Source organism: Arachis ipaensis, chromosome B1 (genome assembly GCF_059453495.1).
Source record: "Arachis ipaensis isolate K30076 ecotype BB chromosome B1, ASM5945349v1, whole genome shotgun sequence".
Classification (NCBI taxonomy): domain Eukaryota; kingdom Viridiplantae; phylum Streptophyta; class Magnoliopsida; order Fabales; family Fabaceae; genus Arachis; species Arachis ipaensis.
The window spans coordinates 146,758,282-146,830,370 of record NC_142436.1 but is presented as its reverse complement, the minus strand read 5'-3'; the positions used below and the strand labels follow the sequence as shown (position 1 = coordinate 146,830,370).

The window sequence follows — 72,089 nt, the reverse complement described above, 5'->3', positions numbered from 1 at the left end:
TTTCGGATTTTGAATATTAAATATTTGGTTTTGAAAAGATACATAAAGCGGCTATTAATCACGGTACTTTAGAAACAACTTTATTTTCACGTATCCTGTTATAATATTTTCCTAACCCCATAGTGAGAACCAGCGAGGACGATGTTCTCACTCCCCTACAGGTCTTTCCTTTTTCAGGTCATGGATAACGAAGTTTGGAAGAGCTTATTACTTTTCTGTTTATCCTATATTTTGTATTATTTTAGTATTTATGTTTTCCTTGCTTTTAATTTTACAAGTTTTTATAAGAAGGATAGGATTTTGATTATGTAATGCTTGTAAAATTAATAATATATATATGTGTATATATATATATATATATATATATATATATATATATATATATATATATATATATATATGTATGTATGTATGTATGTATTCTTTGTAAGTATCGTAAGTTATATTGTATGTATGGATGTATGTTATTTATCTAAAAGTATTTTGGGCCGGTAATACGGTTTAAAGTTTTAACAAGCTTATATTTTAGTATTAAATATATTAAGGGTCGTTGTAATACCCGAGCTATCAGAGCGGTGCAGCCGGAAGCGTGACACTTTGATAGTTAAGGTGTTACAGGCAGCATCAATGAAGAAGTAAGTTTCTTTCTTTTCTTTCGTTTGGATATTTACGTATATTTATGTAGTATTCAGGATATATTAATTAGAAGAATAAATTACCATTTGTATCCATAAAATATACAAACGATGACAAATGTATCCATATAAGAATAAAACGACAATTGTACTCACGGAAGATAGCTTCCGTATGCCAAGAATACCCTAATGGACCAATTGTGTAACCAACGTCTGGGTACTCTTGGCATACAGAAGCCATCTTCCGTGGTTATAATTGTCGTTTTATTCTTATATGGGTACATTTGTCAGCATATGTATCTTTTATGAGTACAAATGGTAATTTATTCTAATTAGAAAATAAAACCTTAGTTTAGTTTAGAGTTTGAAAATTAAAATTTAAAACTTAAAAATAAATGTAGAGAATTTGAAGTTAGGTATTTAAAAATCAAGATCTAGAAATTGAAATGTAGGATTTATGGCTTGTTGTTAGATTTTGAAATTAATATTTAAAATTTGAAATTTTAAACTTAAATTTTTGAAGGTTTAGGTCTTAATATTTGAAATTTAAGATTTAAATTTTAAGTAAATAATGTAAGGTTTGTTGACCCGGTGTTGAAATTTAAGTTATAGATGTGAAACTGTAAATTTTAGAACCTAGGACTTATGGATGCCAAAGTTGGACAATCGTTATTTGTTGTAATGTTCATATGTTTGTTGTGCCGTTTCATATAAATGATGATACCTGTCTCTCTTTTTGAACAAAATTTATAGTAATAGTGATTATTGGAGAACTATATTTAACATTTTAGTTAACTGATTTGATACATTAGGCAACCGTAGTTTTTGTTTTGAAATATAAATTATGGTATAGATCTGTAAGTGTTAGAAATCAACCAAATTTTTGTTATTTTTCTCATAATATGCAGCCAAGTTGGTGTGTTTATAGCGTTTGGTGGCAATAAAATATGCCGTTGCATGATAGAATTATACCTTATTTAGAGAGGGCTGATTTGTACCAAATAATATGCAATTTATTTATTTTATGTTGTATGTAGTTTGACTAATTTTTTTTTAAAGTTGGATTTATTTGTTTAATTTTAATTTAAAATTAATTTAATTATTAATTACTTCCATCGGTATGCTGTGAAATTAATTTTTTGAAAATAAAATAAACGTTGTGACTTACCGACGGTTTAGCGGTTGGAAACATGGATTAAATTATTTAAATTAATTTTTTTATTTATCAACAGCAAAGTCGTGGGTAAATTCACGGGGTGAAATTTTCAATTTTTGTGCGTCCTTTATATTTATCCACAACTAAGCCATTGGCAAAATTGAATAAATGAAAGGATATGTTTCATTGCCGTCGATAACAACTTTTAACGACGGCTTGTCCATTGATAAGTGGTGCGTCCGAATTTAATAACGAAGAAGAGGGAAAAAAGAAAGAAGAGAAGAAATCAAATGAGAAAAAAGGAGCACGAGGAGGAGGAGAAAAAAGAAAAAAAGCAGGAATGCATATAAAAAGAAAAAGAAGTGAGTACGAAGAAGAAAAAGCACGCGCACAATGACTTGGTTGGATTTGACTATGCCTAGCTTTTGTGTAAAATGATTTATAAAAAAAATACTATTTATATATACCATAATCAGCCACTAAAATCAGTCACCAGTGTATTTATATATAAATATATGTGTTGTTTAATTTATTTTCAATGTGTATTTATATTTCAACATGTATTTTATACTGTGGCTAATTTTAGTGGCTAAATTTAGTATATACCTAACGGTTTTTTTATTTTAATAAATAAAGTAAATGTAATATTTACCAAAATAAATTATTTTAAAAGTATTTACCGTTTTAAATTCCCTTGCCATATCTCGTTTACAGTGTAAACGAGATACACATATGCTTATCTCGTTTACACTGTAAACGAGATAAGGCCTGTCCGCGGCTATATATACAAGTCGTTTACATCTTAGTTCTGGGCCCCAGTTGGACTTTGTCAACCTCTTTCTCCCCTCTTTTAACCCTTTCTGACCATAGCTTTGATTGAATCAGTGATGGCGCGCAAGGCGGGGAATGACGGAGACATCAACAGGCCGGACTCGACGATGGCAAAAGCAATTGGCAGTATGTTACTATTCCCGTCTTGCGCCACCGTAATAAGCAACACTCCATCGTACTTGCCATACAGATGCGTGCCGTCTACCGATACAAACGGCTTGTAATGCTTGAAGGCCTCAACACATGATGGGAAAGTCCAAAATACTTTGTCGGACATGCTGTAGTCGCGTACCATAAGGTGTCCATTGTAGTATGGTTTGACGCGTAGGTCACAAATGGTCCCAGGAAAACAGCTCTGTAGTGCCTGAAGCAGTTTCGGCACCTTGTTGTACGACTCTTCCCAATCCCCATAAATCCATGTAATCGCCTTCTGCTTTGCCATCCACACTTTTCTGTATGAGGGTTTGAAGTGGTAGCTTGCCTGGACGGCACCTTGCAAGACTGAGATACACATAGAGAGGTTGGACTGTATCAAGGGCAATATAACCCTGCAGATGAGACTGCTATCTAACTAACGATGGTCTTGAGACATGGTGGGTGCTAGACAACTGTGGAGTCTACCAAACCTCCGAACCTCCTTAATCACAACAAAACATTTATGCTTTAACTATATCTCTAACCTACATAACATATCATACAAAAGTACTTAAAATCACAAATAAATTTGAACTTACCAATATCCGAGATTCTGGCGAAGGGCCACACGGAAGCTCCATTGACACCCATTGTCGGCTTGACGGCACTGCACATGGTACTTTAACCGGTCGGACTCGATCACCCGGTACTCAGCACTCCTGCGAATACTGTAGTTCTTCACACCCTAAAGCACCGCCTCTCGGCTTCTGAACCTGTGGCTGACCCAAACTCTACCCCGCTATCTAGGTTGTAATCCTCTTCACATATGTCGAAAACCGGGGTCCTTTCTTGCATCGCGTCCAGATCCATACTATGATAGGGGACTTGGCACTACCGATAGTGCTGGAATTGGGTGAGGTGGCGGCAGCACATGGCACGCCACAGCCCCGACAGGTGTCCCTGGCACAAACTCATCCTCATCTCCACCATCGGATGACTCACTATCCGCACTATCCGCCACGTAATCTTCGTCCAACTCCTCCTCACCCTCCTCTGCCTCATGCTCTGGAATGGTGACATGAATGGGCAGTGGTGTGAGAGGTCAGTCGTCCTGCACATAGGTCTCGTGTACAGAACCACCACTTCCACCATGACCCACCTCGGCAGACAGCTCCATTACCTGTTCTACCATGATCATCCCATAGATGTCGAATATTAATTGCACATGCTCGTCCCCTTGAATTCGGAATAGTCGAAACTGGAAGACTCTGTTTTCCATGGGTTTCAGCAACCTATACCCTACCCTTCCTATCTCCCTCGCTTCTGTACCACCGAGTTTGCTCAATATCAAACTCTTCAAATCTGACAATGTCTCCACACCCTGAGTGCGAAACAATATCGGATCCTCACACTCAAATGTCACCCCATTGTCACCATTTCTCATACGACAATTGGGATAAACAAGCACAACTATGAATGGACTGTTACTGGCCATTGACCTTTATTTTTGTGAGAAAAATGAGACAGAGAAAGGATATGAAATGTGTGTAGAGAATACCAAGGGTTACACATCCTTTTATAGCAGCTGAATATTTGTCTTTTTATATCTCGTTTACAGTATAAATAAGATATATACATGTCACGCTAAGGTGCCTTAGCTCATTTACAGTGTAAACGAGATACATGTAATGTCATCTCGTTTACACTGTAAACGAGATATGACAAGAGAATTTAAAACCGTAAATACTTTTGAAATTATTTATTTCGGTAAATATTACATTTATTTTATTTATTAAAATAAAAAATCCTATACCTAACATGGTTGAATTATTTATATATGTGAAAGAATAAAATTAAGAGAAACTCTTGGGGCCGTCAATTTTTTGGGTAAAACACATAAACAAATGAAATGACATTCAAATTTACATGATTTTTCTAAAAGAAGAAACGTTACATGCATGTCTTGATTGATATTTATATATAAATCGAATTTATTATATTCGATTTAGTCATGCTAGTGGCAAATCGAATCAATAAGATTCGAATTATTAGTATGTGTATATGTAAATCGAAATAGCAAGCTTCAATTTAGTATGGTTTGAAATTTGGAATGAGTTACCCATAGTGAATCGAAACAAGGAGCTTCAATGTAGGCCCATAATAAATCAAATTGATTGAATTTGATTTATAAGAAACATGCACCATTGGTAAATTGAATGCATTATGTTCGATTTAGTATATATATATATATATATATAAAATTCGAATTCACTTGTTTCGAATTACATTTTACTTTCTCCCCACCCCCAAAACGCACCATCCAGAGAAAAGTTAGGCAACAAAACCACAAGATTCAAAATGCAAAAATGGAAGACGGCTCGGATTGTATCTATCAGTATTGCCCATATTGCTGGTAGCATCTATGAAAAAGTTAGTGAATGAAATTTATTTTCTTTAAGATAGACCATAATTGTTAGTGATATTAAGTCGCTTAAAATTTAATTATAAGTATTATTAGAATTTTTAAACTACAAATGGTAGTTAGAGTAGTGATTTAGTAGTCTGTTAGAATTTTGAAACTACAAATACAAGTTAGAGAAGTGATAAATAACTGTTAGTTAGAGTAGTGATTTGAGGTTCCGTTAGAATTTGTAACTTTTAAATGTTAGAAGTTTAACTAGGTTAAAAGTTTTGTTAGAGCTTAATTTAATTTAATTTAAGTTTTAAATGTTAGATTAACTAGATACTAGAAGTTTAGTAAGAATTTAATTTAATTTAATTTAATTCTTAAATATTAGATTAATTAGGCACTAGAAGTTTAGTCAAAATTTAATTTAATTAAATTTAGTTTAGTCTAATTTAATTTAAGTCTTAAATGTTAGATTAACTATGTTCTATTAGAATTTAATTGTATGTTTGTAATATCTTTTATATTAAAGTTTATTTTTATTAGGATTCTCCATTTTAGGCAATTTTAGATTTAGCTTGCATATGATTTTTTTTTTTGAATTTGTTGGAGATATGGGTATTGTAAAATTATTTGCTTGGGTTTAGCGTATTTTGTCCAAAAGGCATGCATTAATCAAGGGTCATTTGATGAATTATGTTTATTAATTGTTATAATTTTTAGAGATTTTTTTATCGTTATGCAATCCCACAGATGTATCACCAGCATGAGGAGGTAGCACGGTAAAGCCCTAGCAATAGGATCGTACCGTACTTGTAAATGACCGACTTAGCCTATCTTGTAAGGCTCAACGACCACTGATTTAGGTTGGATGAGCCACTAGTCAGTGCATTTGTCGAGCGATGGCGTTCGGAGATGCATACCTTCCATATGGCTAGTCTATTGCAGCTCCTTCAGTCATGGATATATCTTCAAGCGGTTCTTGGGTTTCAAGCTCGATGGGTTTGATGCCTTTCATTGGCCATTGGCGATGAGGTACTTGATATTTATGGTTGTTATGTTTGTTAATATTTTTTCGGTTAATTGCCATTGTTGATAAAATATTTTGGGTTTCAGGTGGTTAGGTTATCAGCCAACATTGAGCGAAAAGGGGCATAAGGTCGCGTAGTGGAGACTCGTGATAGATTTACTCTAGGTGGATATGTGAGTGTTTTAGCTTTGAAGTTTTTATTATTTTTTTTTATCTTTTTTACTAGTTATTATTGACCTACTCCAACCATTTCTCTTTAACAGTTCACGTGGATGCCGTATAGCGCACCGAAGGTCGTTCAGGTGGTTCATCCCGAGATACTTGAGACCCGGCATATGGCACTATGGAGGGCTGTGACAGCATTGATCGACTTTGCTGTGATAGAGTGGCATCGGGTGGATAGGGTGCTGCCACAGTTTGGTGGAGTATAGCATCGACCACAACCTGCACTCGACATCAATTTTCTAATGTCGAAGGATGACAGAGGCAGAGACCGGTGGTTTCTGAACACATTACAGAGTTGGCATATCCATTGGGCCAACCGGGCTGACCATGTGTTACGATTTGATGTCATATCAAACCCAGGACCGTTACAAGCGTACTTGGAGTGGTGGCATGACCATGGGAGGAGATTCTTATTGCCTAAACTCTTCCTCAATGATTCGAGAGCAGTTGCTATCCCGGCCGAGGCGATGTAGAGAGGTTTAAGACAGGTTTCTGAGAGGGACCAGGTGCCAGATGTTCCAGATAGGCGTCGTGTGGAGCGGAGATGTCGTGTTTGGACCTGAGCGAGTGAGTATGAGTTGAAGTGGCTCAAGGATGCGATTGATGGCATGGAGGGGAGGGGTCGAGGCCGTAGGTGAGCTAACGCTCGCGGCCGACAAGGAGGGATGGGTGGTCGTCGAGGTAGAGCTAGACATGGAGGGAGAGGCAGAGATGAGGTTGGCGACAGTGGAGATGATAGTGGAGGTGATAGTTGTGTTGATGATGACGGAGGTGGAGGTGGTGGAGTTGGTGGTAGTGGAGTTGACGGTGGAGATGGAGGGAGAGGTGGAGTTTGACAGTCAGGGTAGTGGTGACGGTGCTTGTTTAGTTGAGGGGGTTATTAGTGATTATTTTGTTGGGATTCCTAGCAGTAACATGGCGGTGCATGAGAGGCAAACATACATTAGCCCAGGTGAGCTATTTTTAGACTTGATTGGCAATAAAAGCCTCGATGCGGAGTTCGAAGGGTCACGCTTCTTGGACGAGATTAGCGTGGTTATACAAGAGGATAATGTAGAGCGTCGTAGATCTCAGCTTGTCGGATCCCAGGGACACCTTGATGTGGACCTGAATGAGTCAGGACCTTTGGATGAACATTTGCACTAGGTGGGATTCCCCCCTCTGCAGTTGCAGCAGCTTCCCCTACATGCTGGTCCATTTAAGTCACTCGGATGTGCTTTAGACGAAATGGAGGTAAATGGTGACAGCGACGGCACGAGAAGCTACTGTTGCTGGCGATGTCGTAGCTGTGGCTAAGGATAGGAATAGATCGAGAGAGGGGGAAGAGCAACTTCCGTCACCACCAGAAGCTCAACGACAGAGATGGAGTTCGACGCCGACAGAGCAGCTCCCACCTCAGTCACGACATGATGGCGTTAGCCGCACTCTTTCCTGCTGTCATCTCTCTTTCACGACGCGACTGGGCGACCACACTCTTCCCCGCCATCACCTCCCCCCTCTTCTTCCTTTCCTTTCCTTTCTTTTCCCTCCTTGTTTCTCTCTTCTCTTGTTATCTCTCTCCTATCCTCGTTTTGTCTCTCTATATTCATAATGCGATAATAGAAAAATAGTATTTGTGTCATTTAAAAAATTATTATGTTCAAAAGGATGATTTTAAAACGTTCAGTAATTTTGATGATAATATTAATAAGAAAAAAAGGTTGGAGACAATTTTGATTTTGACCCAAAAAATTAAAGATGGGAAAAAGTACTTAACCTTGATTCGAATTAACGAGACTCGATTTACTTTGGTTATTTCAAAGAGTAAATCGAATCAATTTGTATCGTTTTATGTATCAATCCCTCTCCTTATAAATCGACTCTAGTAAGTTTGATTTAGTGATGGTCTTGGTATATCGAATCTATATCATTTGATTTACCTGCTTTTGTGCTAAATCAAACTTGTTTAATTCAATTTATATTGTATATGGCTAAATCGAGTTTAGTAGCTTCAATTTATATAGTTTTGAAAATGGGACATGCATATAATGTTTTGGGTTTTAGTATTTTTGTGTAATATTGAGTGGTATTTGTATTGTTTATGTGATTTACCCTCAATTTTTAGTGTTTTTGACCATTATTTGACAAACAAAAATATTAAATTGTCTTTAACAAATAAATTTTACTAATTCATGTGTGCAAACTCTGAAAAATGTAGATACAAACTATATTGATTCATGTGTACAAAATTCTAATAAATATAAATGCAAATTATATGCTTCTTGTGTATAAAATATCTATAAATATGAGTATAAATTATTATTGACAAAAAATAATAATATTTATTGACCATGTACCGTTGCTCTAAAATTAATTATGTTTCCATGACCAATAGTTTCCATTTGTGATTAAAATTAAATTTCAAAACATAATTATCCAAACGTGCATGGTAAAATATCTTCCCCGATTCACTATTGACTAAAATGAAATGTACAAAATTGAATCAATCCAAAAGAATAATCAAATTTCCAAAGACAAACAAAATGCTCTCTCTCATAATTAAATTGCCTGACATATAAAATATCACCCCTTTCATCTTGGTGGCTTATAATAAATTATTATTCTGTGTAATGAAACATGAAGCATTTTTCTCTAAATACATTATTGTGCACAATTGTTGTGGCTTCAATTTCAATAGCACCATGTGAATGCGATGACAAACTCATAACAGATACGTGCAGCAAGACACCAAACCCTCCCCTATGTGTTAGTTACATAAAAACTGATTATAAAAGCAAGGATGTTAAGGATGTTCCAGGCCTTGGAATAATCGTGGCACAAATTTTTGAACTCAAAGCAAAAGTTCCCAAAGACATTCTCTTCTTAATGCTTTCGGTGGGAAAGAATCCAGACATTCAGGTTCAGATGAAAGCTTGTTTTGGAAGTTACAGTTTTCTTATCTACACTGCTATGCCTGCAACCATTAATGCATTCCAAGTTGGAAAACCCCGTTTGGCTGAAGGTTATGCTAACACTGCTGCAATTGGGGTTAGTGATTGTGAGAAAAGCTTCAATGGCAAATCGCCAATCCACGCTGATAACATTATTACTCATGATATTGCTCTCATCCTACTAGGTATCGCTAAACAATTATAGAATATATGGTTCAATTATTAAATAATGAATTCAATATTTATGTACTATCATTATATCAATAAAAATTGTTATTTTCTAGATTTATCATTTTAAAATTATTTAAATATATAAATCTGATTAAATCTTCCTATAAAACTCTTAAATAATATGCAATTTATTTATTTAATGTTGCGTGTAATTTGTCCAATTTTTTTTTTTTAAAGTCGGATTGGCTTATAAATTAAAATAAAATACAAAGGCATATCGGCATGGAATTGGTAAAAAATCAAAAGTGATCGAGGTGAATTAGTAGTTATTTTTTATTTAATTATTAGCTAAAGAATCTCTTGGTTCCAAACACTACTATACACAGGGGGAGCCTACCGACGGAAGTTCCAAAGCCATTTTAGAGGAGGAGGTTACCGACGTCCATGCCGTCCATTTTATTAATCATTGACGGAAATTTTTTTTTTTTTGTGGATTTAAATTACCTATAATTTAGCTGTTAGTAAGTTTTGGCACTATATAGACGTTATTAGATGCACACAAATAATATTGACAATGCTGCTAACCAACGACTTAGTTGTTGGTAAATTTTTTTTAGTAAAAATTTTGGTAGTTTACCAACGACTTAACTGTAACGTTAATAAATTAATTTTTATTTAAAAATAATTTAATTATTAATTATTTCCGATGTTATGAAAATAATTTTTCGAAAATAAAATGAACATTGTGACTTGTCGACAATTTAGCCGTCAGTAACATAAATTAAATTATTTAAATTAATTTTTTATTTATCGACGGCAAAACTATGGAAAATTTCACGGGTTAAAAATTTAGATTTTCGTGCATTCTTTATATTTATCTACGACTAAGCTGTCAATAAAAATCAAATAAATGAAACGGCTTGTTTTATTGCAGTCGGTATAATTAATTTTGACGACAGTTTGGCCATCGGTAAAGGATGCATCCGAATTTAAAATGGCGCAACCTCCCCTCTTAATTCCTCTCTATTCTAGCAAACACTGTCTCTCTCTTGTTCTACATTCTCACTCTCTCTCAAGTGCACATTCTCTCTAGTTACTCTCTCTACTCGGAGCTCCGATCAACATTTTGTCATCGATATTGTGTTCATGATAAATTTCTCTTTAATTTAATCAATTTAATTTTTACCGTTAGTTAATTTTTTTCTGATCAATTTAATTTTCATATTTTTTATGCCTTTGGGATGTTGTTGTTATTGTTGCTGTGGGGATGCTTTGTAATATTTTTTTTTTTAAAAGAGAAAGTTTAACATCGAAATAGAGCAAACAAGCAGGAAAAAACAAAGAAATAACTTCTATGTCATTTCTGGCATAACCATCAACAACTTGAGTTACTGATCATACCATTTTCTAGTACATAAAAATGTTTGAGCCACACAATCTCTAACTCCTATTGTCTTACTCTGAAAAATACCATCATTCTTTCGTAGCTAGGGGTGGCAATGGATAGGTAGGGTAGGGTTTGGATCCAACCCTAACCCTACCCGCGGGTTGAGATTTTTATATAAACTCAACTCTACTCTACCTGTGGGTTGAGAATATCCCAACCCTAACCCTATCCGCTCTTAACTCGCGGGCACCCGACCCTACCCGCGGGTTACAAAAAATATACAACATTATTATATAACTTGATGATAATTTAAAATAGAATTGATTTTTATGTAAAAAAAAAATTATTAAATTATCAATTAATGATTTTCTTTTAGTGACTAAGGATCTTTTGCATTTAGTAAGAGGTCTTTGATTCAACATCCACTTAAAACATATTTTTATATAAGTATATAATGTAAACATATATAGAGTGCGGGTTGGTCGGGTAGGGTTGAAACTCAACCCGCACCCTACCCGACCCGCACCCTACCTTCCCCGCTGCGGATCGGGTTGACAAACCTACCCGAGCGGGTGGGATTGGGTTGGGTACCCTCGGGTAGGGTACATATTACCACCCCTATTCATAGCCAAATGTTCCACAGAATTGAGAAAAACCCGACCATCCAATTCCTGCGCAAATCTTTTCTCAACGGTATCAATCTCCAACTCTCAAAGTAATCTTTCAAAGTACCAGATGCAGTCCACTTCTGTCCAAACTCTGAGATCCATGCACACCATACCTGCCAAGAGAATTCGCAAGTAACAAATAAGTGTTATAAATTTTTTACTTCTTTGTTACATAAGACGCACAGATTATCATTCAGTTGTAGAATTCTCAGTCTACATAGTCGATCTTTTGTATTGATCTGGCCTACCAAAACAAACCAAATAATATTTTTGCTGATTGACAGATCTAATAATTTAATTTGTCCAATTAAATTGATATTTATTTATCTAATTGTGTTTTTATTGTTATTTTTATTGAATCAAACAATTACAAATTAATATAAGTAGCCATAATTTCTAAATGTGAAAAAATATTAATTTTATCAATTATTACATGTTTAGGATAGAGATTTGAACTCCTAAAATAAAGTTGTAGAATGAGAGAGACGAAATAATACTGTGCGAGAGCATGGAGATTTTTTCGGTTTGTTTGATGTAGAATTTATTAGTGTTTGCTTTGTACTCATTTGTGAGAATCAAAGTGATTAAAACAATTAGAATCAAGAGTTGACTCAGCAAATGAAGCAGCACTGAGAGCCACAAATCTGCTACTAGTCAGAGCGGCAGGAATGGAATTTCAATGTCTCGTAGTGATGATGACAAAGACAAAGTTATAGTGCAAGCATCTAGAAAACACCAAACCCTAACCTATGCTTTCAAGATGTTGGAATACTCATGGCAAGAATTTTACAACTCAAAAGCGAAAATTGCCATGGACAAATTCTACCGAATATTTTCGGCCGGAGATAGACTGAATTTGAAGGCTCAATTGAAAGCATGTCTTGTATGTTACCCACGCATGGCTGAAGTTGGTGTTGATTCTATCTGCTTTCCATGGAATCAGTGATTGTGAGGAAAGCTTCAATGGACAATCTCCAATTACCAGTTATAATACTCTTGTTTATGATATTGTTTTCTTTTACAGCAAATTTAATGCCAATGTATTTATCATGATCTGTAGAATAATATAATTTTACAATTATTTAAACTTAAAATTTTGTTTTTAAGAAAAAAAATTGCATTATTTATTTAAAAAAAATAAAAAAATATTTATTCATTATTATAATTTAAATAAAAAAATAGAATATAAAATAAATATTAAATTAATTTTTTTAATAATTACTCAGCCAGAAATACTCATAAAGACATGAGATTTAAGAGCATACAAAATAAATATAACACACATACTTCTTACAGTAACATGATAAAATCATCATCATAAACGTAAACTCCGAGTAATTAGTAAATAATTAGTTAATAAATTAATTATTAATCAAGAAAATTAAAAAATAAAATTTTATAATTTAGTGAGGTAGAACTAATTAAAATAAGAATTTTGACAATAATTTTAAAAGATTTGGTCTAAAATTAAACCAAACATATCAAACCAAGCGAACCGAATCCAAAATAGGCCCAAAGTCCAATCCACTTATATATAAATGAAGGGCATCAGCCATTGTTTCCTCAATTGAGGATGGAAGCACGTTGCAGGTCGAAGGAGAAGAGAAGCATATATGATGGAGACCCCTAAACCCCTTTTTCCTTCAATCTTCAAATTCTTCTAATTTTTAATCCGGAGTTCTGATTGACGAGCCGTCAATGGCCATGTGTTCGTCTCGGAGTCCTCTTCAATTCTAATCCAACAAAGTGATAAGAGTCTTCCATTTTTGTGCCCAGTTCTTTGCCTCCATCTTTTCCACGTTTTTAGTTTGAGAATCGAGTGATTTTGATGATTTTGATGGTTTAGGGTTAAATTAGCATCGAGTAATTGTGGGTTCCATCAATTGCTCGTGGGTAAAAGTATGGAATCGTTATTTCTTCATGACTAAAGATGGATGGGGTCTTATTGAGAAAAGAGACTCTCTGTGGGTCAGAAGAATCCTTCGCTTTAAATATGGTTGTGGTACCGATATTATTCCTAAGGTAGTAAGGTGGAAAGGAGGAGGAATGAATCAAATCTTTGAAAGGGCATACGCAAGTCTTGGGATAATTTCCAACAAAACTACATTTGGCGTATTGGGGATGGTTCCAAAATTAATTTTTGGAATGATAATTGGGTGCCAAATATTGGTTCTCTTGCGCCATATGCTAATCAGGTTTGTATGCCTATTAATTTGGAAGACAAACTTATGGATCTTTTAACTATTTCAGGTAGCTGGGATTATGATAGGCTCGCTACTTGGCTGCCTGATGAGATTATTCAGAAGATTGTACCTATGTTCCTGCCCTCCCCTTGGAAGCAAGAAGACCAAATTGCCTGGAACCCTTCGTCTAACAGCTATTTCGATCTCAAATTTACATACCAAAAGTTGAATGGAGAAGAAGGCATAGCTAGCAAATTACACAGCGTGATTTGGCATTGGAAAGGACCAGAATGCATTCGGATCTTTCTCTGGATAATGTCTACTCACAATGCTATCCTCACCAACATGGAAAGAAGGAAAAAGACATCTCACCCTTCAGACAACCTGTCCAAGATGCTCATGTACCGATGAGACTACTCTACATGTCCTCCGAGACTGCCCCTTCGCTGCGGGCATCTGCTCCCGTTCATCCATGCAGCCGGCATAAACAATTTATTTCTTCTTGATTTGCATGATTGGCTTCTTATAATTTGGGAAGCTGTTCAATTATGCACGTTGAGCTTTGGGGTATTGTTCGCAGTCTACAAATTGCTGTGGTCAACAATATCACTTCCCTAGTTGTTGAGTCTGATTCTATTCCTACTCTTCACTAAGAAAGGACATCATTCATCCCACCCGTGTGCCCCCTTCTTGAAGACATTGTTGTCCTTGCCAGCTGTGTGCCATATATCTCTTGGTCCCACTATCTCCGAGAAACAAACTTTGTTGTCGACAACCTTGCCAAGAAGGGCCATGATATTCCCTTTGGCCTTCATCTCTTTGAAGCTGCTCCCCTAGATACAGCTATGATGATTATGCGTGATTTGTCTGGTTCTCCCATTTTAAGGGATTCTAGTTAGTTTTCTTTTTAGGGTCTTCGACCCCCTTGTCATAAAAAAAATTTTCATCTCAAATTATATACTTGATATAATAGTAATTAATTATAATTAATTATAGTCAGGGACGGACATAAGGGGGACGAGTGGAGGCCTCCCCCAACTTTTTAAAAAAAAGATTAATAGTAATAAGTTATTAAATATGATTTTTTAATTTATTTAATATTTAGTCTAATATAAATAAAAATTCAGTCTAACCTAAATATTAATAATTTTCAATATCCAAAAAATAAGTGACAATATTAAAAAAATCTGAAAATATATTATTACTAATATTTTTTAATTAAATAAAAATTTTCAAATCCTATAAAGTGAATTTTTTTTCTTCTTGTGACTGTCATTCTTGATTCATTTGGTATTAATTCTCTCTGTGTCAACTGCTACAATTGAGAGATCTTTTTTAGCTACGAATATTGTGAAGAATAACTTAGAAACAAAATAAAAGATGAATTTCTTGCTAATTCTCTTTTAATTATATTGAAAAGAAAAATGCTGAAAAATTTGATACAGATTCTATTATCGATGAATTTTATGATATAAAGAATCGACCACTTTGTTAGTAAAAAATACATATATATTTTTTGTACTTTAAAATATATTCTCTATCGGTATATTTTTGTAATATATTTTACATTATATAATTTTTTGCATAATTTTTTAATATTATATATATTATTGATCCCATAGTAATATTTCTGAATCCGTCTATAATTATAGTTGATTTGGTTTAACCAATTAAATAAAATAAAAATATATATCCTGAAGACAAAACTACATCATATCAGTTTTCTCATTAGTTATAGTTGATTATAATTGGTTCCTTATTTGTTATAATTGATTTATGATTTAGTGTGATATGTACATTAATTAAATCAATTAGTTGTGTAATTTAGGGATAAGTATTGTTTTGATCCTTAACGTTTAGGGTCAGAATCAAATTTGTCTCCAACGTTATTTTTTATTTGAAATCGTCCCTAACATTCTAAAACGATATTAAAATCGTCTTTTTTAATAAAAAATTTTTCTAAATGACAATAATGCCCCCTTTTCACCAGTTCACTCTTCTTCTTCTTCTTCCATCATTAACAAAATTCAAAACTACAAATCCTTCTTCTTCCTTCTTCTTCCATTAACAAAATTTAAAATTACAAATCCTTAAATACACTTAACAACAACAACAACAATTACAAATCTTTAGAAAATTAGGGGTTGTGATAAACATCAAATTCTTCAAATCCAACAACAACAACCACAGATTCAGAATTAAAAAAAAAAACAAAAAGAATGAAAAAAGTAGCCGCATCAAGTTGTCTTCTTTTTCTTCTTCTTCTTCTTCTTTAAAATTTAAAATTACAAATCCTTAAATACAATTAACAACAACAACAATAATAATTACAAATCCTTAGGAAATTAGATTCAGAATCCAACAACAACAACCACAGATTCAGAATTAAAAAAAAAAACAAAAAGAATGAAAGAAGCAACAGCATCAAGCAATTCAGAAACAACATTAGAACAAAACAAAAGCAAAAATTATCCTTCAAATCCAACAAGAACAACAACAACAGATTCAGATTAAAAAAAAGAAAATTAAAAAGGTAACATCAATCCAGAAACAAGAACATAACAAAAACAAGAACAAAGATTAGAGAAGGTGGTTGCAGTAGCAGCAACGATGAAGGGAGAGGAGCAGCTTAGCGTCAACCTCCTTCAGCCTCGACGGAAACAACTATAGGGTTTGTGATGAATTTGAAAATTAGGTTTTGAGATGAATTTGAAAATTAAGAATTCTGATAAATAAGAACAGGAATTAGGAACTTGAATCTTAACTTACTTATGATGGTAGTGACGGTGGAGCTGCGTGGTGGTGGTGGTAGTAAATATGGATAGCGGAGATTAAGGAGGGAAGAGAAAGGGAGGCGTGGCGGTGATGCTGGAAACGCGAGCAACACGACCACGATCACAACCACCACCTCCCCAACGACAACGAAAAACAAGAGGAGAGGGCGAGGTCCAGGTGCGGCGAGGCAACGCAAGGCGAGGCGAGGGCAAGGCACGGTGAAGCAAGGGCGAGGGGGAAGCCAAGGCGCGGCGAGGCGAGGTCGAGGGGGAGAACGTCGGCGATGGCGACAGAAAGACTTTTTTTTCTCTCTTCTCTCTCTGAGTCTCTGCTCGCTTCTCTCTCTCTTCTCTGAATGAGACTGAGAAGAAGTGAAGAACGAAGAAGCAAGGTTGCTTCTCTCTCTGTCTTGTGATATAAGGGACGATTTTAAACCCCAAATAAAACGTTGGGGTCGATTTTAAATCCAAAATAACGTTGGGGACGGATTTGATTTCGACCCTAAACGTTAGGGACCAAAACAGTACTAATCCCTATAATTTATTTGTTATAATTGATTTAATTTATTTATTTATTTGTTACAAATAATTGATTGATATAAATTATAATAAATTATGTAATATTTAAATATCTAATCAAATAAATTAGTTTATATAATTAATTCATTCTAAAAAATTATATTTAATGAGTTAAAAAAATAAATCAGTAAATACTCTCAGAAATATGCCACGTGAGGTATCATTAAGTGGAGAAATCTAATTTTTATATAATATAATAGATATAATAGATAACAAATAGAATAGATGATTTACAAAAATACTATTTGTATATTAAAATTAGTCAGTCACTAATATATTTATGTATAAATATATGTGTTGTTTAATTTATTTTTAATATATATTTATATTTTAATATATATTTTATACTAGTAAATAATTTTGGTGACTGATTTCAGTATATTTTTAACATAGTTGAAATATTTATATATGTGAAAGAATAAAATTAATTATGTTTCCAAGACCGTTAGTTTTCATTTGTGATTAAAATTAAATTTCAGAACATAAATATCCAATGACTAAAATTAAATGTATAAAATTAAATCAATCCAAAAGAATAATCAAGTTTCCAAAGACCAACGAAATGATCTCTCTCACCATTAAATTTCCTCACTTATAAATATCACCCCTTTCATCATGGTGGCTTATACTAAATTATTATTCTGTGTAATTAAACATGAAGCATTTTTCTCTAAATACATTATTGTGCACAATTGTTGTGGCTTCAATTGCAATAGCACCATGTAAAAGCGATGACAAACTCATAACAGAAACATGCAGCAAGACACCATACCCTGCTCAATGTGTTAGTTACATAAAAGCTAATTATAAAAGCAATGATGTTAAGGGTATTGCAGGTCTTGGAATAATCATGGCACAAGATTTCCAACTCAAAGCAGAAGCTCCCAAAGACATTCTCTTCAAAATGATTTCGGCGGGAAAGAGACCAGACATTCGATTTGAGATGATAGCTTGTCTTGGAAATTACAATTATCTTATCGATACTACTATGCCTGAAGCCATTGATGCTTTCAAACTTGGGAAACCCCGTTTAGCTGAAGCTTATGCTAACACTGCTGCAATTGGGGTTAGTAATTGTGAGAAAAGATTCAATGGCAAATCGCCAATCACCAATGAGAACAATATTACTCATGAAATTGCTCTCATCCTAATAGCTATTGCTAAACAATTATAGAATATATAGTTCAATTATTAAATAATGAATTTAATATTCATGTACTTTCATCAATAAAAATAGTTGATTTTTAAATTTATCATTTTAATAATTATTTAAATATCTAATTGAATATCCGTATAAAATTCTCAAATAATATGCAATTTATTTATTTAATGTTGTATGTAGTTTGTCTAATTTTCTTTAAAGTTGGATTTATTTGTTTATAATTAAATTAACCACAAAGGCATATTGACATGGGATTGGTTAAAAATCAAAAGTGATTGAGGTGAATTAGGTTTTTTTTTAGGTTTAATTATTAGCCAAAGAATTCTTTTATCACAAACACTATTATACAAGGAGAGTTTACTGAAGACCATATCGTCGATAAATTTTCAAAGGTATCAATAATATTCGAAAGTTTTTATTTTTTTCGGCTGTCAGTAAATTTTAACATCACATAAGCATTATTGGATGCACACAAATAATATTAACAATGTTGTTAATCAATGGCTTAGCTGTCGGTAAATTTTCTTTATTGAAAATTTGGAAATTAGTTTACGGACGACTTAACGATAACGTTAATAAATTAATTTTTATTTAAAATAAATTTAATTATTAATTACTTTCATCGGTACACTGAAAATAATTTTTTGAAATAAAATAAACGTTGTTACTTGCTAACGGTTTAGCCGTTGATAACATGGATTAAATTATTTAAATTAATTTTTTATTTATCAATAGCAAAGCCGTGGGTAAATTTATGGGGTGAAATTTTCAATTTTTGTGCGTCCTTTATATTTACCCACGGCTAAGTCATTAGCAAAATTGAATAAATGGAATGACGTGTTTTATTATGGTCGATAACAAATTTTAACGACGGCTTGGTCATCGATAAGCGGTGCGTCTTTATTTAATAAGGAAGGAAGAGGAGAAAAAAGAAAGAAGAGAAGAAATTAAATGAGAAAAAAAGAGCACGGAAACGTGGTGGTGCTGACAACAATGACAACGAAAAAGGAAAACGAAGAAAAAGATGGAGGAGGAGAAGAAAGAAAATACATCAGGAGTGCAAGTAAAAGGAAGAAGAAGTATGTACGAAGAAGAAAAAGCGCGCGCACAATGACTTGGTTGGATTTGGTTATGCTTAGCTTTTATGTAAAATGATTTTTAAAAAATACTATATATATATATATAAATCAGCCACTAAAATCAGTAATCAATATATTTATATATAAATACATGTGTTGTTTAATTTATTTTCAATGTATATTTATATTCTAACATATATTTTATACTGTGACTAATTTTAGTGGGTGACTTTAGTATATAACTAACATGGTTGAATTATTTATATATGTGAAAGAAAAAAAGTAAGAGAAACTCTAGGGGCATCAATTTTTGGGTAAAACACATAAACAAATGTAATGACATTCAAATTTACATAATTTTTCTAAATGAAGAAATGTTACATGCATGTCTTGATTGATATTTATATATAAATCGAATTTATTACATTCGATTTAGTCATGCTAGTGGTAAATAATCGAATTGAATCAATAAGATTCGAATTAGTATGTGTACATGTAAATCAAAATAATAAGCTTCAATTTAGTATGGTTTGAAATTCGGAATGATCTACCCATAGGAAATTGAAACAAGGAGCTTCGATTTAGGCCCCTACTAAATCGAATTGATTGAATTCAATTTATAAGGAACATACACGGTTAGTAAATTTAATGCATTAAGTTCGATTTAGTATATATATATATATAATTCGAATTCACTTGTTTCGAATTACATTTCACTATCTTCATCCCCACCCCCAAAACACACCAACCAGAGAAAAGTTAAGCAACAAAACTACAAGAATCGAACTGCAAAAATTGAAGACAACCCGAATTGTATCTATCAGTATTGTCCATATTGCTCGTAGTATCCATGAAGAGGTTAGTGAATGGAATTTATTTTCTTTAAGATAGACCATAATTGTTAGTGATATTAAGTCGCTTAGAATTTGATTATAAGCATTATTAGAATTTTTAAACTACAAATGGTAATTAGAGTAGTGATTTAGTAGTTTGTTAAACTTTTAGAACTATAAATACAAATTAGAGAAGTGATAAATAACTGTTAGTTAGAGTAGTGATTAGAGGTTCTGTTAAAATTTGTAAATTTTAAATGTTAGAAGTTTAACTAGGTTAGAAGTTTTGTTAGAGTTTAATTTAATTTAATTTAAGTGTTAAATATTAGATTAATTAAACACTAGAAGTTTAATAAGAATTTAATTTAATTCTTAAATATTAGATTAACTAGACACTAAAAGTTTAGTTAAAATTTAATTTAATTAAAGTCTTAAATATTAGATTAACTATATTCTATTAGAATTTAATTACAAGTTTAAAATATCTTTTACATTAAAGTTAATTTTTATTAGAATTTTCTGTATAAAATTCTCAAATAATATGCAATTTATTTATTTAATTTTGTATGTAGTTTCTCTTTTTTTTTTAAGTTGGATTTATGTTTTTATAATTAAATAAACCACAAAGGCATATTAACCTGGGACTGGTCAAAAATTAAAAGTGATTGGGGTGAATTAGTTTTTTTTAGCTTTAATTATTAGCCAAAGAATTTTCTGATCTCAAAAACTGCTAACAGGGATAGTTTATCAACAAAAGTTTTGACTACCATTTTAGAGATAGGGTTATTGAAGGCCATATCGTCGATAAATTTCGAAGGCATCGATAATATTCAAAGGTTAACCATAACGATAATAAATTAATTACTTCCATCGGTACGCTGTGAAATAATTTTTTGAAAATAAATAAACGTTTGTGACTTACTGATGGTTTAGCCGTTGGTAACATGAATTAAATTATTTAAATTAATTTTTTATAAGTAAATTTACGGGTTGAAAATTTCAATTTTCGTGCGTAGTTTATATTTATCCACGACTAAATCACTAGTAAAATCGAATAAATAAAACAATGTTTTATTGCCGTCAATAACAAATTTTAATGACGGCTTGGCCAACGGTAATGGGCGCGTCTGAATTTAATGACGAAGGAGGAGGAGAAAAAAGAAAGAAGATTAAAAATCAAATGAGAAAAATAGGAGGGTGAGGAGGTGGTGATGCTGACGACAACGATGATGAAAGAGGAATATGAGGAAAAAGGAGGAGAAGAAGAAACAAAATATCAGGAGTGCAAGTAAAAAGAAGTGTGTAAGAAGAAGAAAAAGTGACTTGGTTAGATTTGGTTATGCCTAGTTTTTATGTAAAATGATTTATAAAAATACTATTTGTACATGAACTTTAACCACTAAAATCAGTCACCAACGTATTTATATAAATATACATGTATTGTTCAATTTATTTTCAATGTGTATTTATTTGCCAACATATATTTTTATACTAATGACTAAATTTAGTGGCTGAATTTAATATATACCTTACTGGTTGAATTATTTATATATGTGAAAGAATAAAATTAAGAGAACCTTTTGAGGACCATCAATTTTTAGTGTTTTTGGTCATCATTTAATCAGTAAAAAGAATGAACTACCGATTCGGTCTCTGTCCTTTTTTACGAAAAACAACGCAATTTCTGACGAAAAAGAAAAGAGTCATTTTGGCCCTTGTCCCTCATTTCCTTGGGACAACGTGGCCCTTATGTGAATTGTGTCATCAAACACTAACGGAAAATACTACTCTAGCACGTTAAGCTGGTTCGCGGGACATTAAGTACAAATGTGGATGATTAGAAAAATGACGGGAACTGATCTATCATAAAACTCAAATTGGTCAGGAGATGGTCTGTTTGTCCCATTCATTTAATTTGAATAAAATAACGTCATTTTAATGTGAAATTGGTCAAGGGCCTATTTTTCTAGGACTTATTTATCCTAAAAAAATTTGATATAATATTTTTTCAATTATTTTTATTATATTAATATTTTTTAATAAATTCTTAAATATATGGTATAATAAGTACAAACTAATTATTAAATTATTCAAATTTAAAATATCATTTATTATAGAACTAAATAAATAATTCTCAACAAAATTTTTAAATATATAAATAATAAATTAAAATACAATTAATAAATAAGTAACAATAATTATGTGATGTGTTATTAATTTTATGATTTAAATAATTTAAGCAATAAAGCAAAAACTAATAAATATATTATTTAACATATGTGTCATATATATAATAATAATAATAATAATAATACACTTTGATATGTACTAAATTTTTTTTGAATAATATATATTTTTTGGTGACCAAATAAAACATATATATACGAAACCGTTGATGAACTCAAAGAAATCAATTAATATTAATTTTGTCACAAAAAGTTAGAGATTAATAAAATTTAGCAATATAAGAAATAATATAGATTAATTATTTTTTTTTACATTGAATTCAAGAATGTCATAATAATAAAAGAGTGATGATGACTTATGATAAACTTTAAGAGTTGCATTATTTGTATATAGCCATATATAAAGTGATCATCTTATATATTAATAAAAAAAAAAAAACCAAATCAATGAAAACTAAAAAACAAAGTAAGACCACAAATCTAGAACACCAATTAACCTAGAAGAAAAATTATGTAAAAAGAAAAATTTTCATTTTTATTATAATGTTTTACTAACCTCGGTAAATTATATTTCAAATGATTCTTGTGGATCATTTATAAGGTTAATTATGGCACATGAAAGAATTTTCAATTTTTTGGGTTTAGAAGATAATAGGTTATTGTTTTATATTTGTAAGTTTAGAAAAATATAGAGATAATTTGAGAGAATAAAAAAAGATATAAAACCAAATAAGTGAGCAAAAATAGAAATAAAAAATTGATAAATAAAAAAGAGAAATACGTATTCATGAGATATAGAAAAATTTGACAAGTGCTAATTTTATAAAGTTAGAAAGATAATTAAGTTTATTATTTAATCCTCTTGATCATTTTTTATTTAATATCTATAATAATGTGTCAAGTATTAATAATTAATTTATATTATCATAATAGTATTTTACAACGGTAGCGTGTATTCTGGTGCAAAAAATATTGACGTGGTGTATTTTTTTTTTTTTATGAACAAGGGGTCAAAGACCATAAGCAAGGAAGAAAGACAAGAAATAACTACCTAAATTAAGACCCTCTAGGACGTAAAAAGTCAAAACAGTCCAAATCTAAAGCTAAGCTAATATCGGGAGGAGGCACATAAAAAATGTGCAGGCCAAAAGAAAGGGTATGTCCTTTTTTAGCAAGCGTATTTGCAACATAATTTGTCTCTCTAAGAGTATGTGACCATCCGAAGATATTAAACCGTTGGAATGAGTGTTGATAGGGGTGTCCATGGATCGGATCGTATCCGCAGATTCGTGGTAAATATCCGCATCCGATCCGAAAATTGCGGATACGATCCGATCCGCAAATTGATCGGATCGGATCCGATCCGCACCCTTTGCGGATTGGATCGCGGATATCTGCTCTACATCCGCATATCCGATCCGCGGATCCGCAGATCCGCACTATAATAATTAAAAAATAAATAAATATATATATGTTTGGTATTATATTTACTTGTTTGTATATTTTAGTTAGTAATTATTATTCATATATTGTATTATTTTATTTTTATTATTTAGAGAGAGTTTGATTAAAAATATTTTAGGAATAAATAAGTTTAAAAGTATGAAAGAAATATTTTTATCGAATTCTTTTACATAGAAATATGATTAAAAAGAGAAGGTTTAATTATGCATATATATCCGATATCTGATCCAATCCGATCCGCAATGTGCGGATCGAATCGGATCGGATCAGGCACTAAAAAGTGCGGATATCATGATCCGATCCGATAGAAATTATGCGGATCGGATCGAATTTTCGGCCATATCCGATCCGCGGACACCCCTATGTGTTGATATCAATAAAAATCGGTGCACAAAGTTGATTCGCAGGACAACCATTCTTCACAAATTCAAGAACAAAAGATGAGTCTGTTTCAATAACAACTCTGTTGAAATTGTTTGCCATGGCAATTGAAGACTGCGCACAACTCCTCACATTTCCGCCTGCATAATAGAATAGCTAATGCCCAAGTTGGAAGCAAAACCAATGATATATCTCTCCAAGTGATCTCTAAAAACTCCACCGCATGCCGCACTATTTTGGTTAGTGAAAAAAGAGCCATCAATATTTAGCTTAATTTCATCCTCACGAGGAGGGAACCAGCGGATAAGGGTGTTTGAGGTCGGAGTATCATGCTTTTGCCTCCAATGCACATTCATGACATGTAAATATTCCTCATGCCTAGCTTTAATCTGGATAAGAGTTGTAGCGGAAGAAATCAACATATCTTCAAAAACAAGCTTGTTACGGCAAAACCAAAGGTGAGATGCGAAAAATACTTATATGGTGTATTCTAGTTTCAGTATGCATACCATTCTTTTCTCAATTTATTTTAAGAAAATATATTCTTTATAGTTATATGAAAATTAACATTAATTGATAATTATCATTAATATTTTCAATCATTCTAATTAAATTAATTATCAATAATTTTAATTTTCAGTAATTATAATATTATTTTTAATTAAGCATATATAATTAGTGACAAATTAATATTGATATCTATAATAAAAAATTAAATATATATTTATAATTCTAATTGCCATAAATATGATACTACTAACGTTAATAGTGACAAATTGATATTAATAATTCTAATTGCCATAAATATATATGATGCTAACGTTAATAGACACAAAAAAAAAACTAACATTAATACCGGCAAATTGATATTGATTTCAATAATAAAAAATTAAACATAAATTTATAATTCTAATTGCCATAAATATAATCCTAACGCTTAATAGTTTTGTTAATATTCTCTATAATTAATGCACATGTGTATTAATTAATAAGGAATTGATATTGATATCAATAATTAATTTCTATAATTAATTTTATGCTACTAAAAGTTATATATAGTATTTTTTTATACTTTATAAGTCTAAATTTGAGAGCCAAAACGTGTTGTTTAATTTTTTAATTTATTATTCTTTGTTGGGTACTTCATATAATTAGAACGCACTATCCGTTTTTCATCGAAATTGATCATTTTAAGGTATAAGTTATAATTTTTTATGATATTTTTTTATATAGTCATTCTAATATTATTCTTTTGATAATATGATAATTGTTCTTATTTAAATTTATTTTTTTGTTTAACATTACAACTTGATTGTGTTTTGCTGCAATCGTTTACAATGCACCATATCTATCAAATATCACTTGAGTTGTATTCACTGATTTGAGTTCTAATTAGATAGATGTAATAAGAGTTCAACGAAAGGACAATAAACTCTATTTTAATAAAAGATGCTTGGATCATATTAAAAAATATTATTTTTAACATTCTAACGGAGTAAAAGAAAAACTAAAGAATCATATTAAAAAAAAATAAAAAACGTAAAAACCATTAAATAGTAACGAAAATACAAAGTTATATATAAGCATAAATCGTCTATTTAATGTAATTAATTTCATATCAAATCATATACTTGATATATAGTAATTAATTATAGTTGATTTAGTTTAACCAATTAAATAAAATAAAAATGAGTAAAGTATACTTTTTATTCTTGAAATGTGATAAAAATTTTAAAAATATTTGTAATTTTATTTTGTTTCAATTTTGTTCTAAAACTTTTTAATTTGCATCAAATATACCATCAACAGCTAAATTTTTAAAAAATTTAAGACCAATCTAACAATAATACATGAAAATTATACTTGATTTACTTGTGTTGAGGGTTGTTCTTATAAAATTGTTGTTGAATTAGTCTTAAATTTTTTGAAAAATTAGCCGTCAAAGTATATTAGATGCAAATCAAAAACTTTTGGGACAAAATTGAAACAAAATAAAATTTAAGGGTATTTTTAAAATTTTTGTCAAACTTCATGTACAAAAAATATGCTTTACCCAATAAAAATATTGTTCTGCCCCAGCCCGGTTGGGTCATTGTCAGACCCGACCCGATCAACCAGCTAAGCAGATCCCGCGCCCGGATCGCGACCCGGATACCTACCTCCTGACAGCCAGCTGTGTGATAGTTGGGAAAGGAAGCTTCTAGAAAAGGGACCTCCCCTGTGGGACCCGCCCTACTAACAGGGTATATATGGGGAGGGTTCTACCCCTCCCCCAAGGTACGTCACTATCTCCTTTACTCTCTCACCACCATCTGCACCATTTTTTACTTGAGCGTCAGAGTGTCATTGCAGGTGGCACCCCCTCTTCGCACCGCAGCAGCTCGGTAGGTCGTGAAGTCTCCACCCCCCTTGACTGGACCCAGACTAAGGCTGGTTCTTAGCATTTCACTTCTAGAGCTCCACCGACCCGTCCGAAACCCGAAGTACCGAACAAATATATATCCTCAAGACGAAACTACATCATGTTATAATTGATTATAATTGGTTCCACATTTGTTATAAGGATTAATCTTAGCATACAAGTGATTAACACTTACAAGTGTTACAAGTGTTGAAGCTTATTAAAACCCTAAACGCGCTCCAATTGTTGTGTACAACTCACGCGCTATATAACAAAGCATTATATCAATCAAAATCAATTAACACGCGAATAATACTATTTCCAATTTTCAAACGATTTCGTTACCTTCTTCGAATCTCTTGCCAATTTTCTTCGTTCTCCTTCTTTGCGTTCTTCCCCTGTATTCCCGATCGTTCTTTCTTCTGCGTTTATCACTGCTTTGTTCTTCGTCATTCACCTCAGTCTCTCTCACTGTAAGTCTAGCTTCATTTTATTTTGATTTTCTGATTTCTGAAATCAAAATATGAACGAACCTTGAAGATAATGGATGATTCAACCTCAGATTGTCAGCTCAATCAGGGCGAAGTGGATTTTGAATTTGAATCGAACGAAGTTCCTGAGGTTTGATTTAGATTCAGCTAATTAAGATTAATCTAAATTTGATGCAGTTATTCGTCTATGATTGTGTAGCTGAATAATTCGCGAACGTAGACTGTGAAATTAATGCGTGAACATAATTTGTGGATTGAATCTAATGTATTAGTTTTGATTAATTATCTGTAATTTATAGCAGACGCTCGGGTGTAGATAAGAACTTTTGGATGTATTTTTAGGGAAGTTTGGGTGTATTTTAGGGAGGAGTTTGGGTGTATTCACAGTTTATCATTTTTCTTGTTATTTTACTTGACTTGTTGTCGTAACGGGTGTAGATGAGGGAGTCTTTGGGTGTATTTTACTTTGGTTGATTGTTATTTTTTTATGAGGTGCAGAAATTTTATAGTATTTTCTTGTTTTAAACATGTTGTATTTTTGCAGCCCCTCTCTGTTGTTGATGAGCAGCTTATTTCCAAGGTTGGAATGACCTTTAAAACCCTTGAAGATGCTGGAAAATTTTACAAGGACTATGCCAAGGATGTAGGTTTTTCTACTAGAGTTCGGAGCACAAATAAAAAGGGAAACGAAATTAAGAATCAATTGATCACATGTAGTAGAGAGGGAAAACGGAAATCTAAAATATCTCCGACCGAGAAGACAAATCCCACAGCTGGTTTAAATTGTTCTGCAAGAATTTATATACACACATTGAAGGATGTTTGTGCTTGGATCATTTCAAAGGTCATGCTGCATCATTCACACCCTTGCTGTCCAACTCAAGCAGAGATGCTCAAACAGCACAGGGAACTAAGCATGTCCGTTCGTCGTACAATAGAGAATAATGAGGAGGTTGGTATCAGACCAAGCAAAACTTTCCAATCATTCGTTGCGGCAGCCGGGGGTCACCGCGAGTTAAATTTTATTGAAAAGGATGTGAGAAATTACATCACGAGAGAAGTGCGGAATGTTTTGGAACAAGAAGATGCAAAGGAATTCGGGAAATATTTATTGAGAATGAAAGAGAAGAATCAGAATTTCTTTTTCGAGCTCGAACTCGAGGACGATCAATTGATTAACCTTGCTTTTTGGGCCGATGCAAGGAGCAGAGCTGCCTTGAGTATTTCAGAGATGTTATTTTATTTGACACCACGTACAATACAAACAGGTAATATGCTGTTCTTGTTTATGCTGCTAAATTAATTTTGTTCTATGAATCTGCATCAGAGGTGTATATTGGATCTTCCTTGGGTGTATAAATTCATTATATCGGTGTACATAATGATTTTCATTCTGCAATGTCGTAATTTGTTTCAGGTATAATTTGGTTTGTGGTTCTTTTGTCGGGGTGAATCACCACGGTTAGTCAATACTTCTTGGATGCGCTTTGATGAAAAACGAAGAAATTGAGTCGTTCAAATAGTTATTTCAATGTTGGCTTCGTTGCATGGAGGGAAATGCTCTGAAAGGGTTTCAATGTTGGCTTTGTTACAATGATAGGAATTGGAATGATTTTCTGCTGAATTTTGGTCTTGGGGACAATAAATAGCTTTTAGGTAATGTTGTTTAAAATCTGCAGCAGAGGTGTAAATTGCATGTTTCTTCGGGTGTATTTATATTCTGTTTTTGGGTGTATTCTGCAGATCTCTATGAAGACCATCATATATGGATTCCAATCTATCTGGATCACTACTTCTGGGCAGGGATGAAAAGCACACAAAGGAGCGAGAGCATGCATTTATTTTTTAACAAGTTTATTATCCGGAACAGCTCGCTTATTCAATTTTTCAAACAATACGATAATTGCCTCAGAAGCAGGGAGCAAGCAGAGAGAGAATCAGATGCTACAAATTTTCATACGGTCATACCATGTGCAATCAAATCCTCCATTGAAGCTCAGTTTCAAGATGTGTACACTCATCAAAAGTTTAGGGAAGTCCAAGCACAATTCAGAGGAAAGGCGAATTGCATCACTAGATTAATGAATTCCGCTCTAGGCTATTCAGTATACGAAGTTGGAGAACAAGTTTCCAGCTCAATATTCAACAAGTTTGTGGTTACTTACGACTCAGTAGCAGCCGAGGTAAAATGTCAATGCTTATTATTCGAGTCAAGAGGGATATTGTGCCGTCACGCACTAAGCGTGTTAAGCTTTGAACGAGTAAGCCAAGTGTCACCTAGATATATACTGGAACGATAGAGCAAGAAGGTAAAGAGGTGACACACACACATCAAGAGCAGCCATGACGAGCTATTGTTGGAGCCAAGAAGCAAGAGGTTTGACGAATTGGTTTTTCGTTCGCAAAATATTTGCGAATTTGCATCAGAATCGGAGGAGCTGACTGCAATTCTGCACCGTGCGTACGATAACGTCATGGTTGAGATGGAATCATTGAAAGCCAAAAGGAAGGGGACATCTTCTTTATCTCACGAAGACGCCAACTTGGAATCCATTAACGATCTTCAAAGCCCTCCAAGGATTCGAACAAGAGGACGTCCAAAAAATAGGCTAGGTTCAAAGTTGGACAAACAGATTGCAAATGCCTCAAAGAAGAAAAAAACGAAAGCTTTAAACGAGGTAAAAGTGATGTTCTTTAAATATGTGGTTATTGAGTTTAATTTTCTCGTTAATAGTTTACCTAATATGTGAGTTTATTATATCCAGTTAAACCTCTTTGATGCTGCATCAGTCGTGCGTTCACATTCCAGCCAATATCAAGGACGTGTTATGAATTATCAGTTCAGGGAACCAGCAGTAGCGGATAACTCTTTGGGTGTATAGTTACAGAATATGGGTGTAAAATCACTATTTTTTGGGTATATTTATGAATTTTCTTGTGTTCTACATTTTACGTGTGTATATATATATATACTTCACAATCTGCTGTTTATGTTATAAAATATTGTTTGTTTTTTTTACTACGGTTTAAGGGTTTAGAGTTTAGGGCTTAGAGTTTTAGGGTTTAGGGTTTAGGTTTTAAGGGTTTTAGGGTTTAGGGTTTATGGTTTAGGTTTTAGTGTTTAGGTTTTAGGGTTTTAGGGTTTAGGATTCAGGGTTTTAGGGATAAAGCATTAGGGGATAGATGTTTGGGTGTATATTCAACTTTCTTTGGGTGTAAAAATTGTCAAGTTATGGGTGTATATTTGGTTTGATGTTTTCCCTCATATTATAGTACCTGTAATTCAGACATTTTGAATACAGCAGACAGAGTTTTACTCATAATTGGCAAATTTTTACAGCATGTGTTCAATTTGTTACAAGACTATATAACAGTTACATTAATCAGTGTCAATATCCTTAGAATCTATCTGACAATAAGGACTCAATAACAATGAGGATGGCTTGGACAGTCTTATTGCATTACTTCCCCTAATGGCTTCAGCTTTGTCTTGATTCATTTCATGGAATAGAATACAGGAAGCATATTCTACTCTAAAGTGATCCACCTCGTCCTACAGTTAAAAAGAATATTCTGTTTAATCAACCATGTTAATCGAGTAAAGTAATATAGAGTTATTTAGTTTTAAACACATTTACCTGGGTCCAATTGTCCCACTCATACTTCAATCTTTTAATGTTTTCGGGCTGAAGTATCTCAAGCCACTTCATTACGTAAATAGCACAGTCATAGCTGAAAACCAAGAAAATAAATTACAAATTACATATAGGAAAGTTTAATATTCAGAGTGAAAGATTTATACCTTGTCTTTTGGCCTGAGATGTGAAGGTATGGTGGTTCAATTTCCTTGTCCTTGTCCCTTGTCTTTAGAGGTGCCCCCCAGCATATACTTTATTTCTTTCATTTTCTCCTTTGTTTCGGCCATCTATACAATTGCCTAAAACATTATAAATGTTAGTTAATATCATTCAGGTAAATAAAATACACCCAAGATATTTTGTTCACTTACCATATGTTCCTCCATTTCTGCCCTCATTCTTTCAACCAACTGCTCTCTAGTCCAGTTGGCAATCCAGGGTTCTTGAGGTCTTTCTGCCCCCTTCTTGTCTTTATTTTTTGATAGATGAAAGTAAACTATCATCAAGGCAAACAGGCAGCCATCAATTGCCTTTTTCTTTTTCAGATTGTAATCTGTTATGCCCTTGATGATAAAATTTAAAACATGTGCTCCTCAGTTCTGCTCTGTTATTGTGTCCATCTTGAAATTGGTGTCAGGTGCACAGGAGAGATTTTGTTTATTGTCTTTGGTAACAGGAACACCATTTGTATATAGAGGATGAAAATCCTCTTGAACATGAGGTGATCCTGTTCATTATCAACACCAATAGCCATCATCTCATCTGTCAGATTTTTGAGGGTCTTCCCCTGGAATCTTCTAAAAATTTGTTTGTCGTCTTCAGAAAGATCCTTATAATTGACTTTCTGAGGTAGTAGATCTCCTACAAAAAGGAAAATAACATTGTATGAAAATCAGTTGAAATACACCCAAGCATCACTTGAAATACACCTGAATATGGCTCATATACACCTATGTTTGCAGCGAGTTATCTGACGCGTTGATGCCAAGCGCAGCCCCTATTTTTTTTATCTTACTTTAAATGAACCGTAGCCGGTTTCGACCCTGTTTTCCTCTAATTTAAAAGAGTTAGCCAACTCCTTTAATATTTGGTGATGCACCCTTAGCGGCGGGATGTGCATCAGGCCACCAAATCTCAAATCCCTAACAATTGCTTTCTTCTCCTCGCTCATATTTCTGAATTTCTCACTCAACAAATGGGTTGCACACTTAAGATCTTTGGTTTGATGTAAACAAAGCAAAATTAGAGTCATATATATTTCTATTAAGAAAAACTGATTTGATCTAAGACATATATTTATTCTTGCATTTTTTTCAGCTTGGTTTATGCCTGCCATTTTTTCTGAAATGAAAAATACACCTATAGATATCAGTCAGATACACCCATAGATCAGCCACATACACCTATACGATTTCTCATAAGTATTTAATTAGATCAGTTCAAAATGATGTTTCAATTCACTCAAACATGCATAAATATACAAGGTCAAGCAACATTACAAGGTCAAGCAATATACACCCATGGATAAGTAAATATTAGAACAGTTGCAACTGTTGACTATATTACAATATATCAGTTCAGAAATATACACCCAACAAATTATGCCATATACACCCAACAAATTATGCCATATACACCCAAAAATCAGTTATGAGAAGAACTAGAACAACAAGAACACTAAAACCTAGAACAACTAAGAAGAACAGTAAAACCTAGAACCAAGAAGAAGAGTAAAACTTAGAACAAGAAGAACATTAAAAATAGTAAAATGAGAGTTAGAACAAGAACACTAAAACCTAGAAGAACGTAGAAGAACAGTAAAACCTAGTTCTTCGATTTCGAAATGTGAAAAATCTACAAGATGAGTAAAATAGTAACGTACCTTAAGTAATATTTTTCATTTTTTCTAGAGATTGTTGATGGAGAGTTCTATCTTTTGTTGATGGTTTCTGCTAATCTTCGCGACGAATTCTATCTCTTCAGTTTAGAATGTTGCTCGAAACTTCACGGTTTGTGTTTTCTTCGAAACAGAAGAGGAAGAGTGCGCCATAAACGAGCGCTTTTTGCGAAGCGTAACTGTTGAGTTACGCGCGTGGCATTGACGCTCCATTCAAAGGGAGTAAGTGCGCGTGTATTGTTTATGGACTGGGCCAACTTGTAACACTTGTAGGCCTTTTTTGCTTGTATGTGTAGCAGACCCCTTGTTATAATTGATTTATGATTTAGTGTGATATACATTAATTAATCCAATTAGTTGTATAATTTATTTGTTATAACTGATTTATTTTAGTTTATTAATGCACGTGTATATTAATTAATGATAAATTGATATTGATATCAATAATTAATTTCTATAATTAATTTTGTGCTACTAAAAGTTATAGGATTTTTTATTTTAATAAATAAATTAATTATAATAATTATTTAAATAAATAATTTTATAAATATTTATCGAAATAAATATTCCTTTCTTATCTCGTTTATTCTGTAAATTCGTTTACTCTATAAACGAGATAATTTTGTACGTATCTCGCTTACGGTGTAAACGAGATATATGTAGTTTTTGAATTTTCGTATATCTCGTTTACACTGTAAACGAGATACATGTATTTATAAATATAAAAATATATTTTCTGAAAATAATAAAAAATATTAATAAATTTGAAAAATAAAAAACTCGTACGATGTTCAAGTTCCATGATGAGAATAAATACGGTAACTATGCCCATCACTCCTAATAATCGAAGGATGGGAAGCGTGTGAAGTTGATGGATAAATAAAATAGAGAAAGAATGGGGAGATAACCGTTTTAATTGTGTGTTAGGGAGATAAATAAAATAAAAGAAGAGTGGAAAATAACCGTTTGTCAATTGTTAGGAGAGGTTGATGGCAGATGAAGAGTAGGAGAAAACCATTTGTCAATCGTTAGGAGAGGTTTGCCAATTGTTAGGAGAGGTAACGTTTCAATTCTCTTCTCATTTTTTTTCTTTTTTATTTATCGTGCATCAACTTCATACTTTCCATCTTTTAAATATATTCTCATGCAACAAAAAAAATTTAAATATATTTCAAATTTTTATATACTCTTATGCAACAAACGAAATTTAAAATATATATAATTTGAATTTAAAAATTAATACTCAAGCGAGTACATACAAAATTTAAAAATTTTGTCGGTTAGAAACAATAGTATTAATAGTGGGTTAGTAAGAAAAAAGGTAATCGTATTAATAATCGGCAGTTTAATGATGCACTTATGTGCTTTCATGTAAACGTGTTGACGTGTTTATTTTCAATAGACACTCTATCTTCTCTATCATTTAAAATGGACGATTTTTCTTTTCTATTATGTAAAATCGTCCATCTTCTTTATTATTTGAAACGTTTTATTTTTAAGAGTTCTGTCCAATTAATTTAAATCATTAATATATTTTATTATTTTTAAAAATTATATTTAATTATTTATAAATACATATATCTCGTTTACAGTGTAAACGATATAGTGTAAAAGAGATAAACAAAAATTAAAAAACTACACATATGTCGTTTAAAATGTAAATGAGATAAGAGGGAGGTATTTATTTCAGTAAATATTTTTTAAATTATCTATTTCAGTAAATATTTATCTCGTTTATTGCTCGTGTGCATTAATTAGTGATAAATTGATATTGATATCAATAATTAATTTTTATAATTAATTTTATGCTACTAAAAGTTATATATAGTGTTTCTTTTGTAGTTCCAAGTGCAGTGGTGTGGGAGCAAACGCCTCCATTACAATTTGGAATTTTATTGAGTAGTATATGATAATAATATTTATTTGCCCCATTAGATTATTAAATTTGACCCCACAATTATTTTTTACTCAACTTTTGATACTTAATCGTCAATTTAAAAATTTTATATTAGATATTCGTTAGAATGATCAATTCTCATATTTAAACGAAATTAGTGTTATTTTTTAAAAATTAACTCAAAAGAATATTATTTATCTTCTTTTCAAATTAATTTTATTTTTTGCGTAGCAACTATATTAATTGAAAGAACTTTTTTAACTATAAATATCAATAAGAGTCGGATTCTAATTGTGTTGGGAAGTGAATTTTTAAATAATTGTTGAGTAATATATATGGAAAGAGAGAAATTTTGATGGTAGTGTTAAGAGAAAAATTTACTGAATTTTTAAAAATATAAAACCTAAAAAATAGAATTTTAAATTATATATTATTATTTAAATTATTATTTTAGTGTTTTAATTTGTATATTAGATATTTTGAAGACTAATCATATTTTACAATAACAAAATATAATCATAACAATAATTATGCTATATGTACATAAAAAAATAATTATTTGTATAAAATATATATTAAAATATAAAATACACGTTGAAAATAAGTTAAACAATACATGTATTTATACACAAATATATAATGGTTAATAGATAATTTAATATTTAATTTTTTATATACACATATTATTTTTATTATAAAAATTATTATCATGTTATATAAATTTTGCCCCCACTACCAAAATTTTATGGATCCGTCAGTGTTCATAAGTCTAAGTTTGAGAGCCAAAATGTTTTGTTTAATTTTTTAATTTGTTATTCTTCGTTGACTACTTTGTATAATTTATTTTTTATAATTGATTTAATTTTTTTATTTGTTATAAATAATTGATTGATATAAATTATATTAAATTATATAATATTTAAATATCTAATCAAATCAATTAATTAGTTGATATAATTAATTCATTTTAAAGAATTATATTTAATAAGTTAAAAAAAATAAATCAGTAAATACTCTAAAAAATATGCCACACCAATTCCATCATTAAGTGCAGAAATCCAATTTCATATAATATAATAGATATAGACATATAGTAGATAATAGATATAATAGATGATTTACAAAAATACTATTTGAATATCAAAATTAGTCTGTCACTAATATATTTATGTATAAATACATGTATTATTCAGTTTATTTTTATTATATATTTATATTTTAACATATATTTATACTAGTAAATAATTTTAGTGACTGATTTTAATAAATTTTTAACATAATTGAAGTATTTATATATGTGAAAGAATAAAATTAATTATGTTTCCAAAACCGATAGTTTCTATCTGTGATTAAAATTAAATTTCAGAACATAAATATTCACTGACTAAAATTAAATGTATAAAATTAAATCATCAATCCAAAGTTTTCAAATACCAACGAAATGATCTCTCTCACCATTAAATTTCCTCACTTATAAATATCACCACTTTCATCATGGTGGCTTATACTAAATTATTATTCTCTGTAGTTAAACATGAAGCATTTTTCTCTAAATACGTTGTTGTGCACAATTGTTGTGGCTTCAATTGCAATAGCACCATGTGAAAGCGATGACAAACTCATAACAGAAACATGCAGCAAGACACCATACCCTGCTCAATGTGTTAGTTACATAAAAGCTAATTATAAAAGCAATGATGTTAAGGGTATTGCAGGTCTTGGAATAATCATGGCACAAGATTTCCAACTCAAAGCAGAAGCTCCCAAAGACATTCTCTTCAAAATGATTTCGGCGGGAAAGAGACCAGACATTCGATTTGAGATGATAGCTTGTCTTGGAAATTACAATTATCTTATCGATACTACTATGCCTGAAGCCATTGATGCTTTCAAACTTGGGAAACCCCGTTTGGCTGAAGCTTATGCTAACACTGCTGCAATTGGGGTTAGTAATTGTGAGAAAAGATTCAATGGCAAATCGCCAATCACCAATCAGAACAATATTACTCATGAAATTGCTCTCATCCTACTAGCTATTGCTAAACAATTATAGAATATATAGTTCAATTATTAAATAATGAATTTAATATTCATGTACTTTCATCAATAAAAATAGTTAATTTTTAAATTTATCATTTTAATAATGATCTAAATATCTGATTAAGTATCGGTATAAAATTTTCAAATAATATGCAATTTATTTATTTAATGTGTATGTAGTTTGTCTAATTTTTTTAAAGTTGGATTTATGTTTTTATAATTAAATAAACCACAAAGGCATATTAAAATGGGAATGGTAAAAAATTAAAAGTGATTGAAGTGAATTAGTTTTTTTTTTAGCTTTAATTATTAGCCAAAGAATTTTTTGATCCCAAACACTGTTAACAGGGATAGTTTACCAACAAAAGTTTTGACTGCCATTTTAGAGGCGGGGTTATTGAAGGCCATATCGTCGATAAATTTCGAAGACATTGGTAATATTTGAAGGTTTTTATTTTTTTGGTTTAGCTGTCAGTAAATTTTAGCATCACATAAACGTTATTGAAAATTAGACGTGCACAAATAATATTAACAATGCTGCTAACCAACGGCTTAACTGTCGATAAATTTTCTTTATTGAAAATTTGGAAATTAGTTTACGGACAACTTAACAACAATGTTAATAAATTCATTTTTATTTAAAATTAATTTAATTATTAATTACTTCTATCGGTATACTGTGAAAATAATTTTTTGAAATAAAATAAACATTGTGACTTGCTAACGGTTTAGCCGCAGGTAACATGGATTAAATTATTTAAATTATTTTTTTATTTATCGACAGCAAAGTCGTGAGTAAAATCACGAGGTGAAATTTTCAATTTTTGTGGGTCCTTTATATTTATCCATGGCTAAGTCATTGGCAAAATCGAATAAATAGAATGATGTGTTTCATTGTTGTCGATAACAAATTTTAACGACGGCTTAGCCATCGATAAGCGGTGTGTCTGAATTTAATAAGAAAGGAAAAGGGGAAAAAAGAAATAAGAGAAGAAATCAAATGAGATAAAAAGGAGTACGAGGAGGTGGTGGTGCTGGCGACAACGATAACGAAAAAGAAAAACGAAGAAAAAGGTAGAGGAGGAGAAGAAAGAAAATACAGCAGGAGTGCAAGTAAAAGGAAGAAAAATTGTGTACGAAGAAGAAAAAGCGCGCGCACAATGACTTGTTGGTTGGATTTGGTTATGCTTAGTTTTTGTGTAAAATGATTTATAAAAAAATACTATTTATATATACCAAAATCAGCCACTAAAATTAGTAATTAATATATTTATATAGAAATACATGTATTGTTTTATTTACTTTCAATGTGTATTTATATTCTAACATGTATTTTATACTGTGGCTAATTTTAGTAGCTGACTTTAGTATATAATTAACATGGTTGAATTATTTATATACGTGAAAGAAAAAAGTAAGAGAAACTCTTGAGGGCATCAATTTTTGGGTAAAACACATAAACAAATGAAATGACATTCAAATTTACATAATTTTTCTAAATGAAGAAATGTTACATGCATGTCTTAATTGATATTTATATATAAATCGAATTTATTATATTCGATTTAGTTATGCTAGTGGTAAATAATCGAATCAATAAGATTCGAATTAGTATGTGTACATGTAAATCAAAATAACAAGCTTCAATTTAGTATGGTTTGAAATTCGGAATGATCTACCCATAGTAAATCGAAACAGGAAGCTTCGATTTAGGCCCCTAATAAATCGAATTGATTGAATTCAATTTATAAGGAACATACACTGTTAGTAAATTGAATGCATTAGGTTCGATTTAGTATATATATATATATATATATATATATATATATATATATATATATATATATATATATATATATATATATATACAATTCAAATTCACTTGTTTCAAATTACATTTCACTAGCTCTCCACCCCCAAAACACACCATACAGAGAAAAGTTAGGCAACAAAACCACAATACTCAAACTCCGAAAATAGAAGACGACCCGGATTGTATCTATTGGTATTGCCGATATTTCTGGTAGCATCCATGAAGAGGTTAGTGATTGAAATTTATTTTTTTAAGATAAACCATAATTGTTAGTGATATTAAGTCGTTTAGAATTTGATTATAAGCGTTATTAGAATTTTTAAACTACAAATGGTAGTTAGAGTAGTGATTTAGTAGTTTGTTAAACTTTTAGAATTATAAATGCAAGTTAGAGGAGTGATAAATAACTATTAGTTAGAGTAGTGATTAGAAGTTCTATTAAAATTTGTAAGTTTTAAAGGTTAGAAATTTAACTAGGTTAGAAGTTTTGTTAGAGTTTAAATAATTTAATTTAAGTATTAAATGTTAGATTAACTAAACACTAAAAGTTCAGTAAGAATTTAATTTAATTTAAATCTTAAATGTTAGATTAATTAGGCACTAGAAATTTAGTTAGAATTTAATTTAATTAAAGTCTTAAATATTAGATTAACCATATTATATTAGAATTTAATTACAAGTTTACAATATCTTTTACATTAGGGTTTGTTTTTATTAGAATTCTCTGTATAAAATTCTCAAATAATATGCAATTTATTTATTTAATTTTGTATGTAGTTTGTCTATTTTTTTAAAGTTGGATTTATGTTTTTATAATTAAATAAACCACAAAGGCATATTAACATGGGATTGGTCAAAAATTAAAAGTGATCGGGGTGAATTAGTTTTTTTTTTTTTAGTTTTAATTATAGCCAAAGAATTTTATGATCCCAAACACTACTAACAGGGATAATTTATCGACCAAAATTTTGACTGCCATTTTAGAGGCAGGGTTATTGAAGGCCATATCGTCGATAAATTTCGAAGACATCGGTAATGTTCGAAGGTTTTTATTCTTCTTCGTGGATTTAGTTTACCGGCAATTTAGCTGTCAGTAAGTTTTGGCACCACATAAGTATTATTGGACGCAACAAATAATATTAACAATTTTGCTAACTAATGGCTTAACTGTCGGTAAATTTTTTTTAATTGAAAATTTAGAAATTAGTTTACGGACGACTTCACCATAATGATAATAAATTAATTTTTATTTAAAATTAATTTGATTATTAATTACTTCCATCGGTACGCTGTGAAATAATTTTTTGAAAATAAGTAAACGTTTGTGAGTTTGTGACTTACCGATGGTTTAGCCGTCGGTAACATGGATTAAATTATTTAAATTAATTTTTTATATATCGATAGCAAAGCCGTGGGTAAATTTACGAGGTAAAATTTTCAATTTTCGTGCGTAGTTTATATTTATTCACGGCTAAGCCACCAGTAAAATCGAATAAATGAAATGATGTGTTTCATTGCCGTCAATAACAAATTTTAATGACAGATTGCCCAACGGTAAAGGGTGCATCCGAACTTAATAACGAAGGAGGAGGAGAAAAAAAAAAGAAGAGAAGAAATCAAATGAGAAAAATAGGAGGACGAGGAGGTGGTGGTGCTAACGACAACGATGACAAAAAAGGAATATGAGAAAAAAGAAGGAGGAGAAGAAGAAAAAAAAATAGCAGGATTGCAAGTAAAAAGAAGAAGAAGTGTGTAAAGAAGAAGAAAAAGTGACTTGGTTGGATTTGGTTATGCCTAGCTTTTATATAAAATGATTTATGAAAATACTTTTTGTATTTTGTACATGAACTTTAACCACTAAAATCAGTCACCAATATATTTATATAAATATACATGTGTTGTTCAATTTATTTTCAATATGTATTTATTTGCCAACATGTATTTTTATACTAGTGACTAAATTTAGTGTCTGAGTTTAGTATGTAATACTCTACCATACTTAATCTTATGCTTAAGTCATAAGATTGAAAAATAAATAAATAAATAAATAATAATAATAATAATAATAATAATAATAATAATAATAGGAAAAGAGATACTTGACTAGGAGCCTTGAAAAACGAGTAAACAAAATCGCAAAATGAAAAGCGCAACGCTCAAGAAATAGGGTTACTTGCATGCTAAGAAACCTAGAAGATAGAGATAAGAAAAAGTAACGGAGTAAAAGAAAGCCAAGTATAAACATAACTAGCTCCAGACTTAGCCTGTGAAGCCGAGACTGGCCGGAGGATATATTTACATACATAGGTATCCCAAAATACATCAAAATACTAAAATAAACTCCTATCTCTCCCTCAACCTCTATGAGGAGTAGTATACACAAGTTACTTGGAGAGTAAACTAAACACATATATACACATATATAAACAGAAAACCTAAAATACACCCAGGAATTACTTCGCTTCGGGATCCAGACGCCTAGCGAGGAGCCTTTTCGACCTGCATCGGAAAATAACAACACAGTATGGAATGAGAACCATAGGTTCTCAGTATGGTAAAGGTGCCATGCGTATAATAAATAAGGTCCTGGAAATGCCATAGGCAAACCTAGAACTCCGTTATCACAATTACAAAACTTAATTTCTAAGTAAAAGCCATAGATAGGGGTAGGTGTTCTAAGTACACTATAATCACTTGCCTTAAACCTAACACCTAACACTTAACTAATTCACTATTCCTCCGTCTCTCCGTCTTCCATAATTCAGCAGAGACAAGCATCCAATCAAATTCACACAAAAGTAATAAGCAGAGAGTGCAAATAGCAAGAATAGCACGTAGCAGGATATATATATATATATATATATATATATATATATATATATATATTATATTATATTATATTATATTATGCAATCTCAAATAATGCATAGCAATCAAAACAAACAAATGCACATGATGCATGCCTGTCCTATGGCTGATGAGGCTCATCTGTCGGTTATCCAGCCAACCCGACAAGTCCGAAAACCTTAGACTGTCCCCCGTCGCGCATCCCCAAGAGTCTATGCATAGATTTCACATTCATTTATCATTCAAAACACTCAACGGGGGTTATCCATACTCAGGAATTTATATGTACCCGGTCACCCTTACGACGTAGGGTCAACAGAGTATCGAGATTCAACCTGGAACACGTGGTGACAAGCCACGGTTTTTACCCAGGAAAAGTCGTATCTCAGATATCATCATTCATAAGCCATTTCATATTTATAACTATGATATAATCATTTATCAAAGCCATGGCATATTAACTCCTTTCATTAACAACTTCCCTTTCACATTTTTCATTATATTTACCTCTTTCTTCACTCCCAAGTTACCTCAAACTCCTATCTTCTGCTATTTACTAAACTTACTAGTGGGATCTAGGATTAACAGGGCAAAAATAGGGGTTTTAGAGTTTAAAAATCATGTTTAGAACAGAAAAATAAAGGTGCTGAAAAACAGGGCGTGTGCGTACGCACACACCTGTGCGTGCTCGCGCACACATCACTTGGTGTGCAAGCGCCTCGCCTGTGCTAGCGCCACCAACAGAAAGCCTATCTTGACGTGTGCATGCGCACATAGGTGTGCGTATGCACAGGTAGATTTTCGCTTCTGTTGGGTCCGTGCGCACGGCTTTGTGCATTGGCACACATCAGAAAACATGGTTCTGCTGCAAGTTACAAAAATTCAGTTTTTCGCACCAATTTTCCAGCGTCCATAACTTCCTCTACAAATTCGATTTTCCGCAAACTTTATACCGATATCAAGCTTGTTAAACCCTCTTTAATTTAAAGCAAACCTCATCTTTATTCAAAATTTGTAGAGCAAAATATGGACTGCCAAAGTTCGTCAAAATTCACATTATTTTCACCAATTTCTCATTCTCTACCCACAAACCTGCAAATTTACAACACAACAAATCTTATTCCATCATCACCAACCACTAGCACATCAATGCCCATACCATTACATAAAATCCACACAATGATCCCAATATATCAACATATATCAATTCCTTATTAATAGTTTCAAGAACACTTATTCAACACCAACAACTCATTAATGCCAAGCATCTCATATCCATTAATTCCAACACAAGCCTAATCATCGATTTACCATCAATATTACAAAACTATTCATTTAATGCATAAAACCAATTCAACTTATCCTATAATTTTCTAGCCTAAGTTTTCACACAACCTTACATATTAAACGCGCGGAACCTAAACCATACCTTGACCGATTTTCACGTAGTTTTTTTCCAAGACAACCCACTAGGCAAGATTGCTTCAATACCAAAATTTCAGCATCTAGTTTCCAACTCCAAGCTTCCAATTAAGCTTCCAACATTCCCAATTAGCTTCATACCATATATATATACCTCACTTATATCATATCATGAATACCCATACATACACAGTTAATTTTCAACACACATAACCAAGAAATCCAATAGGGTTTGAGAGTTCTCACCTCACCAATAGAGAACTGGGACAAGACTCGGCAAGTCCACCAAGTTAATTTGATCCTAAACACCGAAATTACACAAAACTTCAACACAAAAGCCCAAGAAATTCAAAACTAGAAATGGGAGAATTGAGGAAGAAAATGTGACCTCCTTACCTTAAAATTTTATGGACTTTGTAAAGCTCGACGCCGCGGACACGTGGCCACAGATGGCTCGTCAATCAGAGTTCCGAATTGAAAGTTACATGGATTTAAAATTAAATTGAATTTGGGGTAAGGTTTGATGGTTTCCCTTCCCTTCAGCGTGTTCTTCAACTTGCTGGGGAAATGAGAGCTGAGCCTTAACTTATATACTTGGGCCTTGGGCCCAATACGGGCCCGGTCTAACCGGTTCGGCTCGTTCGCCCCAATTTTTGGCCAAATTCTTTGAAATTAGTGTCGAAATTCTCATTTTGAAGAGCTCTATCCTATTTTGGTATTAGTTTTGCATCTTTAATTTTCCTAATTAAAATTCAATTTATTGACTAATCATGTGCCGATTTTTGTGGGGTTTACATCCTACCTACCTAATTAGGAATTTTGTCCTCAAAATTCAGAGTAAGTTTTCTGAAAAGAGGTGTGGGTAGTCTTTCCGCATATCTGACTCAAACTCCCAAGTATATTCTTTAATACCAGCCCGCCTCCAAGCTACTTTCACCAAAAAAACTTCTTTTTCGCGTAAACGCTTGATGTTGGTGTCATTAATCCTAACTGGAGTTACCGGTAGTGTCAGATCTTCTTCCACTTGAACCGTTTCTGGTTCTAGAACATGACTAGAATCGAACGTGTATTTATGAAGTTGTGGAATGTGAAAAACGTCAAGAAAGTTTGATAGATATGGTGGTAACGCGATCCTATACACCACCGGTCCAATTTCCTTCAGGATTTCTAACGGCCCAATGTAACGGGGGTTTAACTTTTTAGTTTTTGATTGCTCATCCGATTCTAGTTCGTTGAAGTAATATTCAAAAACAGATATCCTCTTCCTTTCAACTTGAGAAGTCTTCTTCTTAGTTCTGCCTAGTTCTTTTGTCGGCTTTCATCTTGAGAATCTTAACTCAAATTTGCGTAACTTTTTCTCCATTGTCTCGGCCATCAAATTCAAGAATTAAGACGTTTGATGTTCCAGTTTCCGATTAATTCAGAGGTGTTTAGCGTACTGTGGAGTCTCACATTCTCCCTAATGTGTAGTCTCGTTGATATCCCCAATAAGTAGTTTGCTTCGATTGGCAAAACGGACTTGATCACTTGATCCACGAGTTCCTAACAGCATCACCTTTTGTCCTACACCTTGACAATCTATTACGAAATCGATAGCTATTCCCTTTTACCTTTAATGTAGAACCTTCGATGGTTGTGGCATTTCGAACGGCTTCTGGTGATCTCTCATTTCTTTCTCATACATCAAACTTGTAATCACATAGATTTTCACTTAGTTCTTCATTTCTAGTTGCTCAAAATATCTTCTTGGATTCGTGGTAGGTTTTAGAAATCTCACGGTAACTTCGAAAATCTTCTCTTGTAATCTTCGGACAACAGTTTCTCTTTCCAACTCCCGATTTTGACACACAACCCTTTCTTGGTGTCTTCTTGATTCAACTGGCTTCGGTATTCTTAGTAGCTCCTTATTACCAATATTGCACTTCCTAAGTCCTTGACTCTATGATCTCTATTTCGGCATTGGTCATGTAAATCTCTTCTTAATTTCCTTTTGTTTATCAAATTTGGACATCTTGGGAAGCTTCTTATTATCTTGTTACGCGTCCCGTATGTCATCGATACCATGTTGTAAATTGGTAATGGATTTAGTCTGGCATTTCCACTCCACACTATTATTCTCCAACCCAGAACTTTAACTCATCTAACATTTCCTCCTTTGGAACTAACGTCCAAGAATCCTTTAGAAACTTCTTGCTTAAGGCGTCTATGACAATCTCATAGTGTTGCATCAGCTCGTATCTTAAGTCCTCCAATAATACATCGTAGTAATTCCTGAAGTGGTTCATTAGGCTTAAGTGATGCAAGTATTGGCATAAAGATCAATCTTCTTTCTATGGCTTGAAGGCTTCAGTCGTATCCCGAGTATTTCATCCATACGGTGCACCTCATTTCTTCTATCCAATCACGAGCGATACGATCGGCGAGGATTAAGGCTCTAAGTCCCCCAGTAATGTCGCTGGTTTATTTTCATGTTCAAAAGTTTTGCTTTAAAGGATTGACACTCTAATAATTGCATCTAAGAGTTATGCGTGACGCAGAATCCAGTATGAATTGATTTTTCAAAGAAATGCTATGTTCAAGGGACAAACGAGTAACTTGAACAGTTTTCACGAGAATTCAAAAGAAAGTCTTGCTCTTAAAGAATCAGATCTCTACAGTTACAACTATGATTTATACGTGATACTAATATAGGCTCAAGTTGGATTTCAAAAGGACTTTAAACTCGAAAAATGAATGAACAATACAAGGTGTTTGTGATAAGTCAGAAAGAAAATCTTGTATACGGTTAAATAGGATTATACTGAAATAATGGAATGTACAAGGAGAGGAACCTAGGTGCATCTCAAGGAAAGAGTTCAAATTAAGGACCTTTGCAAATAAGGGCAACTCTAGTCACAGTGAGCACACAAGATTCAAGGATTACACGTTTATTCCAAGATAAGCTCAGACTCATCCTGGAAGAAACAAGGTTCATGCGCATAAGGAGTAAAATTAGAAAGGTAATCAAGCCATTTAGGAAGAGCTCCGGATAGAATTTCAATGTTGGTTTCAAAAGAAGGATTATATCAAGTCGTGAGGATTCGTTGGCACATTCCCTCTCGCATATAGTCTCCTGTCGTTCTCTTCTTTCTTCACTAGCATGTTCGGTGCTTCTCACTGGGAAATAGTTGGTCAGATAATTCCTTTTTCTGGTACTCCCTTCAATTCAATCCTAAGTTCTACCGATTATAACAGTGTCTTGTGGTGCAATTAAAGTTAATCCGGCTACGGTACTAAACCTATCACAAACTCACTTTCTCTTTAAAATGGAAGTTCTTGCATACCTTCAAGAATTATCTCAGAAACTCTTTTGTTTAGGGACTTGGTTTCATCTTCACCGACCTCTTAACAGTTAGCAGTTAAAGGTTGAATTCGCTCTATTCCTCTTCCTCGAAGTTTCACCATCACTGGATTTCAAACAGTAACTCCGCGTAGCCTTCAAACGCTCTTGATTCCTTAAATATGGTCCAACCTGCTTCCGCTACGTCACTTAATCCTTAACCTTCAAAAGCCTAACCACTCCTCTAAGTTAGCTAAGTATCACTCCATCTCAACAACCAATAGTTTTTGACTAATCATCGACTTGCACCTCATGATTATTGAAACTTGTCATGCGTCACGAACGAATATTACATATTAATGGTATGCAAGGAAGTTAGAAATTCAGCTTCTGATTTACAATTACCTCGGCTATGAGAATTGAATTCGGTTGCATTCCGGCCTTCTCTGTATGAACAATTCCAAGACATATTTCCTGGTCTCCCACACTTGTAACATACGCCTAGTCCGGCCTTGCATGGTCTGTTTGGATGATACTTCTTGCATCTTGGGCACCTTAAGTCATCTGGTTGAGTACTAGTTTGCCCTTCTGAATTCAGATTCGGACGGTTATCGTTCCTTCGATCATTGTTCCGGCGCTGAGAATGCGAAGTGACAAAATGATTCTTTTTGAAATTTTGGCTCCTAGGTGTAATCCTTCCCTTTTTCTTTGTGAAAGGTTCTCGGTGATTACTTCCTGCTACCTCAGCCCTCCTTGAGCTTTCCCCTATTGCCTGTCCCGTATTAACTTGCTCCGGATAACCCTGTGGTACCCCTGTATTCAGAATATTATGTCCACCTTCATATCCATTATCACCATCATTGCCAGTTCCAGCTTGTGGTTCCACCCTATCCGTCACTCGGATGGTCGCAGTAGCAACAGCACCAATGGCAGCAACAACACTCGTCATTGCGGTCACGATCTTAGTCAAACTATCTACCAGTTTGGTTACCTCATTAACTCGCCGTCCTCAACCTTGATTGTACTCACGACCGCGCCCATTTGACGCCATTTGGTTCCTGTTCATACCAAACAAGTGATATACAGGTGATCAGTCTTAATATCTGAAGTCCAGTATTTCAAAGTCCCAGATGCATGCCCATGAGCATTCATGCTACATATATCAGTTAGATACCCTAAATAGCATGTATAGACACCCAGAGTATGCCCAGAAGCATAATCAGTCCGTCCCTCAGGCTCTATAGGAACGTACTGCTCTGATACCATAATGTAACACCCTACCATACTTAATCTTATGCTTAAGTCATAAGATTGAGATAGTAAAGTATTACGACCTCTATATATATATATATATATATATATATATATATATATATAGGAAAAGGGATACTTGACTAGGAGCCTTGAAAAATGGGTAAACAAAATCGCAAAATGAAAAGCGCAACGCTCAAGAAATAGGGTTACTTGCATGCTAAGAAACCTAGAAGATAGAGATAAGAATATGTAACAGAGTAAAAGAAAGCCAAGTATACAACATAACTAGCTCCAGACTTAGCCTGCGAAGCCAAGACTGGCCGGAGGATATATTTACATACATATATACATACATAGGTATCCCAAAATACATCAAAATACCAAAATAAACTCCTATCTCTCCCTCAACCTCTATGAGGAGTAGTATACACAAGTTACTTGGAGAGTAAACTAAACACATATCACTACAAAAAAAAATCATTTTTAGTGGCTATTTATTTTACTTTTAGCGGCAATAAAAATAGCCACTAATACATTTACCGGCAATTAAACATTAGCCGTCTTATGCTTTGCCGCTAAAAGATTTTAGCGGCAATTATAACATTTGCCGGTAAAGACTGTTTTAATGGCCACAAAAAGTATATAACTTTTAGCGGCTATTTTCTTGGCAATTTATATGGCCACCAAAAGTAATTCTAAGATTGTAATGTTGTTCACTTTTAGTGGCTATTACTATTGCCGCCAAAACCCATTTTACCGGCAATTTATATGGCCACTACAAATAATTATAAAATTGTAATGATATTCACTTTTAGTTGCCATTACTATTGCCACTAAAATCTTAAGACTTTTTTATTATACTCACTCTTTTAGAAATAATAACCTATCATTTTTCTAAAATTTCAAATTATTTTTACCAACAATTATTATTATTGTACATAATATAAATATACTAAAATTAATTACTAAAATTATTTTTAATTACTACAATTAATTATTATTATTATTATGGAGGCAAAGTGCTTTGACTGTCATTTCATTGGTGACATTCATTAGCAGCAGACATGAGATTCAATGAAATACCACAAAGCTATAAATTGATCTTTCTAAACATATGGAACAGATTCAGCTGATTATACCATTCTCCAAAAAAATATCCATGCCTGGAAATGGTCCACACTCTACAAACCACCAATATAATTGTTGTGAAACCAATTATGATAGTAGATAGATACACTACATGTAATAAAATACACAAAAATTTATTGTAGATGATCACTGAAAAGGGATAATAAAATGCGATATATTAACATAGCATAGCATCAAAGTTTACTATATTTCAGAATAAACACAATTGGAATCTATCTATCTTAATTGTAGGATTCATTTTAGACACAGGCTGAAATTCTGCAACTGTACTTAGCTTTGGATTTCAAACATGGACTGTAACATACCCGAGGATTTAGTGAAGAAGCAACAGTTCGATACTGCAGGCAAGTTTGCAAGCAACTCAGGAAAGAAATACAACAACCAATGCATATCATCAGTCTATGGTGATATAATGTAATCAAACAGCCTGTGATAGTTAAAATTCAATAAAATGCCAGTATTCCACTATAACCAGAAACTAATCATATGGACTGCTGAATTGCCAAAATGTCATATGAATACCCGTCATAGAAAAAAAAAACTGTTCAATGTTAAGAGACATACTAAACCAGACATAGAAATTGATGTGTTCTATTTGTCATATTCTAACACTCAAAATACTATGATTCTATGAAGGAAAGATACCAACTAACATTGAATTAACTTAACTGGAACCTTCAGTGATAAAACCTTTCTTGTGACCTTCAAAGCCAGGCCGCAAAAGCTTTTTCTCTCTCTTTGCGATTTTATGCATCTTCTTTTGATGAATCCTCTCAGAAATATTATCTGATCTCTTTTGCTGCTTCTTTGCCTTCAACTGGTCCCTTGTTTGAATTCCCTCTTTCCATTTCTTTGCATTCTTCTGTTGCTTCTTCTTCTCTTTACGAATGCTTTTTCTAACAGCTTGGGATCATCATCATGAACCTTAATCCCCGATGCTCTATCCAATGCTGCTTTCCACATTTGCTTCTTTGCAACAGCCTCACCTTTCTCGGGATTATTCTTCACTTCCTCCAACTTCTTTGCCCTTTCAAGTTCCTTATGCTTTGAAAGTTTCCTCTTCTTCTTACCTTGCATCTCACCATCTGTAAGTTTGATATGACCAAACACAAGCTCATTTGAGGTCTCGGCAGCATCCTTCTTCACTTTCTATGTAGACTCTTTCTTTGCAACTTTATTTTCTTCATTTTCACTACCCCTCTTGCGTTTCCTGTCCTCAAACCTTCTCTTCGCATTTCTATCCTCCCTCTTCTTTGCCCTTCCCGAATTCTCGCAACTTGAATGAAACTCCTCAAGCTTACGATGAAGCTTTTGCCGAAGCTCTTCATAAGTCATAGACCGATTGTCCCCTTCAAGGGCAATGGGCTTAGCCTCACCGTCCTCCTCATCGCTACTCTCATTTGCTTTCTCCTTACCCAAGTTCTGCTTCAACAAGTCAAGAGTAGTGGCAGGGGGATTTTCAGGATCCAACCGTTCGCTTCAAGACTTCTTAATATTCTCCTTAGTTTCCCTCTTCACCTCAGCTTTCTTAGCCTTGCTGAGACCCTGAAACCACGGCTTATCCTTATCGTCGGTTAGAAGGAAAAGCTTGGCAGGGATGAGTTCAATCAACTTGTCAAAGAAAAGAGTATGGTCATGAATCACAGAGTCTAAATCTTAAACTGCATCAGCCTCTGCAACAGATTGTTGCTTCTTCTTCCTCATCTTCTTCTTCCCTGGGTCACAGAACTGAAATTAGTTTCCATTAGAGTTTAAGGTGGGAAAGCCTAGTTACTGAAACCTATGTGAAACTAAAAAATTCATCACTAATAATGGGAAAGCTTGTTACGAAATTGAACCTATAGATGATAAGAAAATGGAGGAGGGAAATTGGCACCTAAACCTTAGTGCTCTGAAGTAGAAAACCAGCAAATAGATGGAAAACGGAATGGCTGATCTTGTGCTATAGCAAATAGATCCTGCCACAGAAATATAATTTTGATTTCGAATAACCGAGTCAGAACAATTATTTTTGCAGCAATAAAACAATCAGCTGAAGGAATAATATAATATTGAAATACAAACCTCACCAATGGCAGAAAGAGTCTGTGCCTGATCTGGTGTCTGGTTAAGCAGATTGTTCAAGAAAAATTGTACAGATCTTCTTACCTGCAAGCCAAACACCTCTATTGCTTGTTAAACTAAATAATCAACTTAAGGTTCTTACTGATGATAAGTCCCCTGTAGGTTGAAGTGCTCCTAGGTCTATGAGGCTTTGCATTACCTGCATCACATATATGTCAGATTCTATTTTCTTCTTGGTGAAGAAAGAGCATCACCAGACAACAATGAAGATATATATTAGGTAATGCCTTTTTTATCTACCGGTCAAATATTTGAGTTGTGCATCACGCTTTGCACCATAGCGAATTCTTGAAATTGAAGGGACTAGTTGTGGCGGCTGAATCCATTTGAATTATGTAACACAAAAACCATTAATTACTTGTATATAGGTCAAGTATATTACTGCTAGTATAAGTCCTATTCAACTCATTGAGTATGACTATCGACTCTTAAAGAGAAGAGAAAACAAAGAAAATAGGTAAAAAATCAAAGATACTAACCCAGTTTTGATCTTCTTCGTCTTCCTCTGCTCCAGCACCAATGTGATGACTCCATTGATGAACTAATGAAGGATTCTTGTCAGTTTCATCTTCCTCTTGGGTCTACCTCTGCCTCTAGCTATAGGACAATCCTACCTCTGATTCACTATCCTAATTTGAGCCTATAACCAAAGATTAAATTGAACCATTATTCTCTATAATCAACTCTAATATGGCAATTCCTACCTCTGATTAGTTGACAATGTCAAAACATCAAAGTTAAACTCACACATCAATAAAAAAGGAACAAATCTGTAACAAGAAAAAAGGCACTGACAATCGAAGATCGGGAGACTGAAAACCCGCTCTTGGCTAAGTAATGCTTCACCAATTCATCAGGTATCTGAGAAGAAGAAAGAGTTGGTCCAATGTTCAATCAAATTTAGGAAACAATTCTAATCAAGGAGCTCAAGCATAGATATTACATAAATAGAAGAAAACAGAACGAACCATAGGAGTATAATCCATTAACGAAGCGAGAAACTCAGTGAGTGCAGCATCGCATCATGCCTCCTCCATCGCTTGATTGCGGATTATGGTTAGGGTTCATCTCCTCCTCACTCTATCTGTACAATAATCTACCTTGCAAATTTATCAATTTTCTTAGAATTTACTTCAAATTCATATACACGAGCCATTCACATTATGCTAAGTTTGTAAATTAAGGATTAAAAAATCAAGAGAAAAATTTTCAGTACGCAAAAATATGCATTAAACTAATCAAATTGAGAAGAGTGACACGCAATTGCTTCCTATCCTGCCATAGAATGCTGACAGAGAATGCAACAGCATCGTTCATAAATGAGATGTGTTAACGGGAGAGGCTCTTTCTCTCGATCTCAGGGGATTCCGCGTTGCTAAAAATCTGGAGATGATGCATTAGCGGAGCTCGATCCCATATGCTTTATGACAGCAGCGAAAAGCAAATGAACAACGGTGGCGGCGACGACGGCTACGACGAGCTTAGGGTTTCGGCGACGAACTCTCTCTTCTCTTTGAATCTCTCTTTTTCTGACACTCGCCACTCCTCTGATCTTACTCTTCCTCTATTTAGTTGGGTTTTGCCGTTTTGCCGTTTTGGGAGAGTTTTAGACTTTTAGTTTAATTATGAATATTGATAATAAAGCTCTTTTTTAGTTATGTTATTAAGAATAATAGCGGCAATAGACTATGGCCACAAAATTTTGTTAATAAAAACATTCTTTTTGTATTTTTCAATGACAACAGATATATGATTACTAAAATTTGTTATTAAAAATATTTTTTGTATTTTTTAGTGGCAATAATAATAATTGCCACTAAAATATATACTATTATTGGCAAATATATAATTGCCACTAAAACATAACTTAAATAAATAAAACAATGGCTATTATATTATTGCCACTAAAAGTTTGTCGCTAAAACTAACTTTTTTTGTAGTGTATATACATATATAAACATAAAACTCAAAATACACCCAGGAATTACTTCGCTTCGGGATCCAGACGCCTAGCGAGGAGCCTTTCGACCTGCATCTGAAAATAACAACACAGTAAGGAATGTGAACCGGAGGTTCTTAGCATGGTAAAGGTGCCATGCGTATAATAAATAAGGTCCTGGGAATGCCATAGGCAATCCTAGAACTCCGTTATCACAATTACAGAACTTAATTTCTAAGTAAAAGCCATAGATAGGGGTAGGTGTTCTAAGTACACTATAATTACTTGCCTTAAACCTAACACCTAACACCTAACACTTAACTAATTCACCATTTCTCTGTCCCTCCGTCTTTCATAATTCAGCAGAGACAAGCAACCAATCAAATTCACACATAAGTAATAAGCAAATAGTGTAAATAGCAAGAATAGCAGGTTGTAGGATATATATAGGCAATCTCAAATAACACATAGCAATCAAAACAAACAAATGCACATGATGCATGCCTGTCCTATGGCTGATGAGGCTCATCTGTCGGTTATCCAGCCAACCCGACAAGTCCGAAAACCTTAGACTGTCCCCCGTCGTGCATCCACAAGAGTCTATGCATAGATTTCACATTCATTTATCATTCAAAACACTCAACGGGGGTTATTCATACTCAGGAATTTATATGTGCCTGGTCACCCTTACGACGTAGGGTCAACAGAGTATCGAGATTCAACTTGGAACACGTGGTGGCAAGCCACGGTTTTTATCCAGGGAAACTCGTACCTCAGATATCATCATTCATAAGCCATTTCATATTTATTACTATGATATAATCATTTATCAAAGCCATGGCATATTACCTCCTTTTATTAACAACTTCCCTTTCACATTTTTCATCATATTTACCTCTTTCTTCACTCCCAAGTTACCTCAAACTTCTATCTTCTGCTATCTACTAAACTTACTAGTGGGATCTAGGATTAACAAGGCAAAAATAGGATTTTTAGGGTTTAAAAATCATGTTTAGAACAGAAAAATAAAGGTGCTGAAAAACAGGGCGTGTGCGTACGCACACCTGTGCATGCGCACAACTCAACAAGAAAGCAGCACGTGTGCGTGCGCATGAGTTCGTGCGCGCGCACACATTACTTGGTGTGCAAGCACCTTGCCTGTGCTAGCGCCACCAACAGAAAGCCTATCTTGACGTGTGCGTGCGCACAAGGGCGTGCGGACGCACACTTTTGTAAAAAATACTAGGTGTGTGTGTGCACAGAGGCGTGCGTACGCACAGGTAGATTTTCGCTTCTTTTGGGTGCGTGTGCACGGCTTTGTGCGTGGACACACATCAGAAAACCTGGTTCTGTTGCAAGTTACAAAAATCAGTTTTTCGCACCAATTTTCCAGCATCCATAACTTCCTCTACAAAATTCGGTTTTCCGCAAACTTTATACCGATATCAAGCTTGTTAAACCCTCTTTAATATAAAGCAAACCTCATCTTTATTCAAAATTTGTAGAGCAAAATATGGACTACCAAAGTTTGCCAAAATTCACATTTTACCAAAAATACCCCAAACCCCATTTTTCACCAATTTCTCATTCTCTACCCACAAACCTGCAAATTTACAACACAACAAGTCTTACTCCATCATCACCAACCACTAGCACATCAATGTCCATACCATTCCATAAATTCCACACAATGATCCCAATATATCAACATATATCAATTCCTCATTAATAATTACAAGAACACTTATTCAACACCAACAACTCATTAATGCCAAGCATCTCATATCCATTAATTCCAACACAAGCCTAATCATCAATTTACCATCAATATTACAAAATTAATCATTTAATATATAAAACCAATTCAACTTATCCTATAATTCTCTAGCCTAAGTTTTCACACAACCTTACATATTAAACGCGCGAAACCTAAATCATACCTTGGCCGATTTTCGCGTAGTTTTTTCCAAGGCAACCCACTAGGCAAGATTGCAAGCTTCAATACCAAAATTTTAGCATCTAATTTCCAACTCCAAGCTTCCAATTAAGCTTCCAACATTCTCAATTAGATTCATACCATATATATATATATATATATATATATATATATATATACCTCACCTATATCATATCATGAATACCCATACATACACACTTAATTTTCAACACATATAACCAAGAAATCCAATAGGGTTTGAGAGTTCTCACCTCACCAACGGAGAACTGGGATAAGACTCGGCAAGTCCACCAAGTTAATTTGATCCTAAACACCGAAATTACACAAAACTTTAACACAAAAGTCCAAGAAATTCGAAACTGGAAATGGGAGAATTGAGAAAAAATGTGACTTCCTTACCTTAAAATATTATGGGCTTTGTAGAGCTCGACGCCGCGGACGCGTGGCCGCAAATGACTCGTCAATCGGAGTTCCGGATTGAAAGTTACGTGGATTTAAAATTTAAATTGAATTTGGCGGGTAGGGTTTGATGGTTTCCCTTCCCTTCAGCGTGTTCTTCAACTTGCTGGGGAAATGAGAGCTGAGCCTTGCCTTATATACTTGGGCCTTGGGTCCAATACGGGCCGGTCCAATCGGTTCGGTCCGTTTGGCCCAATTTTAGGCCAATTCTTTAAAATTAGTGTTGAAATTCTCGTTTTGAAGAGTTCTATTCTATTTTAGTATTAGTTTTGTATCTTTAATTTTCCTAATTAAAATTTGATTTATTGACTAATCATGTGTCAATTTTTGCGGGGTTTACATAGTATATACCTAACATGGTTGAATTATTTATATATGTGAAAGAATAAAATTAAGAGAAACTCTCGAGAGCCATCAATTTTTAGTGTTTTTGGCCATTATTTAATTAATAAAAAGAATAAACTATCGATCCGGTCTCTGTCCTTTTTTCACAAAAGACAACGCAATTTCTGACGAAAAAAGAGAGCCATTTTGGCCCTTGTCCCTCATTTCCTTGAGACAACGTGGCCCTTCTTGTTAATTGTGTCATCAAACACTAATGGAAGATACTACTCTAGCACGTTAAGCTGGTGAGGGGATCATTAAGTACAAATATGGATGATTAGAAAAAAGACGGAAACTGATCTATCGTAAAACTCAAATTGGTCAGGAGACGGTCTATTTGTCCCATTCATTTAATTTGGATAAAACGACGTCATTTTAATGCGAAATTGGCCAGGGGCTATTTTTCTAGGACTTATTTATCCTAAAAAAATTGATATAATATTTTTTCAATTGTTTTTCTATTATATTAAAATTTTTTAATAAATTCTTAAATATATGGTATAATAAATACAAACTAATTAATAAATTATTCAAATTTAAAAGATAATTTATTATAGAACTGAATAAATAATTTTTAGTAAAATTTTTAAATATATAAATAATAAATTAAAAGATAATTAATAAATAAGTAACAATAATTATATGATGTGTTATTAATTTTATGATTTAAATAATTTAAGCAATAAAATAAAAACTAATAAATATATTATTAACATATAATAATAATAATAATAATAATAATAATAATAATAATAATAATAATAATAATAATAATAATAATAATAATAATAATATTCTTACTACACTTTGATATTTACTAAATTTTTTTTGAACAATATATATTTTTTTGGTGACCAAATAAAACATATATATACGAAACCGTTGATGAACTCAAAGAAATCAATTAATATTAATTTTGTCACAAAAGGTTAGAGAATAATAAAATTTAGCAATATAAGAAATAATATAGATTAATTATTTTTTTTTTTTTACATTGAATTCAAGAATGTCATAATAATAAAAGAGTGATGATAACTTATGATGAACTTTAAGAGTTGCATTATTTGTATATATAGCCATATATAAAGTGATAATCTCTTATATATAATAAAAAAAACCAAATCAATGAAAACTAAAAAACAAAGTAAGATCACAAATCTAGTACACCAATTAACCTAGAAGAAAAATTATGTAAAAGAAAAATTTTCATTTTTATTATAATGTTTTAATAACCTCGGTAAATTATATTTCAAATGATTCTTGTGGTTCATTTATAAGGTTAATAATGGCACATGAAAGAGTTTTCAATTTTTTTGGTTTAGAAGATAATAGGTTATTGTTTCATATTTGTAAGTTTAGAAAAATATAGAGATAATTTGAGGGAATAAAAAAAGATATAAAACTAAATAAGTGAGCAAAAATAAAAATAAAAAAATTGATAAATAAGAGAGAGAAATACGTATTTACGAGATATAGAAAAATTTGACAAATACTAATTTTATAAAGTTAGAAAAATAATTAAGTTTACTATTTAATATTTTTTATCATTTTTCATTTAATATCTATAATAATGTGTCAAGTATTAATAATTAGTTTATATTTATGATAATATTATTCTATAACGGTAGCATACATTCTGGTGTAAAAAATACTAAGGTGGTGTATTCTTTTTTTTTTTTTATGAGCGAGTGGGGTCAAAGACCCCAAGCAAGGAAGAAAGACAAGAAACAACTACGCAGGCTAAGAGCCTATAGGGCGCAAAAAGTTAAAACAGTTCAAATCTAAAGCTAAGCTAATATCGGGAGGAGGCACATAAAAAATGTGCAGGCTAAAAGGAAGGGTATGTCCTTTTTTAGCAAGTGTATCCGCAACATAATTTGTCTTTCTAAGAGTATGTGACCATCCGGAGACATTAAGTCATTGGACGTGAGTGTTGATATCAGCAAGAATCGGTGCACAAGGTTAACTCACAGGACAATCATTCTTCACAAATTCAAGAACAGAAGATGAGTCAGTTTCAATAACAACTCTCTTGAAATTGTTTGCCACGGCAATTTAAAGATCGCACACAATCCCCCACATTTTCATCTATATAATAGAACAGCTGCCCAAGTTGAAAACAAAACCAATGATATATCTCCCCAAGTGATCTCTAAAAACTCCACCGCACGCTGTACTATTCTGGTTAGTAAAAAAAAAGCCATTAATATTTAGTTTAATTTCATTTTCATGAGGAAGGAGCCAGCGGATAAGGGTATTTGAGGTTGGAGTATCATGCTTCTGCCTCCAATGCACATTCATGACATGTAAATATTTCTCATGCCTAGCCTTAATATGGATAAGAGCGGTAGCAGAAGAAATCAACATATCTTCAAAAAACGAGCTTGTTACGGCAAAACCAAAGGTGAGATGTCAAAAATATTGACGTGGTGTATTCTAGTTTTAGTATGGATACCATTCTTTTCTCAATTTATTTTAAGAAAATATATTCTTTAGTTATATGAAAATTAACATTAATGCATAATTATACTAATTGTCAATTAATCATTAATATTTTCAATCATTCTAATTATATTAATCATCAATAATTTTAATTTTCAGTAATTATAATATCATTTTTAATTAAGCATATATAATTAGTGACAAATTGATATTGATATAAAATTAAACATATATTTATAATTCTAATTGGCATAAATATAATACTATTAACGTTAATAGTGACAAATTGATATTAATAATTCTAATTACCATAAATATATATGATGCTAACGTTAATAAACACACAAAAAACTAACATTAATAGCAGTAAATTGATATTGATATCAATAATAAAAAATTAAACATAAATTTATAATTCTAATTGCCATAAATACAATATTAACGCTTAATAGTTTTGTTAATATTCTCTATAATTAATGAACATGTGTATTAATTAATAATGAATTGATATTGATATTAATAATTAATTCCTATAATTAATTTTATGCTACTAAAAGTTATATATAGTGTTTTTTTTTTTTTGTAGTTTATAAGTCTAAGTTTGAAAGCTAAAACGTTTTGTTTAATTTTCTAATTTATTATTCTTTGTTGGGTACTTCATATAATAAGAACACATTATTCGTTTTTCATCGAAATTGATCATTTTAAGGTATAAGTTATAATTTTTTATGATATTTTTTTTTATATAATCATTCTAATATTATTCTTTTGATAATATGATAATTGTTCTTATTTAAATTTATTTTTTATTTAACGTTACAGCTTGATTGTATTTTGTCGCAATCGTTTACAATGCACCATATCTATCAAATATCGCTTTGAATTGTATTCACTGATTCAAGTTCTAATTAGATAGATGTAATAAGAGTTCAACAAAAAGACAATAAACTCTATTTTAATAAAGGATGCTTGGATCATATTAAAAAATATTATTTAAACATTCTAATGGAGTAAAAGAAAAACTAAAGAATCATATTAAAAAATTAAAGACGTAAAAACCATTAAATAGTAATGAAAATACAAAGTTATATATAAGCATAAATCGTCTATTTAATGTAATTAATTTCATATCAAATCATATACTTAGCTTGATATAATAGTAATTAATTATAGTTGATTTGGTTTAACTAATTAAATAAAATAAAAATGGATAAATTATACTTTTTGTCTTTGAAATGTGATAAAAGTTTTTAAAATATTTGTAATTTTATTTTGTTTTAATTTTATTCCACAAATTTTCGATTTGTATTAAATATACCATCGACGGCTAAATTTTTAAAAAATTTAAGACCAATCTAACAATAATACATAAAAATTATGCTTAATTTGCTTGTATTGATGATTGTTCTTATAAAATTATTGTTGAATTAGTCTTAAATTTTTTTAAAAATTAGCTGTCAATGGTATATTAGATGTAAATAAAAAAATTTTAAGACAAAATTAAAACAAAATAAAATTTAAAGATATTTATAAAATTTTTGTCAAACTTCATGAACAAAAAATATACTTTACCCAATAAAAATATATATCCTGAAGACGAAACTACATCATGTTATAATTGATTATAATTGGTTCCACATTTGTTATAATTGATTTATGATTTAGTGTGATATATATATTAATTAATCCAATTAGTTGTATAATTTATTTGTTATAATCGATTTAATTTATTTTATTAATGCACGTGTATATTAATTAGTGATAAATTGATATTGATATCAATAATTAATTCTTATAATTAATTTTATGCTACTAAAAGTTATAGGATTTTTTATTTTAATAAATAAATAAATTATAATAATTACTGAAATAAATAATTTAAAAAATATTTATCGAAATATTCCTCTCTTATCTCTTATCTCGTTTTTGAATTTTTGTATATCTCGTTTATACGGTAAACGAGATATATGCATTTATAAATATAAAAATATATTTTATGAAAATAATAAAAAATATTAATAAATTTGAAAAATAAAAAATTTGTACGATGTTCAAGTTCCATAATGAAAATAAACACGTTAACTGTGCCCACCACTCCTAAAAATTGAAAGATGGAAAGCGTGAAGTTTGATGGATAAATAAAATAGAAAAAGAATGGGGAGATAATCGTTTTAAGTGTGTGTTAGGAAGATAAATAAAACAAAAGAAGAGTGGGAAATAACCGTTTGCTAATTGTTAGCAGAGGTTGATGGGGATAAATAAAACAGAAGAAGAGTAGGAGAAAATTGTTTGCCAATCGTTGGGAGAGGTTGATGGGAATAAATAAGTGAAAGATAACCGTTTCAATTCCCTTCTCATTTTCTTCTATTTTATTTATCGTGCATCAACTATTCAACTTCATACTTTCCATCTTTTAAATATATTCCCATACAACAAACAAAATTTAAATATATTTCAAATTTTCATATACTCCCATACAACAAACAAAATTTAAAATATAATTATATTTAAATTATATTTCAAATTTTTATGTACTCTTATGCAACAAACGAAATTTGAAATATATATAATTTGAATTTAAAAATTAATACTTACATAAAAAATTTAAAAATTTTGTCGGTTAAAAACAATAGTATTAATAGTATTAATACTCTTTTTAGGAATGTTATTCATATAGCTTGGAATAGAGGAGCTCCGGATGTAGTCAAATATTTGTTGGAGGTTCAAAAAGATACAACTAGCTTCAATAAAAAGGTTTTTGGCAATATTTTTTTTAAGAAAAGGGGGTTGGAGAGGCTTTTGAATGACGTTCAGATTACTCTGGATAGTCGGGAGGATCAACAGCTTAGGATCAAAGGGCAAGTTTTGCATCAGGAACTGAATGCTGTCCTTCTTCAAGAAGAGCTGTTGTGGTATCAAAAATCTAGAGAACAATGGGTGAGATGTGGAGACAGAGATACAAATTTTTTTCATCTGCAGACAGTTATCAGGAGAAAGAGGAACAAAATTTATGGGTTATTTTTGGAGGATGGGTCTTGGGCCACGGAGACTACCACTCTAGAAATGGCGGCAAATTCTTTCTTTCAAAAACTCTTTTCTACAAGGGAGGATATTGACCTGGACGCCACGGGACCTTTTCCTTGCCCGTCTCATAGTATTGAGACTTATCAAAAGTTAGTGGAACCGGTGACGTCTGAAGAGGTTAAGAGAGCTGTGATGACCATGAGTTCGTTTAAAGCCCCAGGGCCAGATGAATTTCAAGCAATTTTCTACAAAGAGTTCTGGGACTCTCTTAGTAATGATGTGTGTGGACTGGTCAAGTGAGACTTTGAGGGTGAGCCAATGAATGCGGCTATTTTCGATACTCTCATTGTTCTAATTCCTAAAGTGGAAGTTCCCTCTTCCTTACGGGAGTTTCGGCCTATTAGCTTATGTAATGTAATTTATAAAATTGTCACAAAGGTTCTAGTTAACAGGTTCAGACCTTTCCTGTCGAAGATCATTGGTCCTTTGCAAGGAGGGTTCATTCCAGGAAGAGGAACCACAGAGAATATTATCATTGCTAAGGAGATTATGCACTTCATGAGGAACACCAAGTCTCGAAAAGGGACTATGGTATTTAAGATTGATTTGGAAAAAGCTTATGACAGGGTAGACTGGCATTTTTTGGAAGCTACTTTTGTCCGGTTTGGGTTTCCAAAGGCTACCATTAATCTTATATTGAATTGTGTGACTTCCTCTTCGTTGGTAGTTTTGTAGAATGGGAACATGCTCCAAAATTTTAATCCAAAGAGAGGGTTGAGACAAGGAGATCCCATGTCTCCTTATCTATTTGTACTCTGTATGAAAATGCTTGCATGCTTTATCTCTCATAAAGTTTCCCAAGGTTTGTGGAACCTAGTAGCGGTTTCTAGGAACGGAGCACGACTCTCTCATTTTATGTTTGCAGATGATCTTTTTCTTTTCTGTAAGGCATCGAAAGCTCAAGTAATAGAGGTTATGCATTGCCTGAACTTGTTTTCTAGAGCGTCAGGTTTGAAGGTAAATCTTCATAAGTTAAAGACCCAGTGTTCCAAGAGGGTGTCGGAGAGGAGAAAAGAGGTTCTCTCAGGGGTCTCTAACATCCTGTTCTGCAATGATTTGGGTAAATACTTGGGAATTAACATCGGTCATGCCATAGCTTCCAGGAAGACGGCTCAAGAGGTTATTGAAAAAATTTTGAGGAAGCTCTCTAGTTGGAAAGGATGCTTGCTGAATAAAGCAGGGAGACTTTGTCTTGTTAAATCGGTTATGGCTTCTATCCCGGTTTATGAAATACAAATTTCTCTTCTCCCGAAGTATGCATGTAATAAAATTGATTCCTTGATGAGACAGTTCTTGTGGAAAGGCCAAGCGACCGGAAAAGGGCTGCCTCTGGTCAGGTGAGAGGTTGCCATAACTCTTGAAAGGACAGGAGGATTGGGTATTAGGGATACTTCCTGTGCTAACATAGCGCTTCTGGGAAAGTTGGTATGGGATTGTCTAAATAATAGTGAGAAGTTGTGGATGCAGGTTCTGAAGCATAAATATCTCAGGAATCAATCTGGTATGAACGAAAACAGTACAAATTCTTCATCGGCTACCTGGAAGAACATTGTTAATGCTTATGAGCATCTCAAGGAAGGGCTTCATTGGAATATTGGAGATGTCCACAAATAAGTTTGGTATGATGAGTGGACTCCTTTTGGTAAGCTTTGCAACCTTGTTCCTTATGTACATATTTCTGAATCAGATTTCATGGTGGCTGACTTGTGGAAAGGGGTGTCTTGGGAGGTTGATAGTCTTACCGCGCCTATTCCGCATGAGATTAAGTAGTTTATTTGTGGTCTGAGATATCCTAGTTCGACTGAGTTGGAGTCACAGTGGGAGTGGTGGCCTGCAGCAACAAAAAAGTATAATGCAAGGGAGGGTTATAGATGGTTATTAGAGAAAACATTAAATTGGAATGCCAATAGTAACTGGAACTGGTTGTGGAATACAAACATTTCGAAGAAGTTCAAATTTACTATGTGGCTTGACTTACATGATGCTCTACCAACTGAGACCTTTCGATTCAAGCGGCATTTAGCTTCTTCAGATATGTGTAAGAGATGTAACAAGGCGCAGGAGACTATGGAGCATTGTCTTAGAGACTGTGAACGATCAAAGACAATTTGGCATATATTGGATCCTAGTATCCTAGACTCGACGGCTGGTACTGCTCTTGAAGAGTGGTTTCGGAAGGCGTTGGCTAACAATGAGGCGTCATTTGGTGCAGGGCTTTGGTGGGTATGGAGACATAGGTGCAATGACATATTTAATACTGACAACCCTTGGACAGACCACAAGGTTGTTGCCTTGGCCAGAATTATCGCCAAGGACTTACAGGTTTACAGGAATCGAAACAATACCTTTAGGTCTCTTCAAAATTGCCTGTGTTGGGAACCACCGGTAGGCAATAGTTTTAAAGTTAATTGTGATGCAAGCTTGTATATGGATTCAAATTTAGTAGGATTTTGGTGTATTATTAGAGATTCTAAGGAAAATTGGATCTCAGACTGCTCTGGAAGCATTCCCCTGGTCTATCATCAGATGTGAATTATTTGCTGCTTGGAGGGGGCTGGTTTTAGCTTGAGATTGTGGTTTGAGGGATATTATATGTGAAACGGATTGCCTTGACATTCTGCCCATCATGCATGAGCTTACAAGTGGGTATTCATCTAAAGTAACAGATTTGGTTCACAAGATTCAGGAGCTTTTATCTCGTCCTTAACTTGTTCACGTTGAATGGGTATCCCGAGAAGCAAATAAAGTTACGGATTGGATGACTAAATATGGTACCAAGAGTAACTCTAATCATGTTATTTAGTCTGTGCCTTGTGTTAATCTCCAGCAAATCATCCGCTCGGATATAGGATAGTGTTTGCTTTGTTTCTTTCCATGTTTAGACACAAAAAAAAAAATAGTGGGGTTAGTTAGAAAAAAAGTAATTATATTAATAGTGGGCAGTTTAATGGTGCACTTATGTGCTTTCACGTGCTTATTTTCAATAGACATTTTATCTTTTCTATCATTTAAAATGGACGGTTTATCTTTCCTATTATTTAAAATCGTCGATTTTCTTTATTATTTGAAACGTTCCATATTTAAGAGTTTTGTCCAATTTAAATCATTAATATTTTTTATTATTTTCAAAAATCATATTTAATTATTTATAAATACATATATAGTGTAAACAAGATAACATACACGGTAAATGAGATAAACAAAAATTGAAAAACTACACATATTATTCTTTTGATAATATGATAATTGTTCTTATTTAAATTTATTCTTTTTGTCTAACGTTACAGTATGATTGTCTTTTGTCACTATCATTTACAATGCACCACATTTATCAAATACCACTTCAAACTATATTCACAAATTCGAGTTCTAATTACATGGACGTAAGAATTGAATGTAGGAACAATGAACGCGATTTTAATAAAGGATGGTTGGATCATATTAAAAAAATATTATTTGAATATTATAATAGAGTAAAAGAAAAACAAAAAAAATCATATTAAAAAAAAAAAAAAGACGTAAAAATGGTTAAATAGTAATGAAAATGCAAAGTTATATATAAGCATAAATCGACTATTTAATGTGATTGTATTTCATCTCAAATCATATACTTGATATAAAAGTAATTAATTATAGTTGATTTGGTTTAACCAATTAAATAAAATAAAAATATATATCCTGAAGACGAAATTATATCATATAATAAGTTTTCTCAATAGTTATAATTGATTATAATTGGTTCCTCATCTGCTATAATTGATTTATGATTTATTGTGATATATACATTAATTAAATCAATTAGTTGTATAATTTATTTTTTATAATTGATTTAATATATTTCATTTGTTATAAATAATTGATTGATATAAATTATAATAAATTATATAATATTTAAATATCTAATTAAATTAATTAGATGATATAATTAATTCATTTTAAAGAATTATATTTAATAAATTAAAAAAAATAAATCAGTAAATACTCTTAAAAATATATCACGTCAGTTTTATTATTAAGTGAAAAAATCTAATTTTTATATTATATAATAGATAATAAATAATAGATAGAATAGATGATTTATAAAGATACTATTTGTATATCAAAATTAGTCAATATAAATACATGTGTTATTCAATTTATTTTTAATATATATTTATATTTTAACATATATTTTATACTAGTGAATAATTTTGGTGATTGATTTTAGTGTATTTTTAACATGATTGAAATATTTATATATGTGAAAGAATAAAATTAATTATGTTTCCAAGACCGATAGTTTTAATTTATGATTAAAATTAAATTTCAGAACATAAATATCCACGGACTAAAATTAAATGTATAAAATTAAATCAATCCAAAAGAATAATCAAATTTTCAAAGACAAACAACATGATCTCTCTCACCATTAAATTTCCTCACTTATAAATATCACCACTTTCATCCTGGTGGCTTATACTAAATTATTATTCTCTGTAATTAAACATGAAGCATTTTTCTCTAAATACATTATTGTGCACAATTGTTGTGGCTTCAATTGCAATTGCACCATGTAAAAGCGATGACAAACTCATAACACAAACATGCAGCAAGACACCATACCCTGCTCAATGTGTTAGTTACATAAAAGCTAATTATAAAAGCAATGATGTTAAGGGTGTTGCAGATCTTGGAATAATCATGGCACAAAGTTTCCAACTCAAAGCAGAAGCTCCCAAAGACATTCTCTTCAAAATGATTTTGGCGGGAAAGAGACCAGACATTCGATTTGAGATGATAGCTTGTCTTGGAAATTACAATTATCTTATCGATACTACTATGCCTGAAGCCATTGATGCTTTCAAACTTGGGAAACCCCGTTTAGCTGAAGCTTATGCTAACACTGCTGCAATTGGGGTTAGTAATTGTGAGAAAAGATTCAATGGCAAATCGCCAATCACCAATGAGAACAATATTACTCATGAAATTGCTCTCATCCTAATAGCTATTGCTAAACAATTATAGAATATATAGTTCAATTATTAAATAATGAATTTAATATTCATGTACTTTCATCAATAAAAATAGTTAATTTTTAAATTTATCATTTTAATAATGATCTAAATATCTGATTAAGTATCGGTATAAAATTTTCAAATAATATGCAATTTATTTATTTAATGTTGTATGTGTTGTGATAAACATGATAATGTGGATGACCATTGAATACATGGGCAGCTGATTTTTTCCTATAAAAGAGTAAAGTTCTCAAGTTAAATTAAGTATTAATGAAGTTTGAAAATTCAAAGCTTCACTCATGTATAAATAGAAGCTTAAGTCTCAGACAATAACATCAATAACAATTCTCTCTCTATTTATATTGTCTATATACAAAACTTTTTCTCTTTCTTTCTTTCATACGTTACTACATACATTAGTAATATATATATATATATATATATATATATATATATATATATATATATATGAATCATCTCTTTTATTTTGAGATAGTAATTGTGGTGAATATTACTACTAGAGTTATCTGATTATATTTTACATTTTGTATTTGTTACCTCTTTTTTATTTATTTATTTAGTTATTTTACAACACGTTATCAGCACGAAGCTCTAACGAAATTTTAGGAAGACTTCAGGTAACAAATTTTTATTATGTCGAAACTCTTTCATCTTGAATATAATGCTTTTGATATATCTGAAAACAATTATTTATCATGGATACTATATGCTAAAATCTATCTTGATTCAATGGATCTTGGAGATACCATTAAGGTTGAAAATAATACATCCCAAAAGGATAAAGCCAAAGCTATGATTTTCCTTCATCGTCATCTTGACGTATGACTAAAAAATGAATATCCCACATTAAAAGATCTTGCAGATTTGTGGAAAGACCTTGAAGAAAGGTACAATCATCAAAAGATGGTGATACCTCCTCAAGCCCGATATGTTAGAGAAAACTTTCTCGACATTCCATGCCTCGAATGTGCTCCTGTAGTAGCAATCGAGAAAAAGAATTTAAAAAATATTTTGAGCTAATTTCTTGCTTTCTTGTTGCTGAACACAACAATGAATTGCTCTTAAGAAATCATGAAGCGCGCCCAGCTGGCGCTGCCCCATTTCCTGAAGTAAATGCGGCAAATTATAACCCCAAAAGAGGTAAATGGCAATATTTTGGCAACAAGAAAAATTATGGAAGGAGAAGAAATTATATTCAAAAGAGAGGATCTCACCAGAAGTGGGATAAAGAAAGAAACAATGCGCAAAGTAAATCAATTGAGGATAAATGCTTCCATTGTGGTGGAAAGGGTCATTGGTCACGTACCTGTCGTACCCCAAGGCACCTAATTGATCTTTACTAGGTATCTTTGAAAAAGAATGACAAAGGAAAGGAAATAAATTTTGTTTCAAATGATGAAAATTCCACCACTCATTATGATGTATCTAATTTCTTTAAGGATTTTGAAGGAAATATTGGCTTTTTGATCAATGATGGAATAGTTTGATATGTGTATGTGTTTGTTAAGTATTCATGTGAATAATTTTATTGTGCATGTACTTCTACTCATTTTATTATTATTATCATTTGTCTTTGAAGAAAAATGGCAAGGACATATTCTGAAGATATTTGCCTTGCGGATAGTGCAAGTTCGCACACCATTCTCAAAACTGATATATATTTTACCCATCTTGTGTCAAAAGAAGAATATGTTAATACTATTATTGGCTCAGGCAATGTGATAGAAGGCTCCGGAAGAGCTATAATTTTGTTTCCCGGAGGAACAAAATTTATAATAAATAATGCACTATTATCTACCAAGTCTTTGAGGAACTTGTTGAGTTTCAAAGATATTCATCGAAATGGATATCATATTGAAATAATGAATGAGAAAAATTATGAGTATTTATATATCACAACTCATGATTTAAATAAAAAGGTTATATTAGAAAAGTTACCCTCACTTTCATCTGGGTTGTATTATACCAAGATTAGTACAATTGAATCACATGCCATTGTAAACTAGAAGTTTACTAGTCCAAATGAATTCATAACTTGGCACGACCGATTGGGTCATCCGAGAACAACCATGATGCGAAGAATTATTGAAAACTCCCATGGATATTCACTAAAGAACCAGAAGATTCTTAAATCTAGTAAATTTTGTTGTGCTGCATGTTCTCAAGGGAAGTTAATTTTAAGGCCATCACCAGTAAAGATTGGATTTGAGTCCCCTGAATTCCTATAAAGAATTCAAGGTGATATATGTGGACCTATTCATCCTGTAACAGCCCAGACCACCCGCTAGCACGATATTGTCCGCTTTGGCACACAAGGCCTCACGGTTTTGCCTTTGACGATAGGGATGCTAGCCAAAGCCCCCCACACTCACTCGTCAAAACGCGTCATGCTAGGGAGAGGTATCCACACCCTTATAAGGCATGTTTCGTTCCCCTCTCCAACCGATGTGGGCCTTACAATCCACCCCCCTAAGGGAGTCCAGCGCCCTCGCTAGCACATCGATCCGGGTTCTGGCTCTGATACCATCTGTAACAGCCCAGACCACCCGCTAGCACGATATTGTCCGCTTTGGCACACAAGGCCTCACGGTTTTGCCTTTGATGATAGGGATGCTAGCCGAAGCCCCCACACTCACTCGTCAAAACGCGTCATACTAGGGAGAGGTACCCCCCGCGCGTACGCGCCGTTCTTCTGTAACAGCCCAGACCACCCGCTAGCACGATATTGTCCGCTTTGGCACACAAGGCCTCACGGTTTTGGCTTTGACGATAGGGATGATAGCCTAAGCCTCCCACACTCACTCGTCAAAACGCGTCATGCTAGGGAGAGGTATCCACACCCTTATAAGGCATGCTTCGTTCCCCTCTCCAACCGATGTGGGCCTTACAATCCACCCCCTAAGGGAGTCCAGCGCCCTCGCTAGCACATCGATCCGGGTTCTGGCTCTAATACCATCTGTAACAGCCCAGACCACCCGCTAGCACGATATTGTCCGCTTTGTCACACAAGGCCTCACGGTTTTGCCTTTGACGATAGGGATGATAGCCTAAGCCTCCCACACTCACTCGTCAAAACGCGTCATGCTAGGGAGAGGTATCCACACCCTTATAAGGCATGCTTCGTTCCCCTCTCCAACCGATGTGGGCCTTACAAGCTTTCTAGAAATGAAAGGGGTTTCTGATTGATGAGTCAGAGATTTTATAACAGCACATCATGTAGAAATTCGAGGATTTGAGAATAAGAAAGTAAGTTTAGAGGTTATGCTTAGAGTTGAGCTGTGATTAGTGGTAATTGGCTTGGCAGAGAGAGAGAGGATAGTGATGGAGTATCATTAAGGTGTGGTGATGATCTTTGATTGATTATAGTGATGTGGGACGATGGCTGTGATTAACGACGATGGTAATATTATTGATGACATGATTTGAGATTTAATAGGGTGAGTTGATGAGACGATAAAAGTAAGGAACGAGACTATTAGTCGGCGTTGGACAAATGACCGAGAACCTCGAATATAGAGAAATCAGAGTGCGGCAACGGAAGCGCGCAGAATAAAAGGACCTTGGGACTGTTATGCGTTGGATATAGAGGCAGACTACGCTCGCGTACTCGCAAGTGATGGATGGAATTTTCGAGGGCGAAAATTTCTGTTAGGGGGGTAGAATGTAATACCCGGTCTAACCAAAATTAATTAAATAATAAGTTAAATAAGAGCGAATATGGTTGGAAGATTTGGCAATTAGAATTTTATAATTCAAATATGATATTTGGATTCAGTGAATTTTTCCGAGTCGGAAAACATAGTTTTCTGCGTAAAAGCGCGCAGTGGAATTTTGACCGGCAGTACCGGCTGAGATCTGTCTGGTACTACAGCTGAGGAAATTGATTATGGGTAAATAATATTAATAAATGAGGAACTATAATTAGGGAAGGTAGAAATATTTAAAGTGCAATTTAGAGCGCTAATCTTAAAGGTTTTGGCCCAAAATTGGGCCAATGGGCAAAAATAAGTGAACCGGGCCTAAGTGGGCCCAAGACCCAACATATATAAACATTAGTTATGAGCATTTCAGCTCATTTTGCCCTAAAGAAGGGGTGTTGGGCGCTGAAATTGGGAAGAGAGAAGAGAAGAGAGAAAACCTAACTCTCTTTGATCTTCAAACCACCATAACTTGAGCTACAGAGCTCCGATTGACGAGCCGTTTGCGGCCACACGTCGCTCTTCTCATCCTCTACAGTTCTATCTAAGTTTTGTGGTGAGTATTCCATTCATCTCTGCCCAGTTTTCGAAATTCCCTACTGTTACACGTTTTTGGGTAATTAGTGTTGAAATCTTGTGATTTTGGGTGTTTAGGGATACTCCAACATAGATTCTAAGTGGGTTCTATTCCTACTTCATATGGGCTGAGGTAAGAAGTGCTCAAACACTTGTGAATTGTCATTTTTATGAGCCCTAGGTTGATGTATGTATGTGATATTTGTTATGTTAGTGTATTTGGTGATGTTGGTGCACAATTGGGAGATTGGTATTGCTTGAGGAGCTTTGGTGAGGCTTGGAGCTAAGGTTGGTGAAGACTTCCATAGAAGAGACTCAATTGGTTTGGCTACAAGAGGTACGGTTTAAGTTTCATTTAAGTACCGTGTGTTGTGATGAGAATTCCTAGGCTAGATGCCCCTAGGATTAAGTTTGGATTGTGTAAATGGTTGGTGCTAATATGCATAGTTGGTATGTAATGTGAATTAATGATTTGGGTTGAGAATTGTGTGGCCTTGTATGCTTGATGTATTGAGAATTTGATGTACTGGGTAATGAGTATTGATTTGTGGTTTATGCATTTAAATTATGATATTGGGCCGGAGGCCGTGGATTTTGGGCCGGAGGCCGAAAAAAGGTGAGAAAGGTAAGTTGATGTGTGCATTGTATGATGACACAAGTGATTGGATGAATTTCAGATAATGAATATATGAATGATTGGGTTGGTTATTGAATAATAAGGTTTGAGGAGTTGAGGTGTGGGATTTGGTAAATTTGGGTGCAATTATATAGATGAGGTATGTTTGGATTTGGTTGAGATATATTATATGGTCATATATGTGATTATGATTATTGATGCCTTGATGGTATGATGATGCATTAGAGATATGTTTGTCGTGATATATGCTTGAGGAATGATTAAGGTTGATTTGTGGGTAAAGCCACGTGATAGTGAGTACGATATTGATTATGTATAATGATGGTTGATTGGAAATAGTGTTGTTGAAATTTGGCATGAGAAAGAGTATATGATATGTAAATGTGTTTGAGTTTGAGAAAGTGTCAACGTGCGAGTTGAGGAGGCTTGATGTTGATTTTGGTATATTTTGATTGATTTCAAAGAAAAGGCTGAAATTGGCATGTTTTGATTGATTTTGAAAAGCGTTGAAAATGGCTTGTTTTGAAAATGGCACTTTGTGGTTTTGTATGGAAACATGGTTTTGGGGCATACTTTGACGGGACATAACCTGGACTACGGATCTCTGTTTTCTGCCAAATCTATTTAGAAATGAAATTGGATTCGAGATGTCCATGCCGTTCGAAGGACGGGTGAAAAACGATTTAAAATGAGAGAGTTATGTCCGTCGGAAGATTGGGGGTTGAATCTGTAAATTCTGCAGCTTTTAACTTAGAAAATTTTTAGCATAACGACCCTACGCGCGTAGGCGCACCTGGCGCGTGCGCGCCGTTCTTCCAGAAAGCACCATCCACGCGTGCGCATGGTGTGCGCGGGCGCGTCGATGCGCTGTACCAAATGCCCAGCTATTTTCCAGAGAGTTGTGCCAGGGTCGTGCCAGTTTTGTGCCTGGGCGCAAGAGCACCCACGCGTAAGCGTGGCTGATGCTTGCGCGCCGTTTGGATATTTTTCAACCCGCGCGTTCGCGCGTATGACGCTTGCGCGTCGATGAGTTTTTGGCCATCCACGCGTGCGCGTGGAGTGCGCGTACGCGTGGCCCTGTTTTCATGCCAAAGTTGATTTTTGAGTTTTTGAAGCCAAACCTCATACTTTTAAGCCTCCGATCTCACCCCTTATGTATTAAATCATTATGGTATGCCTAGCAATGAGGAAGGAGCTAGGGGATGTGGTAACTTGCGAGTGAAGCAAGGGAAAAGGTTATGATCAATGATGATCAGATATGATTATATGAGATATGGAGGATGGCGGTGGAAGTACCGTGTATGCCATGAGCCGAAGGGCTATAATTATTGATAAATGGTTGGTTCTTGATTGGACCATGAGCCGGATGGCTGAGTTATTGCCGGAT

The 72,089-nt window shown here is 33.0% G+C and overlaps 4 protein-coding genes and 2 pseudogenes across 4 annotated transcripts; 4 read left to right on the top strand and 2 right to left on the bottom strand.

The window, feature by feature from the left end:
* The first annotated feature begins 9,035 nt into the window (after window positions 1–9,035).
* Window positions 9,036–9,554, top strand: LOC110263246 (cell wall / vacuolar inhibitor of fructosidase 1-like). Its single transcript, XM_021104319.2, has one exon. It carries the CDS (start codon window positions 9,036–9,038, stop codon window positions 9,552–9,554), a length of 519 nt encoding a protein of 172 aa, XP_020959978.1.
* Window positions 9,555–17,760: 8,206 nt separating this feature from the next.
* LOC107614959 (cell wall / vacuolar inhibitor of fructosidase 1-like) lies at window positions 17,761–18,285 on the top strand. Its single transcript, XM_016317086.2, has one exon. It carries the CDS (start codon window positions 17,767–17,769, stop codon window positions 18,283–18,285), a length of 519 nt encoding a protein of 172 aa, XP_016172572.1. The 5' UTR covers window positions 17,761–17,766.
* Window positions 18,286–36,074: 17,789 nt separating this feature from the next.
* Window positions 36,075–36,593, top strand: LOC107614949 (cell wall / vacuolar inhibitor of fructosidase 1-like). The gene has a single exon (XM_016317077.3). It carries the CDS (start codon window positions 36,075–36,077, stop codon window positions 36,591–36,593), a length of 519 nt encoding a protein of 172 aa, XP_016172563.1.
* A 9,737-nt stretch (window positions 36,594–46,330) lies between these two features.
* Window positions 46,331–47,032, bottom strand: LOC148578789 (uncharacterized; annotated as a pseudogene).
* Window positions 47,033–49,048: 2,016 nt separating this feature from the next.
* LOC107620155 (uncharacterized) lies at window positions 49,049–50,129 on the bottom strand (annotated as a pseudogene).
* Window positions 50,130–65,258: 15,129 nt separating this feature from the next.
* Window positions 65,259–65,868, top strand: LOC107614941 (cell wall / vacuolar inhibitor of fructosidase 1-like). The gene has a single exon (XM_016317067.2). It carries the CDS (start codon window positions 65,259–65,261, stop codon window positions 65,775–65,777), a length of 519 nt encoding a protein of 172 aa, XP_016172553.2. The 3' UTR covers window positions 65,778–65,868.
* The last annotated feature ends 6,221 nt before the right edge of the window (window positions 65,869–72,089 follow it).

Bases quoted from the DNA above. Each gene is read 5' to 3' on its own strand.
- LOC110263246 (XM_021104319.2), top strand. From the start codon at position 9,036: ATGAAGCATTTTTCTCTAAATACATTATTGTGCACAATTGTTGTGGCT.
- LOC107614959 (XM_016317086.2), top strand. From the start codon at position 17,767: ATGAAGCATTTTTCTCTAAATACATTATTGTGCACAATTGTTGTGGCT.
- LOC107614949 (XM_016317077.3), top strand. From the start codon at position 36,075: ATGAAGCATTTTTCTCTAAATACGTTGTTGTGCACAATTGTTGTGGCT.
- LOC107614941 (XM_016317067.2), top strand. From the start codon at position 65,259: ATGAAGCATTTTTCTCTAAATACATTATTGTGCACAATTGTTGTGGCT.